Below are 60,948 nucleotides of genomic sequence, written 5' to 3'. Positions count from 1 at the left end.
TGTAGGTCAACTGAGCCTATTTGACTTGCATCTTCACTTAGCTCTATTTATTCTATGGGTTCTACGCCACACCCAAGAAACACGCAAGTACCTAATATTACTTGAGGTGGAGATCAAGGCACACATCGTGAGTTACCAAAGATACACTTTTTTGGTTGGGGAGTCTCTAAATTAAATTAACATGCGTCATTTATCCTAGTTATGGAAAAGTTATTATTTTAGCATATTAAATACAGTATATCACCTCAGTAGCACACTGGCTGTAATGCAAGTCTGGGTATTATGTGACTAAGATTGGGCTCCACATCATTTACCCAGCGCCCATGCTCGAATGCGGGTGAGCTAATGTGTGGGGGTTGTTGGGAAGGGGCTACCTGGTGATCATTTGGGGTGAGACGTACTCCGTTCAATGTAAGGTCATCTGTGTACACTGGACGTTTTATCATCTTTACTTTTGTACATTTGTACGATACAGTCCACATGAAAAATAGCATTTTTTCCTTCCCATTTCAGTAACATGACATGCATTTTAAGAAATTGAATTTTGTGGAACACTTTCATGTCATTACCACAGGAGTTACCTTTATACTGGTTATGTAAATAATACATGCTTGTTACAAAGAATTCAAGTAGTACAGAAAGGCCATAGAAGAGAGTAAAAACTTCACTCCAGAGCTTATCACCCAGATACAACTGGTGTGAACACTGAACACTATTCCATACTTCTCTCTATCAAATACATATGGCTTTGTATTTCAAATAATAAAAAGATATTTTTAAGGAGCATTCTCACATATAAAAAAGAGTTATCTGAAATAGACATATCCTAGTCTTACCTAGCCCACAACGTGATAAACCTCCATCACAGACTGTCATCCTAAGAAAGGCCATTCTTTCTGTGTGAGCATCCTATAAAACTAGAGTAATAACATCTACATTTATAGTCTGCTGCCAAGTTCAAGAAATCTTTTATGTTCTTAGTATAAAACTTCAAAATAAGGAGCCCTTCCAGGTGTAATGCTTTCTTAAGAGTACTTAAAAGTACTTTTAAAAATACTTATACTTATTTTTTAAAAGATTTTATTTATTTGTGGGCGCCTGGGTGGCTCAGTTGGTTAAGCGACTGCCTTCGGCTCAGGTCATGATCCTGGAGTCCCAGGATCGAGTCCCGCATCGGGCTCCCTGCTCGGCAGGGAGTCTGCTTCTCCCTCTGACCCTCCCCCCTCTTGTGCTCTCTCTCCCATTCTCTCTCTCAAATGAATAAATAAAATCTTTAAAAATAAATAAATAAATAAATAAATAAATAAATAAATAAATAATAAAAGATTTTATTTATTTGAAAGAGAGAGAGAGTGCGCAGGCATGAGTGGGGGGGGGGGCAGGGGGAGAGGGAGAGGCAGGCTCTCCCATGATCAGAGAGCCCAACAATGATGTAGTGCTCAATGCTAGGACCCTGAGATCATGACCCAAGCCGAAGGCAGACACTTAACCAACGGAGACACCCAGGCTCCCCAACAGTACTTATACTTTTAACGGGCCTCAATTGATAATAATAGCAATCAAGAATTTCATTCCTAGGAATCAGCGAATCAGCTAAACTACAGCCCTTACAAAGCAGAGCTTGAGTTGGGCATCTTTGGCCTGGGTAGTAAACTCCCCAAATGTTCATCTAAACACACCGGTATGGTTTTTCTCTCCATTTGTTCCAGCATATTCTTCCTGGCGTGTGGAGTAGAGTTGACTGGGGTAGGGTGGTCATAGATTATTCACCTCCTGCCTAAATCCTTACACAATTAATTATCCCCTGTAGAGGCAGAGGTGGATAAAGCCAGTTGTTTATTTAGACAAGGAGAAGCCAGGTTTAAAAAAAGGAAGGCAATACAGGATGGGACCAAGAGATAACAGTGACCTTGAACTCAGACAACTAAATCTCAAATCAACTAGCCAGCTGTTGACATGGGTAAATAATTGTTTTAACCTCAGTTTCTTCATCCCTAACATGAAGATAACACCACATAAAGTTGTAGTAATGATTAACGAGAGCAACAACTGTTAAAATTTTTATAAATGTTAAACATGTTTGGGGCACCTGGGTGGCTCAGTCGTTAAGCATCTGCCTTCTGCTCAGGTCATGATCCCAGGGTCCTGGGATCGAGCCCCGCATCGGGCTCCCCGCTCGGCAGGAAGCCTGCTTCTCCCTCTCCCACTCCCCCTGCTTGTGTTCCCTCTCTCGCTGTATCTCTCTCTGTCAAATAAATAAAATCTTAAAAAAAAAAAACATGTTTAACAAATGTCAAAATTCCTAGTTCATCTTAATCTGATTCTTAATCTCTGTCCCTTCCTTCAGAATTCCAAATAATCCTGTTATACTAGTAAAAAATAATAATATGACACATCACCAGTGGGAAATTGAATCAGATTACCCAGATGATCAGGTAAGATCCAGAAAAATAAACTGTATCTCCGACCTCCCAGTCCATTTCTGGGTCCTCGGGCACATGTTGCCTTTATTTATTTATTTATTTTTAAAAGATTTTATTTATTCATTTGAGACACAGAGATACAGAGAGAGAGAGGGAGAGAGAGAGAGAGGGAGAGATAGAGAGAGAGCATGAGCAGGGGGAGGGACAGAGGCAGAGGGAGAAGCAGGCTCCCCGCTGAGCCAGGAGCCCGATGTGAGACTCAATCCCAGGACCCTGAGCCGAAAGCAGACGCTTAACGACTGAGTCACCCAGGCGCCCCACACGTTGCCTTTAAGGACCAGTGATTCTCCTTTAGTCGCTCTTAAGAGTGAGCCCTCTTCTAATTTACTGGTAAAAAAAAAAAAGTCTGCATTTAGTTTCACAGCATGAAAGAGGAAGAAGTCTTTTGTGGTTCTCTCCAATACTGAACCTAGCTGTTTCTTAGGACAATATTCAATGTGTCCTAATGGGTAGAATTCATTTCTGTGCACCTACCCCTGTTCAGGAAATGAAGGTCCTAGATCATTAAATAAGAGGCAGGAAAGCTTACTGGAGTCCAGACAATATGATTACCAGCAGGTTAAAGATGAGGAAGAGAAGAAAATGCAGGGGCTTTCAAATTACCAACCAGTAACATAGTCTTGCTGGGTTTTGGTGAGTACACCTAGGTAGCCAGTTTTTAACAGCTTTTTGTAGAAAGCCCAAGTAATATTTTTGAGATGACAAACACATGAGATCTTGTTTCTATATAGGGGCTTAAAAACAAAAACAAAGACAAAAGAAATGCTTTTTGAGAAGGTAAGTTTATCAGTGAGGACTTAATCCACAGGCTAAAGGTGAGTATGCAGAGACTCTGGAAAATTTCAGGAATTCTTTTGTCCCATTCACATCCTCCACTCATTGTACTCATATGTTCGATTCTGACCTTTAGAAGTTTGGAATTGTGGAGTCGATCTTTAGCAGTAGTGATGGTGGAGGTAGGAATGGTGGTAATTGAAATAGGGAATAATTTTAACACTTCCTAGCTCAGGCACCCTGTTAAGGGCTTTCCATACCCCGACTTAATCTTCATAGTGTTTAGCAGCACTGATAAGTCAGCAGCTACCTTTGATTACAAGCTTCTCATGTACAGAAGCTGTGCTGTTTTTAGAGAAGGAGAGAAGTTGGGAGAGGGGCAGAGGGAGAGAGGGAGAGAGAGGGAATTTCAAGCAGGCTCCACCCCAGCCCTTAACTCAACACAGGGCTTAATCCCAGGACCCTGAGATCATGACCTGAGCTGAAACCAAGAGTCTGATGTTTAACCTACTGAGCCCCCCAGGCACCCCTCTGCTGTTTCTTATATACACAATCGCCTTTAATTTTCAATTTTAATTCTATAGGGTTAGTACTAGTCTTTACTTCAGAAATGTTGGAACTTATTGTCAGAGGTGTTCACTCAAGTAACTTACCAAAGGTGTGAATGTATTCTGTGTATTTATATAGTTTATAATTGGTGCAGCTGGTTTTTATCATATTGTGTTAATTCAGACATATTTTACTATTGCCTTTGCCATTAATAATAAATAATTTTTATTTGAGACCTAGTCATTGTCTCAAACATTATACTAGATGCTTTATTATCTTATCTTGATTAATATTCACATTTACCTATATGATTACTCTTCTCCCTTTTTAATAGATGAAGAGACTGAAGTTCAGAGAAGTGGATCCCTCAGGCTAAGGCTACACTTGAATGAGTCTTTTGAGATACTGATCCAGGCCTGTATTGGTCCAAAGTCTATGGTTGCCACTAACGTTGACTACTGAATCGACCCAGGGGAAAACAAACAAACTAAAATAATAGTGACTGCATCATTTTTAGGTGTACAGATATCTAGTATCATAGTTAAAATAAGAGTGAGGTTAATCTCTAAGGCTGATTGAGATCAGTAAGCTGCACTGACATACAAAAAGAAAGAAAATACCAAAATGCTGGCACTAACACTGTAATCCGGCCACTAGTCTGAGTATATTTCAAATACCCCTCAAATTTCATCTCAAATTCAGGTGAAGCGAATAGGACATAAGTTGTATTGTATCAGAATGATACCTTGGATGTAACAACAGAAGTATCATGGAAGTTTTCATTTTTTCATCCAATTTTAGGTTTTGTACACCCAGCACAGAGTTTGCCATGTGCATAGAAATTACGAATTCTTTTCCCCTGAGATTGGCAGCAAGATGAGGGTACTTGCAATCACTAAATCTATTAATATTATAGGGGAGGACTTAGTGTAATAAGTGAAGGACAATAAACAAAATATATGAGGATGAGAAAGAAAGAAATAAAACTATCAATATTTGCAGATCACATAATTGTATCTGTAGGAAATCCAAAATAATTCACATATAAATCATTAGAATTTATACACAAAATTGAATGTTTACTGCTAAGAAAGTCAATATAAAAAGAAAATCTTTATATATTAGCAATGAGCACTTCAAAAATGAAATGTTTATGATTTTATAATTAACATTTAGAATCACATTGAAAAGCACCAAATACTTAGAAATAAATCTAAAAGATGTGCAAAACTGCTATTCTGAAAACTACAGCACATAGCTGAGAAAATACAAAGATTATTCAAGTAAATATTTATGAATTTGAAAATTTAATACTGTAATGGTGTCAATTCTAACTAAAACTGATTTATAGATTGATTGCAATCCTATTCATTATTCAAAATGGCATAATAAAATATGTTATTGAATTCTAGTGTGGAAATTCTAAAATTTATTATAGGAATACAAAAGGGAGGGGTTCCTGGGTGCCTCAGTCTGTTAAGCGTCTGCTTTTGGCTCAGGTCATGATCCCAGGGTCCCGGGATCAAGTCCTACATTGGGCTCCCTGCTCGGTGGGAAGCCTGCTTCTCCTTCTGCCCCTTCCCCCACTCATAGTCTTTCTCTCTCTCTCTCTTTCTCTCTCTCTGTCAAAAATAAATAAATAAAATCCTTAAAAAATGCAAAAGGGAAAGGCTAATCAAGGCAAAGAACAAATCTGAAGAAATTACCTTCTAAACATCAATTCTTTTTTTTTATTATGTTATGTTAATCACCATACATTACATCATTAGTTTTTGATGTAGTGTTCCATGATTCATTGTTTGCATATAACACCCAGTGCTCCATGCAGAACGTGCCCTCTTTAATACCCATCACCAGGCTAACCCATCCCCCTACCCCCCTCCCCTCTAGAACCCTTCAGTTTGTTTCTCAGAGTCCATAGTCTCTCATGGCTGATCTCCCCCTCCGATTTCCCCCCCTTCATTCTTCCCCTCCTGCTATCTTCCTCTTCTTCTTCTTTTTTTTTAAACATATAATGTATTATTTGTTTCAGAGGTACAGATCTGGATGGAACTGGAGGGTATTATGCTGAGCGAAATAAGTAAATCAGAGAAAGACATGTATCATATGACCTCACCGATATGAGGAATTCTTAATCTCAAGAAACAAACTGAGGTTTGCTGGAGAGGTGGGGGGATGGGAGGGATGGGGTGGCTGGGTAAACATCAATTCTTATCAGAGCTATGGGGAAAGCATATAAGATCTTTGTGACCTTAAGGAAAAAATTTCTCAGATTTTTCTCATAAAAGCAACTTAACATAAAGGAGATTGATTCAAATTAAGTAAATTAGGAACTTCTATTAAATAAAAGAGTGAAAAGTCAAACCAAAGTGAGAGAACAAAGAAGGTATATATTAATATAAGGAATATATAAAGAACAACCAATCAATAAATAAAGACAGGACATCCACTATAAAAATGGAAAAAAACTTGGACAAGCTTTCACAAAGAAGAATATCCAAATAACTAAAAAATATATTTAAAATGTGCTACTCTATTAATCATCAGAGAAAAGCAAATTAAAACCATAATGTGATATCACTAGATACCCTTAGGAAGGGCTAAAATTTATTTTTTTACTTTTTTATTATTTTTTTAGATTATGGGTTTTTTTTAAAAAAGATTTATTTATTTTTTTGAGAGCGAGAAAGTGAACATGAGTGGGGAGGGCAGAGGGAAAGAGAGAGGGAGAATCTCAAGCAGACTCTGTGCTAAGTGTGGAGCCCGATTCAAGCTCAATCTCACCACCCTGAGACCATGAACTGAGCCAAAACCAAGAGTTGGGTGCTTAACCGACTGAGCCACCCAGGTGCCCCAGGAATGGCTAAAATTTAAAAATAAAAACATGAAAATGAAAAGCTTGACAATATCCCATGCAGGCAAGGATCTGGAGCAAATAGGACTCTCCTACACCTCTGGGCTGATAGGAATATACACTTGTATAATCACCTTGGAAAACTCTTCAACAATATCAGCTAAAGCTGATCATGTGTACAGTCCATGATCCAGCAATTCTACTCCTAGGTATATACTCAACCAAAATGTGTACAACATATTCATCAAAAACCAAATGCAAACATGTTCATAGCAGCACTATTTGGAATAACTCAAACCAGAAACAACCCACATGTCCATCAATTCTAGAATGAATAAATAAATTGCTCTATATTCACCCAATGGAATACAATAGTGTTGAAAATAAATAAACTAATATACGCAGTGAAGTAAATGAATCTCACATATATAATGTGAGATGATGGAGGTAGACACAAAAGAGTAATAGTATATGATTCCATTTATATAAAGATAAAAAACTGCTAAAATTAATTTATAATATTAGGAGCCAGAATAGTATTGACTTTAGAAGAAAAGACAAGTGTGGTGACTAGAACAAGGTAAGCTTCTACGCACCAGAAAATTACTCTAGCTTGATCTGAGTGGTGATTACATGGATGTGCTCTTTTTGTTTTTTAAGATTTTATTTATTTGACAGAGAGAGATACAGCGAGAGAGGGAACACAAGCAGGCTTCCCGCTGAGCAGGGAGCCCGATGCGGGGCTCGATCCCAGGACCCTGGGACCATGACGTGAGCCGAAGGCAGATGCTTAACGACTGAGCCACCCAGGCGCCCCTGGATATGCTCTTTTTGTGAAAATTAACTAAACTGAACACCCATGATTTGAGTATGAATGTTAGACTTCAGCAACAAATAAGTCTATTAATGAAGAGTTTAGTCCTGTAAGATGGAAAATCCCCTAGAATGTTTGACATAGAATAAACTAGATAAGACACATATACAACATTAGATAAGGTAATAACCAGATGCAAACAAATTTTTATTGTAAGAAAAGTATATTTTAACTCATTTGAATCTGTTTTTAAAAACTAGGCATTTTTAAAAAATGTTTTCAGGTGGCGCCTGGGTGGCTCAATCAGTTAAGCATCTGCCTTCAGCTCAGGTCATGATCCCAGGGTCCTGGGATGGAGCCCGCCCCACCCAGTGAGGCCCCCTGCTCAGAGGGGAGTCTGCTTCTCCCTCTCCCTCTGCCCCTCCACCCACTGGTGCTCTCTCTCATGCTCTGTCTCTCGAATAAATAAATAAAATTTTTAAAAAATGTTTTTGGGACAAAATCTGAATAGTATAGGACCAGAAAAAAATATGAAAGTCTGTAAAAAATCAACCTCTTTAAGGATGCTTGTTCTAAATGGATGTATGGTTTTATACAACCAAAAGGAGCACATTATAGAAAATTATGGAAAGTATTGTAACTAACTGATTAATCAGTACATTAAAAATATGGTTTATATTACTATACAAATATCATTTTTATCTTTTAAATATTTTTCAGTTCTTTTTGCCAAACATCATGTTTATTGAAAAAATAATAAAATAAAAGTGGAACTAACATAAGTGCGACAAGTCTAATGAAATGTTAGCAATCACGTTTGGGAATATTAATATACCATGGTAATGCTGGGCTTGTCGTACGATGAAATTAGGAAGTGTCACAACTTTATACAGACTGTAAAGATTTTCAAATAATATGAAATTTGGATCCTGCCACTGGGACTTTCTCATGTGTCTGCTTTTTCTCTTCTCATCTCTGGACTTACCAGTTTGGACCCTGGGGAAGGATGCAACAGAGATCTGTGGGGCCTAAATTTCTGCTTTTGAAGAAAAGTTTTTCCTTTCACCTGGGCTTTGAACAATTAAATTAGTGAATTCTCCTCTTTTGAGGAGGGGTGGGGGATGGGGAGAATGGGAAGGATTTGGGCTTGGTGTGAGAAGAAGCAAAAACAAGCGCTCACCCTTTATATTTATTTTTCACCTAAGAAGTGAATTCTTATTTCCAGTTATGTCATAAAATAAGCCATGGAGGTGGGTTGGAGTCAGCCTGCACCATCTCATGAAAGCTTATTGTCAAATTTACCGGGGAATTTGCAAGTCAGTTGTTAAAAAACAGCCATTATTAAGAAATATATAAACATCATTAAATAAATCATATTAAAAACAAAGGTGCTAAATGTTCAAAATTTATCACTTTCTAACAATTTTACTATTTGTTCTTGAGGTTATTTACATCTTTTGCATCTGCATGGTGAAAATACCACGTAGTGGTGTGCTAACCGTGCATCTCCTCTCAAGTCCACATTTAGTGAGGTCATGTTGATGGTCTGAAATTGACCCAGTTGGTGGTGTTCACACTACCCAAATCACAGACACTACAAATCAGAGCACTCCCACTCCCTTACAGCAAGTCATTTGTTAAATACTTACTGGCATATTCTGAGAGACTCTGTCAATGATAAAAAGTGTTCTGAGCATAATTCTTGACAGTCTAATCATTGGCAACTGGTTTATAGACAAAGTGACCATACATCATATACATGTATTCGTCATGTATACATGTATCTGCCGTCCCAGCCTTATTATTAATGATGTCATCTTCTCATTCTACAAAACATTTCAGATAGGGGATAAATTACATGGTTACTCTCCTTGTAGGAGAGCAGGCTTGCCCAACCTCAGCACTACTGATACATTGGGCTGGATAATTCCTTGTTGTGGGGATTGTCCTGTGTTCTAAAGGATATCGAGCAGCATCCCTGGCCTCTATGCACTAGAGGCCTACCCTAGTTATGACAACCAAAAATGCCTCCAGGTATTTTTAAATAACCCAGGGGGCGGGGGAAGGGGAGAATGCCCCCTTCTGAGAACAGCTGTCATGCATTGTAAGGGTTGCAACAATTCTAAAAAAAAAAAAAAAGAATTTTCTCTGATGCCAAAAGAGAAAGAGATCTCCTATTTTCTTAGATCTTTTCCTTTAAAAATGTCATTGTAAATTCTTTTTCTGTTGCTTTAATTTGTAATGCTTTTTTAAAAACTGAGGGAAAAAAAAAACCCTCTTGCTAATTTTACAACCCAGGAAAGTTTTTTTGCAAAGTCCTCAGAGCCCACTCTTTGAAATGAAACCACCAAGGAAGATAGCGCCCTATCTCCTGTCTCTGCGAGAGTTTACCTTAGGTGCATGGCTCCGACTAATCAGTGCCTGCTTGTTGTAGAGATACATGACATTCTGTTTTCTGTTGGTTAAAGACAATTAGCCAACCCAGATGCCACGCCAATACCAAGTGAATTTAAGATGAACTACGCAGAGCAAAATGGTTCTGTTGAGTCCTCTCACCTATAGGCAAGTTATCATTTATCTTGAGGTTGTGTAGGTAATGGATTGCATCTGCCTGCCTATTTTTACAAAAGGGTGAGATTTCCTTCCATCTTCACAATCTCTGTAGCAAATTGCCTGTGATGGACCTTGAGTCTAGTTTAATGCTTATTCAGTCATAAAACCGCTAAATTCTTTTCTGCCTTTGCAAAAAGGATTCAGAAGTTGGCAGGAGATTTTATTTTTATTTTGTCCAATAAGAACAACATCAGGACTGAGGTGGAATGGGGAAAGCTGAAGCAAACTAGGACAAAAGAGTGACTAAAATTGTGGCAGCCATCCGAGAGAAACACAAGAAGCATATGGTCGTACGCATAACCTTTTTAAGAGCCAACTTCATCTAATATTTTGGGAGAAAATGTTTTCTTCCCCCCACTCATATCTTCTCCCAAGTTAATACATGCTGAAGATTGCTTCCCCTTATTATTTGTTTTCTCACCAATGTTCTTTGCTCACGTAGCTTCTACTTTCTTTCTACAGCTGGGACTCCCCTGACATGGAATATCATTTCACTTCATTTATCCCCTTTGTGAGCTCTTCAGCAAGACTAGTGTTTTGTAGATTTTCCTCAGGAAATGAAGAGGTGATAATGAGGAAGCACAGCACAGCTGACAATAAAAGATTGAGCACAGTGATCATTAGTCTACATTATCTCATTACCCTTGCCACAGAGACTTTCCCACTGGCCAATTTTTTCTCTCCTCATCTCTGGACTTAACAACTTTGGACTTCCCATCTCCAGTCCAAGGGTAATAAAGGATGTCCCAAATTGTGGGTAGTTAAAGTTGGTCCCCACAGTATCTAAAAATACTATGTAGGCAGGCAGGTAGGAAGCCTGGCCCCAATTATGAAAAAAATAAAGCAATTAGCAACATTACTAAGTAATGTCAACATAGTGCAATTGAGAGATGCTAGCTATCACATTTGAGGTTATCAGGTGAAATTGGGGTTGAGAAGAGGGGAGAGTCATAGCAAGTTGAATTTTGGAGAAAGCAGGAAGGGAACAGAAGGGAATGATATATGGAGACTGAATTCATAAAGAGCTTATAGGTATACAGAAAGAAGCAGACACATGGAAAACAGTTGAATTACCTCAGTGGCTAGATTGAAGATTCATAGCGTTTTGTGATGATACTTCCCCCACCCCAGTGCTTCATGGAACCTTTCAACTCCTAAAATATATTTAATTCTTTGTGAGAACTTTCAATATGTCTGTTCATAGATTTCATCTTACAACACTTATTTATTTATCACCTGTTCTATATCAGGCACTGTAATAGACTCTGAGGATATACTGATGAATAATTAATATTGATATAATTTAGACAAATCTCTACCCTCATGGAACTTATACTCTAAACGAATATTCTCAAGATTCCTTAGCTCCAGGAGTGCCCGGGTCACTCAGTTGGTTAAGTGTCTGCCTCTTGATTTCGGTTCAGGTCATGATCTCAGGGTCTTGACATCAAGCCCCATGATGGGTTCCAAGCTCAGCAGGGAGTCTGCTGGAGATTCTCTCCCTCACTCTCCCTCTGTCCCTGCCACTGCTCTCTCTCTTTCTCAAATAAATAAATTTAAAAGAAAAAAAAAAGATTCCCTAGCTCCCTCATGTCATATGTATCTTTACACTCAATCCATATAGCTTAATATAACTTAGATTTTTTTTATACCTAATAAACCTAATTAAAACATCAGAAAAAGAAAGTAGTTGAAGAAAATAAGTCTCTTTCTTGAAGATTTGGTCTTAAACTTCTATACCTTGCTGATGTTGGATGGCTTCTGGATTTTTATTTATAAGTTGAAGCTTATGGTATCCATTTTTTATAGATCAAAATAACTGCTGGTAATTTCATATGGTTAAACAATATATTTTTCTTTGTATCTGAAGATTACTATAAGAAGAAATTTCTTTTTAAAAATTTTGTTAACATTAAAGTTGATTTTCTATGTAATTATGTGCTTCTGGCTAAATAGTCAAAATACTTGAATGAAAGTCAAAATTATCTGAGACAAAGTATTATGAAAAGAAAGAGTATTCCTAGCATTGAAGAATAAGATGATGTGAATCAAAATTGACACTATGATATATAAATAAGTTCAAATAACATTTTAAAATATAAATTTGATCTTAAGTTCACATCAAAAAAATTACAAGGACAGTGAAAAATTAGACAGAGCAGCATAATAATCCAGTGGTTTCTATATATTAATGAAAATAAACATCTGGTTCTTTGGATATATGGTTTACTCCCACTTAATAAGAAAATCAACTGGCATTAGACATTCTACTACTCCCTATATTTAATGGCATTGATCATAAGCTGTGGTTTTAGAAGTCCAAATGTGAGTAACTGAAATAGGCAGCATTGTTAAAAGTAAATCCAAGCATGTTTTTCCAGGTCCTGGAGAATTCCTTCTTCTCATGGGCTTTCTGGTTGGTTCAAGGCAGTTCCGGCAAATACACCTGTTCATGATATAGTTTACACTGATGCTTGGAGGGAACTGTGGTTTGGAAAAAGGCAAGGGCTTATTCTCGTCTTACTCTACCCAGATGTCTAGGGTGGGGAGTCTGTTATTTAGCTTGCTCTTCCTGCCCTTGTCATCACACCAGAAAGGGGGGCTTACCCTGAGCAGGAAATGATTGTGAAAATTATTTGTGATAACCAGAAAAGAGAAAATGATATGCTTTTATCTAAAGCATGAATCAAAGAAAATACCCAAAAGATTTTAAAAAGTAACAATACTTATAAGCATTAAAAATTAAACAGTAATGTTGTTTCATAATAAAATGAAATAACAAAAATTGTCCAGGGCTATCTGGGTGGCACAGTTGTTTAGGCGCCTGCCTTCGGCTCAGGTCATGATCCCAGGGTCCTGCGAAGGCGGGAAGTCTGCTTCTCCTTCTGCCTCTCCCCCTGCTTGTGCTCTCTCTCTCTCTCTCAAATAAATAAAGTCCTTAATAAAAAAAAAAGTCTTAATCTTGTTGTTGGAATAGGAGTAAAATGAGTATACTGCAGATGAGTTGACTTTTTCTCAGGTAGTTAAAATTTTCTGTGGCTACCTGAAAATGGGACATGGTGGAAATATCAGTGTCTGGTATTAACCACTGCAAACCCTTCATCATCCACGTAAGTAGTAGGAGGGCTTCTGTCTACCACTCCTTACTGTTACCTGGCATAGCGTACTCAAGTTTATAAACATTCCTACTTTATCAAGAGTCTAAGTGAGTATGTTTTTTAAAACGAAAAGTTTTCCAAAGTGAAATAGGGATAGCAAAGTCAGGTGGACATTATCTTTGGATTATCTGTGTCTGTCTGTCATCTTTCCCCCATCTCTGTTACTTTTGGTACACATAAAATTACGGCAGCTTTTAAAATATTTGCAAATAGAATAAGAAAATTCTAGCTATTTATGCATGTCTGAAGTGATCTGTCTTGTTGAAGGACAGGAAGCAAAGACACTTAGGTTTGGGTAAAGTATGGACAGAAAGAGTAGACATATATTCCTTTAAGCATTTAAGAATGGAAAGGAGAGTATAAATTCAAGCGTCAGCTGTCTAAACCCTGAGCTTGTCAGTTGGGTCATCCCAAAAGTGTTAACTGTTTCTGACCAAAATCTATGAAAACAGAGTTAGATTCCACTTAAACCAAATCTTTTCATTATCCTGTTCTAATAAGTCATAAAAGGAAACTCTTTCTGGTAAGAATCCTATTCTTTAAGGAAAATCATCAAAATGAGGGCAGGGGGCAATCTGTCACAGCTTTAATCAGGGTGCACAATAGAATCCGAGGAAAAGATGTAGGAAAAGTGTAACAGAAAACAATGAAACAAAAGATGCTCAGTTAACTCTAGGAGAAAAGAGAGGTGAGACCAATCAATTGGAGGAAGAGGACTTCAAATCAGTTATTATTGAGTGTGGGAAGCCTGAGTCAGTGGACTTGAACAGAGAAAAAAGCAAATAATCAAAAAGCACAAGATTATAGTGAGTTACTTTGCCCCTTTCTTTCCTATCTCCTGAATTGCCACCAAAACTCTTAGCTCAGCACTATGTACATATACACAACAGAAGTATTTATAGATACTGCCAAAGCTACTGCTCAATATAACCTTTTATTTTATTATTTTATTTTATTTTATTTTATTTATTTTATTTTATGGGAAAGGAGAGTATTATTTTTAATGAGCTTTAACAATATCCACTATATCTCTAGAGAGATTTAGATTTTTTTTATATCTAACACATATTTTAACTTAATTTTAAATAAGTTAGAATAACTTTACAAATTCACAAATGAAAATTATACTTTTAATGGTAGATAAATATTAACCTATAGATTTAGATGCAACTAAATATTTGTGAGGTCAATCATACACCAAAAAAAACCCTGCTTTCGTAACCTGATGTTTCAAATTATTTCAATTTGCACTTCATAAATTCAACTTTTTAATAAATATTTTTGCATTATGATTCTAAGATGATTCTATTTAGAGCACTTCACTCCAACACTTTATCATGGATTTAGATGATCTTTATTCCCAATAAACCAAATAGGCCCAACTATTTTCTATTTTAACAATGTTTTTATTAGTTGTAGAGACATCTTAATTTACTATATAAAATTTTTAATTAGATAATGCAACTTTTAAAGCTGTTGAATAGCATCTTGAGACAAATTTGCAAAACTTATCATGTTCCTCTTTCTCATTAACTTGTAGTTTAACACAGTATTCCTTATGCTTCTATGAAACAATAGTCCATGTGAAACAACTTGAGTATCAGAATAAAAAGAGTTACAAACTTTGTTAATGGTGAAAAGTACCGCTGTAGTTTAGAGTGTTCAGCTGAGTGCTCTTTCAACTGACTTACTGGTTACTGGCATGCTCTTCTGGCTTACACCGCCTACCATGAACTTTGACTTAGTATGCACGTGGGATCTCTCAAAACTGTTCTGTTAAAAGAAAGGAGATTGGGGCGCCTGGGTGGCTCAGTCGTTAAGCGTCTGCCTTCGGCTCAGGTCATGATCCCAGGGTCCTGGGATCGAGCCCCGCATCGGGCTCCCTGCTCTGCGGGAAGCCTGCTTCTCCCTCTCCCACTCCCCCTGCTTGTGTTCCCTCTCTCGCTGTTGCTCTCTCTGTGTCAAATAAATAAAATCTTAAAAAAAATAAAAAATAAAAAAAATAAAAGAAAGGAGATTGATTACATAATAAATATTATTTTAATAGACACCTGAACAGCACCTATTTGATGATTTAATGATTTCAATGGCCCAAAATACTTCCTTGAGTTCTATGAAGGTCTATAGACCACAATAAGGATAGTACCAGATAGCCCTGTCCTTGAAGGTGAAGTTGCAAATGAGACCATTTGTGTAAAGTGCCTTCAGTGTCTGGCAAATAATAAGCATCTATTGTTGTTGATGGTGAAGGTGATGATAAATGACTACTCTATTTTTTAATCATGCTAAATACTAGCATCGTGCTTTTCAGTGCTGTTTCAATTCAATATGTTTTAAGACATACTAGACATGTATCATATGACCTCACTGATATGAGGAATTCTTAATCTCAGGAAACAAACGGAGGGTTGCTGGAGTGGCGGGTGGGGTGGGAGGGATGGGGTGGCTGGGTGATAGACACTGGGGAGCGTATGTGCTCTGGTGAGCTCTGTGAATTGTGCAAGACTGTTGAATCACAGGTCTGTACCTCTGAAACAAACAATACAATATATGTTAAAAAAAAAAAAAAAGAAGGTAGCAGGAGGGGAAGAATGAAGGGGGGGAAATCGGAGGGGGAGACAAACCATGAGAGACGATGGACTCTGAAAAACAAACTGAGGGTTCTAGAGGGGAGGGGGTGGGGGATGGGTTAGCCTGGTGATGGGTATTAAAGAGGGCACATTCTGCATGGAGCACTGGGTGTTATGCACAAACAATGAATCACGGAACACTACATCAAAAACTAATGATGTAATGTATGGTGATTAACATAACAATAAAAAAATTTTTTAAAAAGACATACTAGAGATTGTGCCTGGCCTAGAGAATCAACTAGAGCATGATCAACAATAATGCTGCTCTCTCTTCTGGCTTCTCTTCCTCCAGGGAAGATGCTGATCACCAGTCATCACACTCCTCCCTCCAGAGACCAGAGGAGCCTCTACAAACCCTCCTAAGTGGTGTCCAAGCACCCAAGGCTAATTTTGACTTTGCCTGACAGAAGCAATTGCCATTCTAAGGTCTTATCTCTAGTATTAGGGAGTTTAAATGATAGTTGATGACCCAAGCTAGCATCCAAGAAAAGAATGAAGTTTAGAAGTAGAAGAGACTTAGGAAATTTAGAATTGTGTGACACACCTATTGTGACACTTTTCAAATACATTCACACACACACACACACGGGATAAAGAGATTATTCAAAGAAATTATTTACTAAAATGTGGTTGATGGGGAATAAGTAAGTAGTAGGTATATAGATTATATAACCTCAAGCCTTTATCCAAAACTCTGAAGTCAGGTGTGTTTAGAGAAATATTAGTATCAGGATATCATACCTTCTATTATTTGCTACCTTCAGTATGGTCTGGGGTAGCATTCTATAATCAAAGATATTAATATTTCTGCAGCAAAATGCATGAATAGATCTACTAAGTATTATAAATAAAGCTTATACATAGCTTTATGTAAATTTAGATCGTATCAGGTCAGTAATTGTAGATAAGAATTTTTGAAATGTATTTAGGGTGGAATACTATGAATAAGTAGATTTTAATGTATGATGTGTAAGAAGAGTACAGTCATAATATGTTGGCATTCTTTTATCACTGTGAAATAAGATGAAATATATATTTGGTCTCTGCCCCTGTTCCTGACACAAAGCTACTAAAACCCTTGTAGTTTGCTGAGTGATGGGGTTGTTAAGAGGCTCTTACACAGAGCTCCTAAGTCCCTTGGAATTTCCTGGATGATAGAAATGTCTTATTTTCTAATGAGGCAACTCTTGGTAGGCTCCTGGATAGCTTCAGGATGGGGGCTAGTCACCAGAAACAACAAGCCATGATTACAGAACCTTGGAACTTTCAGGGGTCCCTGGGTGGCTCAGTCAGTTAAGCGGCAGACTCTTGATTTCCGCTCAGGTCATGATCTCCCAGTTGTGAGATCTTTGGGCTCCACAGGCTCCACCCTCAGCACCCAGCCTGCTTGAGATTCTCCCTTTCCCTCTCCCTCTGCCGCTCCCCTCCCCCTCACATGCACTCCTCTCTCTCTCTCTCAAAAAAAGAAGCAGCTTGGAACTTTCAACCTCACCTCCCATCCTCTGGAGAGGTAAGAGGGGCTGGGAATTGAGTTAATAATTGGTCATGCATGCATGAAGAAACCTCCATAAAAATCTCTAAATTATGGGTCTGAGGAGTTTCTGCATTGGTGAATGCATCCACATGTCGGGAGAGTGGAACACGCCAACTCCACAGGGACAGAAGCTCCTGTGCTTGGGACTCTTCCAGACCTTTTCCTATGCGCATCTTCATCTAGCTGTTTATCTATATACTATATTATATCCTTTATAATAAACCAATAAATGTAAATAAAGAATAGTAAATAAGGAATGTATAAGAAATTATGGAATTAAAACATACATACACACACATACACATATATGTGATTTTAAGGAAGAGGAGTGCTTAATGTCTCTCTCTCTATACACACACATATAGGTATGATTAATGCCTTAATATGTGTATCTAGATAGATAGATGGATATTAAGCACTCATGTTTGTGACATAAAAAAAAGACAGAGGTGGGGCGCCTGGGTGGCTCAGTTGGTTAAGCGACTGCCTTCGGCTCAGGTCATGATCCTGGAGTCTCGGGATCGAGTCCCGCATCGGGCTCCCTGCTCGGCGGGGGGTCTGCTTCCCCCTCTGCCCTCTTCCCGCTTGTGCTCTCTGTCTCTCGTTCTCTCTCAAATAAATAAATAAAATCTTAAAAAAAAAAAAAAGACAGAGGAACATAGTCTCTTCTCATAGCTAGGGTGATCCTTTTAAATGTAAGTCATATTTTATCCTATCTCTGGTCAAAATCGACAATAGCTCTCAATTTTCTGAAGAGTAAAAATCAATGTCCTTACGAATTCCTGTAAGAACCTGTAAGAGCTGTCCTTGAATTAGCTCCTTATCTACTCTCTCTTTCGACTATACTCCTGCTATAGTAATTTCCTTCCTGTTCTTTAACACGTGAAGTGTTCTCCAACTTCAAGGCCTTTACATTGGCTCTATTTTCTGCCTGGAGTGCTCTTTTTCCTTACTGCCACACAGCCAACCCCTTGCCTTTTTTAAATCTTTGCACAAGAGTTATCTCCTCAATGAGGATTATGGATGCATCCCATTAGAAATTACCTCCAACTCTCCTGCTTCTCCTGCCAAATGCACACCCTTCCTGACTCTCCTCTGTATTGTTCTAAGGCTCTTATCATTACTCATATTCGCTACTATATTGTTATGAGTTGAACTGCACCCCCTATCTCCCACAAAAGACATGCTGAAATCCTAATCCCACGACCTCAGAATGTGACCTTATTTGGAAGTAGGGTTGTGTAATTAGTTAAATTAGGATGAGGTCTTACTGGAATGGGGGCAAGGGTGGGGGCTACTCCAACATGACTGGTGTCCTTATAGGAAGAGGGAAATTTGAACATAAAGACACAGGGAGAATGTCATGTGATGATGAAGGCAGAGATTAGTTATGCACCTGCCAAAACCACCAATGATCACTGGCTGACCCTGAGGCTGAGAAGAGGCAAGGAAGGATTCCTCTGTGAGTTTTCACTGGAGCGTTGCCCTGTGGACACATTGATTTAGGATTTTCAGCCTTCAGAACTGTCAGACAATAATTTTCTGTTGTTTTAAGTCACCCAGCTTGTGGCATTTTGTTAAAGCAGCCTTAGGAATTGAATACATCTGTCTGTATACTATGTCATTACTATCTAATTCCCTTTTTATTGCTCTTATTGCTTATTGTTTGTCCACCTCCTGCCACTGACTCTCCTTCTCCCAGAAGGCAAACATAAAATAGCAGGGCTCTTTCTCACTGCTATTCCCAAAGCACCTACAAGAGTTCCTGGCCCACAGCAGGTCCTCAATACTATCTGAATGAAGTAATACTCCTATACATTGCTTCATTATTTAATCATTTTAGTTGCTCTTTGTGCATTTCCCAGTTGTTGTTTTTTTCATTTAGTGTTTTATTACCCACAGTAACGGGCAACATAGCCAGCAGGAATAATTTAAATAAGCACCAAAACTCAATTTAACACCTCTTCTGAAATAAATATTTTAAAATAATTGTTAAAAGTAATGAGGTTGACTGCTTATAATTTCATCTCTATTTATTTCCCCTAGTCATGCTTTGTGAAGATGCTATGGAACAAGTAATCAAGTCAGATACCAGAAGAGAATAGGAGAGTTAAGATAATCAGCTCTTGAGCAATGGAGAGTTGATTGAACATAAAATGTTTCACTTCCTAACCAAGCCTCCATAGAAGAAATGATCATTCATAATAACCTTCCAAAACGATCATCTCCCCTGCTCCCCCCCCATGACTTCTATCCACCAATCTGTTTAGACTTCTCAAATTTCAATTATTAAGAACATTCAGTCACTTCTGGTCAGGGTAGAGAAATTTCTTCCTTTGAGTTCAATAGTTTAAAAGCTCCAAATTAGTTTATCCAGTTTAACTAAACTCATCTCTCAACAAGCATAAAATCTGTGAAGTTTGACAGGTATTCTACATTTATTAATGTAAGTTACTCCACCAGGATAAAATACCTCTCTTTATGTTTATATTTGCACTCATCAGGGAGATCCCCCCATCCCAGCCACTAAAATTAAACCTTGAAATTGACTGCCCCAGTGAAAGTGAAAATACCTATTGCTTTTAAAAATAAGAGGTCATTCTTTGACTTAAACTTCTTTGGTTTTGGTCTAGAGTAAGACAACAGTCTTGAAGCTAAGCACTGTGAGGGGCAAAGGTTTTAAATCACAAAAGCTTTCTCTTCCAAAAGCAAACCTTGACGTTCTGAACAGAGTTTTACTGTAAGCCACAGTGAAGAGAAAAATGAAGATCTAGGGGACATTCTTGGTAGGCAAAAAGAAGTACAGGCCCTTAGAATAAAAAGGAGAGAAAAAGAAAGAGAAAACCAAGAATGGACCAAAGTTCTTTGACTTTTTCTACCTGTCGTCATATAAAAACTTGGAGTGGACAATCATATAGCACCAGACAGATCAGAGAAGCTAAAAGTGGAGGGGACTGTACGCAGTTTCATATTTGAAAATCTAGAAAGAGACTGAAAAGCAGAGTGCTTTTGTAGCAACATAGGGTGAACACAACAGCAGAGAAATGGCAGCTTATAGTGTTTGGGCAGAGAAGACCCAGTACACCCATGTTGCCTGCCTCAGTTCTTAGTGATATATGTGAGAAGAATTTCATAAGCTCCTGCAGAGTTCTTGGTCATGAATTTAAAGTTTCCCAACTATTGGGAAGTTGCCAGACTTGGCAGGTACAAGACCAATAAAGCAGAGAGTCTAGGCTCAGAACAAAATGGAAGGCATGGCTGAGTCTCTGTGCAACCACGCAGTCAATGAATTGTCAGCAGGGGTGAACTGGGGCTGGACTCTCAGGTGCTGACCTTGCTGAGAACAAGCCATACATTATACAGGTGGACATAACATGGAGACCAGGCAAGAGAATTACTCCTCAGCTGGAGTTCAGTGGGAGCCAGCATAGGGCACCATGTGGACCAGTACTATTTTCCGTTCCCTCCGTGTGTAGATAACACCTAGGGAAGGAAGAGGAGGGTGTGTGAAAGAAAGCCCCCATTGAGATTCTGGATTTTCAGTAGATTAGATAACTACCAGAATTACCTATTTGCAAACCTAAAATGTTTCTTGTTTTGTTTTGTTGCTTTTCTTTGTGGACAGAAATCAATACAGGGGAGGGTTAAATCAGTTACAGGAACTGAAGATGGCAATGTTATTTTGCACATATGAGCCGCTTGTGAAAACATTCAGTGATTTTCAGGGACTCGGTTTTTAAAAAAACTGTCTGAAATAAACAAAAAGTTTCAATTGAAAAGTTTAGTAAGATAGCATATGAGACCTCAGTACTGAACTAGCACAAAGTCTATCAATCCTTCTATATCTTGACCAAAAAAATTAACCTTTTGTTCCCCCTGGGGACACTTGAAATATTTTTAAATTAATTAATATTTGGAAATACAGATACCATTTATACTTCGCATTTTAGATTATAAAAGATATATATGAAAACAATCTTTCTTTGATAGTGTTAATGTGGTATAAGACTAGAAAAGATTTAAAATCTACTTTTATTTACTAAATTAATTGTGTGTTACTGGACAGTGGGGCAAATGAACAATCTGACCAATTATCAATAATAGGAAATCAGTGTTTTCCTGCCAAAGCTGTACCCAATGCTTGCAATTATAATCATGACGTGGGCGTACATCTATCATTTGTTACGATTTGCTGAGCATACTAAATGTTTTCTGTATTTTCACAAACTAAATATTAAGAAGCCTGTGAAGTAGAAATGAAGATAAATAGATAATATATATTCCTCATATTTGAAATTAAATGATCCTCAGGAAAAATATTTTTGTTTGTTGTAATTTTGAACAAAAAATACTGAGTTGATTAGATACAACTTTTATTTTAAACAAAAATTACAATTCATTTGTTTACAAGACAAGATGAAATGAAAATTAATGTAACTACTTCTTAAAGTGAAATTATAGATTGCATTTACACTGACTTTATACAACTAAATGAATTCATCATATTATATATAACACATTTAAGTTATCTTCCACATATTATGAACTGACATTCAAATCCAGAACTCTGATACATAAATTAAATTTCATGTTACTAAAATTTGTTTTTGTACATACAGAGTTAAGATGTTTTAGACGATCCCAACATTTGTTCTGTCCTTGGTAAACATTGAGAATTATGACATATGAAGACACTGTATAAGGGAAATTAAATCAGCTTTGATCCCATTATTAAGAAAACCATACAGAATAGGATTAAGGCAACAGGACAGCATGCCTAACAAATGACAAATGCAATACACCAACTTGAAATGCCTGTTTGAAATAAGGTTATCATTAAAATCAGTCACCACATGGAAAAGGTGTAGGGGCATCCAGCTAACGGCAAACACTAATATCAATATGGTCAGTCTATAGAAAACACTTCGGGATCTCTTTTTGATTCTCATGATAGAACGGTTTACTCGCATTTCGTGAACATCTGAGTTTTCTTCAGGTTTCATCTCAAAGCAGGTGGGGACCCTTGGTATGAACTTACTGGATGACGAGAGCTGACTTTTTACGGAACCCAAGTTTTCTGGAAGCATTCTTGAGTGGTTCTCTTGAGGCGATCTTGCTGGAGCAGGTAACACACATGCTGTCTTCTTGCTGTATCTTCTTCTGTGTTTTCTGATGAATGAATAGCCCCACTTATGGCTGCTGGACAGTTTCACCTGAGGCCCACTCTTTTTGAATGGATGAAGAGTTAAGTTGATCATCTCATTTTCTTCTAGTTTGTTTTCTTTGTTGGACAAGCCACAGCTTATACTCCTGCAGACACTGGTATGACTTACAGTGAGACACACCAAGGGCAGAATATACTGAACTAGCAATAAAGAGATAGTAAAAGCAATTCTGTACGAATCAGATGGCCATGACTCAACACATAAATACCTGCTGCTCAGCAATGCTGAGCCAAATGTTTCCTGAAGTTCCACCAGACTGTGAAACACTGGAAGGGGAGAGCAAATCGCAAAGCCTAGTGTCCAGACGGTAGCAATCAGGAAGTAGCCATGGTTTGCTGTTAAATTATTAGATATAGGATGTTTTATCATATGATACCTGACGATGGCAATTGATATCAGAATTAAAGTTGAAACCAGAACGGACACACATTGAAGAAAAGGCATAATATGACACATGACTTTGCCAAACATCCACTGATCCAGCAGGACAGAGGTCAGTGTGAAAGGGGAGCAAAACAGCACAACCAAAATATCAGAGAAGGCCAAATTTCCTATGAGGAAGTTGACCATAGTCTTCTGATTACGTTTTCTCGTGAGAGCCATTAAAATAAGTAGATTGCCCATAAAACCAAGAAGACTTACAAATGTATAAAGTCCAATCAGAAAATACTGCAAGTCATCCACACTGCTCTTATAGTCATCCCAGACCGGGAAATCAGAATTCCGAGTGGCAACAGTATTGTTCTCGGTGGCAAGGGTCTTGTTATAAAACTCCTGGAGTTCTAAATCCATTTTATAGCTCTGCTTGGAATAAAAAGACGTTAGTTACCAACTTTAAAAAAAAATTGCGTGACTTCGATAAATTAATCCACTGAAAGGGAAACTAAATTTTAAAATTTGTTCCCATACCTTATTAATCTCCTAAACAAAGTTTCATGAGGTCTTTAATTGGTCCAAGTGCAGAGCAAATATCAGCCAATAACAAGTACAGTAAGTTTAAGTCTATCATCATTTCTATGGTATGTTAATTTGTGTTAAAATAGCAGACCTTGTTTTTTAGATTTATGTAGATATAATGAAAAGGAAGGAAAAGGCAAATGTATATGAGAACTTCAAGATATCTAATTAAAATAGCTCATTATTATTAATTGTCTAGTCAAGGTGCTTATTCATGATGTGGTCACATAATCTTATCTTAAACAGTCATTCATTTCCAACTTCAAAAAGGTCAAACTTAAAAGTCACCTATCCTGAGGTATTCCTTGGCCTACTCAATTGGATGTGATCTCCTCTTTGGAACTCCCATAATGCTCTGTTTCTAGCTGTCTGATGCTGTATGTCACAATTTGCTTTGCAATGCTATTAAAATACATAGCAGCTTACCTTATCTATTTATAAGCAATGGGAAAGCAGAAAACTGTCCTTTATTCATCGTGGTATCCACCACAATACATGGCCTAGTAACTTCACCATTGTAGGTGCTAAATAAATACTTATGGAAAAATGAAAAATTCAAACAAATGTCTAGTATCCTAAATATTATCTAGTTCATGCGTGTTCAAATGTAAGCTTCTCAAGTGTAGAAACACTATCCCAGGACTTAGGTCTATGTACTAGGCACTTACTGTTTATCAAGCTTACTGTTGACTATGTGTGTACAATACTAGATGGCAAAGTCATTCCATGATCAATTCTTAGTCTTTTGACATGTGCCAGATTATCATGAATTAGGATAGCCACTGACCAGCAGCCTGCTAGTGTTTTTAAAAACAAAATTTACTTGTTTATTTTTTAATTTAAAAATTGAAAGTAACTTTCAGCTTTAAAAAGATTGGATAAATTCATATCGTCTGAGGAAAACTTACATCTTAAATGTAGAAGTAATACTAATATCATACCCCATAATAAGTTTTTTTCCATTTCAAACAAAATTAACAGTGTAATATTATTAATAGCACAATGGTATTTCTTATTTACCGCTACATTTTAGAGATTTGGCAGAATTATAAAAAAAGTAAGCACTATTATTTTTTAACAAGAGTTTCCTATAGAACACTCAGGATAGCAATAGTTAATTAATTCTGATGAATACAGATGTTGTTATAGAGATCCTTATATAATGCAACTTTAAAAAGAATATATACTACATATCAGTTTATGTACATATTTCTAGATCTATAGTTGGATAACTATATTTAAAACTATAAGAATACATACATATCTAATTAATAGTGAATACTATTATCTTTAATTTATAAGGGACTTTTAGGTCCTGATCCAAAATATTTCCAAATAGAAAATCCTATTGTGTACATACATTCATTATCAGTAATTTTAACTCCAGGTTTATATATAGCAGGTTTCAAATAGGATGATACAGGCATCATTGTTCTATGAGAAAATTTGAAAGTTTAAGTTTTTCACAACTTCTACAACTGATTCTATGTTGATTAAATTACTTTCCAGAAGCTGATAACATCCCTTTAAAGATAAATTAATTCAAGAGCTCAGGGTCTTACTCATTCATTCTTAGACACTAGCCAACAATTTACATTGATATTGTCCCAAGTTAAAAGGGGTAACTGGTGCAAAAGTTACTCACATGACCTCCCGAATCATCTTATTCATCATATTACCAGTTAGTTAATGGCCTCCCAGTAACTACTCTGTATAGATCAGTGAGCTTCTAATCAGAGTAGCTTTGACTGGCCTTTCTGCGTAATTTCCTGGGTTCTGATAACTCCCCTGGTTCCATCTACCTTGTTTAAATCCTAACTATATTTATAATGTGTACAGGTTATTTGTTACTGTGATCCTGCTTAGTTATTCTTCTTCTGACTCACTTTCTTGAGACAATCATTTTTTTGCTGTAGGTCAGTGGCTATTGACTACCTTTTCTACGACCAAGGTAAGGAAGGACAAAAGAGAAATTGGGTAGTTGATTCTACAATGGGCTTTGTGTTTTCCTGGGATGTGTAACTAAAAGATGACACTCCTTTAAAGTAAAATATTACTGTCCAAAATTTTTTGAAGGAAGAGGAAATGCAGTACAATTTGTGGTAGTAGAAACAATGTGGTTGAATCTAAAATTCAGACTGACTCCAATGTAGTGGGCGGTCTTCTCAATTAAACACTAATGGACATAAAGGAAAATGTCTTAATTCTTTTCATGATGGAAATGGTGCTTAATAGAGTTATGTTGTACATAGTGGATGCTAAGTAAACACTTGTTACTCATCATTTTAAAAGTTAGTTTAATTTTTCCCACTTTAAAAAAAAAACAGAAATGAATCATCTGGGGAATGTAAGAAAGTGCAGGATAGTGCATGACTACACGAATATATATGTCTGTTTATGTACACATATATATTGGAACCACTGAAATTAGACAGGTTTTCAAATGGCCCTAAAATGTAATGAGGAGATAACATCCATAGACAATGGGGATTGCTTAGCGTTTTAAAATTTTAAATAAGATGCCTTCAGTGATAAAGCAACATGAAACTAAAATAGCAAAAAATATTTACATTTGTTTTTATTTAAATGTAAAAAAAGTACATCAGATTGCAGTGTGTCACTAAAAATTTTCTATGATAATACTTGCACAGAAAATACTGAATTCGTTAAATTATAAAAACCACTGCCTTGTTAGTAAGAAGATGAAGGAAATGCCATCCTGAGTATTCATTGGACACAGGAAAAACTTCTTTCCCTCCATAAAAAACACTACTTATATATAATTTTAAAGGGGGAGGCTTCTTTTATTAATGAATAACTAAGAAAGATTAGTTGGTCCTTCCTTTGCTCATTCAACTAGCATTTATTGAACAATTAATGTGTGAGGTGCATTGCTAGGCTCTGGCATTAAGATAACAAATACAAGATATTATGTGAGTAATATTCTGAGGAGTTAATTCAAAGTTACACAATGAGTAATTACAGACTGCAGTGCCTGAGAGAGAAAAGACCCTAAATGGATGATGAATGAATGAATGGATGAATGAATGACATTTTCCTGACAGCCAGCGATGGATTTTTTTCACAACAGCATGAACACTTACACTGTTGCTGAATATCATGGATGCGTATTTGTACCTATTGATAGATTGATAAATTATCATTTTTTTCTTATGTTTTTTTCCCTCTCCTAACATTCATTCACTCATTTAACATTCATTTATTCCTTTTATTTTGGTCAGACTGTAGTCAACCTCGAGCTGCTCTCTCTCTAGCCCCAGGCCAATCCATCCCATCTACACACAAACATACACCTAACACCTAACTAATATCGTGCTCTGCACTAAATGAGCATTTTGTGAATCTTTGCTCCAGTGACTTCTTACAACTGGAGATATTGCAAATGCGGCCAGGGGGAAGGAAGGGAATGCTAAGCTGTTTCTTTAACGCACCATCTTGTAGTGTGGCGGCCAAAGGCAGAATACCCAAGATGGGCCATGCAATGGCAGGTAGATTATTTTGAACTGAAAATAATCAAGACCCAAAAGACTCAGGTAGAAACTTTGACCTCCCCACCAACTGCCTAAAAAAAATTTAGATAGAGGACCTGTACCAGGAAAAGAGCTATTTATAGAAATTCCTTTTTGCCTAAGAAACTTACCTGCACAACAGGGCAACCTTCATTTTCCAAATATCTCCTCTCACCTTCCTGCTAGTGGCTTTCCTCCCTTACCACTCTCCTTAGCTCAGGATGACATATAAACCTCATTTTGCCTGTCTGTGGAATTTCCATGTCTGTGTAGATTCCCTATAGGTAGGAAATTAATCTGATTTTCTTCTGTTAATCTGTCTTACAGAAATTTAATTCTTAGTCCGACTAGAAGAACTTTGGACAAAGAGAAATTTCTTCCTCTATGACAGTAGCCAGGGGATATTTCAAACAGTAGGAAATGTTTGTCCAATAAGATTTGTCTTTTTTTTTTTAATTGAAAATCAAAGGTAAAGAAACTACTTTAAAATGAAAGAAAAAAAGCACAAAGGATTTCTTTTCTTAAATTTACCCCTTTACTTCTCTGAAAAGCACAATAAGCAAACCTATAATGAAATGTAGATCTGTTTAATAATTATCTGCTTTTCGACAAGTGTTATAATGAATACTGTACAATTTTATGAAACATAAATACTTTATACATAATGAGAGTAATGTAATATGTGTACTTTTCTTCATCTCAGAGAGCCAGAGAAATTGTGAAATATAACCAGAGACGATGTTTTAAAAATGAAATATTATTTTAGGAGAAATTTGATACTGACTGTGTGTAACCTTTGTTGTGTTTACTTAAAACATTTTCCTCTTTTGTATCTAGTTTTAGCTCCCACCATCAGAATTCCCAGGCTGCAACATCAAACTTTAATCCTCAGAGTAAAAAGTGAAAAAAATAAAAGTTCTTTGTCAAACTGTGGTGACTTTTAAAAAGCAATGTCTTTGTAGACTTTCTGTAATTTTCTGATATTGTAATTTTCTTATAAAAATTGATCTACAGCTGACACCAAGACAAATGAAATCTTCCGAATAGACCTTAGGTATGTTAAGTAGATAGTTCTTAAAAAGAATAACAGGAGGAACTTCAGGGAACTCAAAGGATACTAAAAGACAGCTAATATATTTAAATAAGGTTCCTTTGTTAGGATAATTTCCTGTCTTATGAAAATACACATCTTTTCACAGAGGATGCCAATCACACACAAAAGGATAAAATACATGATTTTTTTTTCCCCTCTGGCAATGATAAATATCAAGTATTGCCTATTTTGCTATGATCCTGGAACAATGGCGAGATTCCATGTTCTCAAATATTCCCACGATTTATTTTTAAAGCTAGAATCTGGCAAAATTTGAGTTGGAAAGATAAATACAGCTTTGCTCAGCTGACAAACACGCAGGCACGCGCCACCCTCTCTTAATTCTAACAGCAGAGTTTCTTTTCCCTTGAGAAATCTGAAATGTAAAATCGCATTCCGGCTCAAAATTCTGCTGAGAGCCTCAGGCTCTTCCACGGTCTCTGGCAAAGTCTTTCGACTTTGATCCAACACGATGGTGCAGTGCCTTTAAAAGAGAAACTAAAGCTCTGTGAACTTGGGGATAAAAATTCCTTGTTTCTGGAATTCAAGGTGTATGGCTGTATGGTACTGCTCGCATTTGTCCTATGAGGCCACCTTGCAAACAAGAGCGCCAATGCAGGCGCGCAGCTGCCTCCGGGTCTGCGGCCAGCTGCGGCACCGCGCGCCAGGTGGACTGACCGAGTGGCGCCCGGTGGACCGCGCCCGGGGACCGCGCCCGAGCCCGGCTACGGCTGTGCACTGGCTGAGCACCCCGTGGGCTGCGGTTCCCCCGCCTCGGAGGCCAGCCGGGCTGCACCCGCGGCTCGCCCGCAAGGGGAGCGCTCGGTCCCCGCAGACCCCCCTCCCGCTTGCTGCCGATCCAGCTCCAGTGCGATTCCGGACACTCCTCCTGGATTCGGCCAGCGCCTGCCCCACCCCGGGTGAGTACTTGCCCCGCACGGAAGAATTCCGCTGGGTCCCTTCCCCGCTCTCCCTTCACGCCTGACAATCGCCTGTTCCTCCACCCCAAACCCCCACTTCTCCAGCGGCTCTGCCTTTGGCTTCCCCACTCGCCCTCTCGGGAGCCCCTACTACACCCGGGACCAGGCACAGGGGTGCGGTTACCCGGCCCCGCGCGGACTCTTTGCCCGAGCCAGGAACGGCCTCCGCGCCTCCCTGCTGGCCCACCCCCGCGCGGAAGGGAGCGGCGGGGAGAGGCTGAACCCGGTACCTCGGGGCGCCCGGGCCGGTGCCGGTGCCTCGGCTCCCGGGAACGCGGTCGCTTCTGCGCCCGGGCGGCGGCGACTGCAGGGGGAGGACCTGGAGGTGGCGGTGGGGAAGGGGGGGGGGTAGGGAGGAAGGAGCGGGGAGCAGCGGGGGTTTTAGAGGCGCCTCGGAAACACGTGACTACTCCCGGGACCCCGGAGACCCTGCTCTAGGGCGCCTGCTCCGCGACAGCCTCTCCCCAAGCCCGGGTTCGGGGCATCCCAGCCCCTACCTTGCTGTTTGGGGGCCCAGAGAGAAGCTGCAGGCCCTCGAGATGGCACCCCGTCACTCTGGCTTTTGGTTCCCGGCGGAGGCCAAGTTAACTTGCGGAGCAGGAAGATTTTTGCTGGTTCTGTCCCCAGCCTGGTGTAGTGAACTCGGAGGAGTCTTGAGCTGATGTGGGAGTGAGCGCATGGGGTACCTCTAAGAGCTTAGGCTCCATGAGAAAAAGCTTCAAGGCCCAGGTTTTCTCTTTGTTCGGAAACAAAAACAAAAACAAAAAACCCACCAAAAAACAAAACTGAACGTTGCTCTTTTTGCACCTTTTTGGAATGAGGAAGGGAGAAGTGTAGGCAGGGAGGTTAATCTGAAGGGACGGGGGACACAAAGGGGTCAGAGATTTGATGCACCCCAAAAGAATAGGAAAAAGGATTTATTCCCTTTGCCAAGGAGAAGTAGTTGTGGGCGTGGGCAAGCAGCGTGGAGCTGAGGAGTGAGGTTGAAATGGAATCCACGTTTCCCAGGACTGTTGGGTAACATAAAGGAGACTGGGGGGTAAAAAGAGTTGTCATAGGTTAAAAAAAAAAAAAGACAACAACCAAAAAACACCTCAAAATTTGGCCCTCTGTTTCTCCTCAACGTGATTTCCATCCCCAGTGTTTCCAAATCTGTATTGCAGGTTTGCCTTATTTTTGTTATTCATTAGTTGGCAGGTATCTTAGGCTTCTCTGTGCTCTGTGTGTATCTGTGTATATCTGTGTGTGTGTGTGTAGGAGGCAGGGAGTGGGGAGAGAGAGAGAGAGACAGAGAGACACTGGAGAGATTGGAGAAAGGTCCACATGTTCTTGACCATGGCCTTGCAGGCAAAAGATTGTGTTTGCTGTATATTTCAAAACTGAAAACGATCATGTGACAATTACAGCATGAAGTGTTTGGTGATGAGTGTAATCCAGTGGGACTGGCACTCTAAAATGGAGAGGACTGTATCCCTTGGTAGCAATGCAACTTGTAAATCTAGTTTCAGGGGGCTGCAAACCCTACTGTTACCCCAGAAGTGGACAAAAGTTCTTGTGTCTCTTCTCTGCTGAATTTTAATATCCGATACTCAGGGAATCTGTATAGACTGTCATTGTATCGGCTAGAAAGTCATCCAAGAGTTCTTAAATACCTGAAGTAAATCCAGTTCCTATTTCATTCTTCTCTGTTTATTTCTGGAATACTAGTACATTCTCACCCAAATGCTTGACAGAATAGGCAGTCTGAGCAGGCCCATTGGATCCTGCAGTCGGTGAGCTTAGGGATAGTATGTCAGGAAGGGGTGACCGGTGAGAAAACAAAGTTTGGTTCTTAGACTTTCTTAACATCAACATCGGCATGGTCAATCCTCTACACATATGCCACATAAATTCCTCTTCTTCCATCCCTTGCACATACCTACTTCAAATACGCTTAGTCGTTAAAACAACTTCCAAATGAACCCCACTGTGACTATCTTCTAAATACTAATCTATGCTACAAGCTTTTGTATGTTAAAAATACAAGATGGATTTTATTTCTCTTCCACAAATTTGTTTTTTCTTTTGATGATATCGACCCTTAGCTTTAAGTAACTGTTATTATTAGAGTATTAAAAATAAAAGGTCAACATGTCGTTGAGATGAAGATTTTAATTAACCCATCATTCCCTTCCCACTGCACACACAAACATGCAAGCCTCAAAAAGCCTTCTTTAAATACACATTCAATATACATGGAGTAAACAAATTATTAAAAAAAAAATCCTTCTTTTGAAGATTTGGTCAACTTGAAAATTCCAACAATATGCTACATAAAGAGGAAGATATGAAGATCAGTGTGCTTTTATCTTCAAATTTCCCAGGAGGGATGACTAATCATCATCACTCTTTGGAGAACATAATAAGTAATTTTCCTATTTTATGGAGTAAATTCAAGCAGGTGGAGTACTACCTCTGGGAACACAAATAGTAATGTCCATCTCTGCTCTATGTATTTTTTCCTACTCACTATTTATAAAATGCTCATTTGGGAAATTAAGCTGGATTTTATGTGTGCTACAAAATTAAACTGGCTATTTTCCAGTTCTCATGGTTCTTCAGTTATGAAAGAAAGCATTTCTATAAAGGTGAAAGTTAAAATCACTTGGGACTCCTAAGACAAATTATTGAATAACAAAACACTCTCCAAACAATGCCTGGGGTAACATTTCTCTGAGGAACATGTCTGTTGTTTTTTGTCAAAGTTATTGCTGCATTTTAATAGCAGCTACCATTTGTGAAGGACAGTTACTAAAGTGCATTGACATAATCTGAAATGATACGGGATCTTGAGATATTAGTTATAGGAATAGTGGTGGTAAATAAAGTAGAAAAAACAGTATTATTTTATTTGATGCATTTTTTTTCTGTGAGGATTTTGTTATATTCATTAAGAGTAAACATTTCTTTATCCACTGCTTCTATCATGGTAAATTTAAATCCTTAATTCTTAAAAGACGTGGAAAGGGCCATTTCCACGTATTATCAAAATATTTTTATGATGTGCATTGTTGCATTGATTTCTTTGGAATTGTAATAGTTTGTCATATAATCAATACTTAGGACTTAAAACAAGGAACTAACATAATTGTGAAATACGTGCAGTTTTTTAAGGAACAAAAGCAATTAAGAAAAAAGTTAACCCAAAGTTTTGGGTGCATAGGGCCATTTTCCCAGAGAATTCCATGATAATTTTGAGGTCCTAAGGGGGCAGGATAAACATATAATTGCCTTCTTCTGACAAGCACTTTGCTACTTAAGCAAGATTTTATCTTTCTTTTTGATTGCCTAATGATTAAATCGTTAAATATAAAGCAGCGACTGATTTCCAGACAGAACGTACAGTTCTTTTTTTTAACATAAATTTTCCATGTTAAATATACATACACATGTATGTGTGGTACACATATATATAGTTATACAAGCACATAATCACAAATGTATTTGTATAATGGACACTTGTCAGAACATCTGGATTTCATTCAGGTTTTATTCCAAATTAATGGTGTGGCTTTAGACAAAACACTTGACCTTTGTAGTATTCACTTTCTTTGTAAAATGAAATGTTTTAAGACTAGTAGATATAGAACCCCCTTTAAGCTCTGACTACCTATGACTTTATGCCATTAACAAGCATGCATTATAGATATATGTGTAGAAAGAGAAACTTTTTGGATCTTGAGAAAAATTTGATGGTCATAGAAATTGTTTCTCTCCATATTAGAAAAAAAGAAATACCGTTGATAGCTTTCCATTATTACTGGCACATTCTCTTCCTTGCAACTATATTAACTACATGATGATACTTGTTTCATTCTTTTAAAAAATTGTGGATGTCTTACATATCAACAAATGATTCTTTATCTAATTATATTATTTTAAAAATCTCAGCACAAAATATATAAAAGAAGAGAACATAGATTCCTTTGGAGGCATAATATTTCTATCATGTAAATCCTTATGTAGGGCCATATAATCTTCCCTTTTGTAAATCAAAACAAAAAGTGGTGGTATTGATAGGTATCCCCCCAATATTGCTTTTTAAAAGTAATTTTTCATTTCTTAGCTAAGTTTTCATGGTTAGAATTTTAAATCTACTTATAAGTATAAATATAGCTTTACTATATTTAAGTGGAAATGAAAGAGAATTAGTTTGTTTTTGATATGTTGGTTTGTTTTGAATAGGCTTTAAAAAGAATGTTTAGAGAACTGTTCAAAGCATAAGCCCAGAATAAAAAGTTGATGTGGTTAAATGATACGCTCTTCGAAAAGGTATCTGTTATCATATTCTTACTTTTAGCGTGCTCACAGGTAATTCAGCTTTTAAAAGTATATTACTCAGCAGGTAGAAAAACTTATAAGACATTTTTTTTCCTGGACATAATATGCATTTTTAAAAGCAGTAGGATTCATTTTTCAAGTTTATACTTAAGAGGGAAAGCAGAATTAACACATAAAGAAAATTTAAAAAATAAGAATCATCAAGAGAAGTATATAGTAAGCATATATATGTATAATATATATGTAGAATTTACATATATGTAAAATATATATATACATGTATTATGCGCATGTATAAAAGAGCAGTAATCCACCATAACTAAAATGCCCAAGACAATTTTAAATGTTCCATATGAACAAATGGCCTTGATTTGTGATGTTCATAATTTATGTTATCCTACCTTATTCTTTGTTCTTCAATCCTTCAACAGAACTTTTTTCAATATCTTGTGATATACCAGATAGAATTCTAGGCTGTGAGTTTAAAGAGGTGAAAAAAGTAGTCACTGCCTTCCAGAGATCACAGAGTGGTTCTGTGCAAATAAATAATTAACCACATCCAGTGTACTAAATTCCATGTTGGAAAAAAACTTAGAGTGCTGCAGGAATATGAATAAGGCACATTCAGCCTATGGGGGCATTTGGGAAGATGGAGAGAAATAAAAGAGGGCTTCGTAGTTGAGAAGCTACTGGAATTGAGGTTTGAGGAATCGGTGAGAGTTAAATCCTGAGATGGCTGGGATGGGTAAGTAAGAAGTGGGGAAATAGCATGAAGGTGAGTGAAGATGTAACAGTCAGAGAAGCACAAATAGTTTGGTATGCCTGAGTGTGTGGGAAGTGGTAGAGGATGATACTGAAAATATTGGTTAAAAAGACATTGCACTTGAAGGGTCTGGAGAACAACTAGAATATTTAAGCTGGGGAGGGATATAACTGGACCATTGTGAAAGCCACTGAGATAGAAAGACCATTTAGCAGAGAAATAAATAGAGCTTGACGGTGTGAAAGAACACATTTGAGAGATGTTTAGGAGGTAAAATCAATGGGAATGGGTGAGCAATTGAATCTGAGAGTGTGAGAGACAAAAACATGGGACAGTTCTTAGATTCTGGTTTGAGGGGTAGAGATGATGACAAGACTGAGATTGCCGTCCACCAGCTGGGAAGCACATTTGCCGAGGAAGCCTGAGCGAGATCTGTCCTTTAGATGGAGATGTAGGGTTGTGAGCATACAGGTACGCAATTGGTGACAGAGGGTATGATTATTATTATGCATTAAGGTTAAAAAAAAAAAGGAGAAGATTAAGAATGAGATCTCTGGTAAATTTGGGGATTTCAGGTCAATCAAGGAAAAGATAGGACCCCAAAAGGCGGTAACACACAGCTTTTTGGGAGTGGTCTTGGACAGGGTTGCATGACAGGGGAAGGTTCTCTAGGCAAAAGATCTTCCAAAGACAACAGCATGGGGCTACCATCCAGAAGGGAGATAGGACAGGGGGCTCTTGGGGAGAAGGGGAAAATAGAGAGTGGGCTCACTTGCCTAGGTGATAGCACTCAGTAGCATATGGGGGACTTGGTTCAGAGAGCTCCAAAGCATTGGGGGTATGGCTCAGTGGTAGAGCATTTGACTGCAGAGAGCTCCAAAGCGCGGCAAGAATTTGGTGTCTTTTGTGGCTACAGGATTTGTTCTATCCATGGTTAACAGATGATGGGTGCAGTTTCTCAGGGTACGAAAAGTAGATGGGTTCTAACTGGCTAAAAAGTATATTTGTTTAGATTACATTTAAAGCAATTAGATGTGTGAGAATTTGAGATTGGTGCTGTCTGGCTTTGGGCTACTAGTCCTAGCCTGCTGTGCGAAGGAGAAAACAATATGGGGGTCATTTTAGGCCAATATACGGGTGCTATCTCGGGCCCGCTTATTTAGCAGGATCCTAGGGAGGGAAACACCTAAGAAGTAGAGGGAGACAGCAGATCCTGGGAGAGAAAACTGAGGAATATCCAGTAAGGAACAAGAAAAGCCTGAGTGTGGAGTTCATGAAGTCAAAGGAAAAGAAAATTCCAAGAGCACAGGATGGTCAAGAGAGTCAAACGCAACATAAAGAATAAATACAATGTCTGAATTGTTTCCGCTGGCTTTGATCATTTGTGTTATGGGCAGAGGTGGTTTCAGGTGGGCCATATCTGAGGAGCAAATAAGGAGACAGTAAATGTTCGTTTTTGGAGAAGTTACCAGGAAAGAGAAGAAGCTATGACATGGGTGAGGGAGTTACAATGCAAGAGTGAGAGATTTTATTTTTGTTTTCATTCTAGTGTTGTGCCAAGAAAACTGAATTGTTGAAGAAGTTATATTATTGTGTAACAAACATCCCAAATTTAGTGGGATAAAACAACTTGGTCGTGGATTTTATGCTCATGGATTGAGTGGGAGAGCACAGTGATGGTGGCTTGTCTCTGTCACATGGTGTTTGGGGTGTCAGCTGGGAAAACTCTGGGCTAGTCTGACTCAAAGCCTGGGGGCTGAAACAGCTGGGGCAGAGGAGTCACTGCTGAAATGAGGGATGTATAAGTGAGGGAGTAAATGCCCTATGGTTTTTACTTAATTCAGAAGGAAGGAGGAGTCTATTGAAACTGAAGGTATGAGGTAGGAGACTGGGGGAGAAAGGTGACAATTTAAAGTACTTTCTAATAGAAAGGAGAGAAACTGGAAGTCACTCAAGCCCAAGAATTTTCTGGGTAATATTTTAGGCTCAGCTAAGTTTTTTGGGGGGGTTTTAAAAAAGATTTTATTTATTTATTTGTCAGAGAAAGAGAGAGAGAACACACAAACAGGGGGAGCGGCGGGCAGAGGGAGAGGGTGAAGCAGGATCCCTGCCAAGCAGGGAGCCTGATGGAGGGCTCAATCCCAGGACCCTGGGATCATGACCTGAGCTGAAGGCAGACACTTAATGGATTGAACCATCCAGGCACCCCTCAGCTGAAGTTTTGAATAATCTGCTCAGTTCAGTTATTTTTACCTTTATGCTATGCTAGTAAAGAGTGGTAGCCAAGCATTTTCCTGGGTTCAGAAGAGTCTGATTACACCCCAGCCCATCCTTGGCTATTTATCCTCTTTCTAGATTTATATGTATCTGGAGAAAGAAAAGCAATAGCTAGACTTTCAACAAGGAGTGAAGAAGGGATACTTACCTAAGCAAAGTGATACCTGGGCACGCTTCATACCACTTTTGACCAGTTTGTGATGTTGTTTATGTGGACATAAGGAGTCTTTTTTTTTTTCCTTTGGGAAAAATTGCCCTATCTCAGGGATGTGAAATAGCTTTATATCATGGAGCAAAGTCTGATCTACTGATGTTGGCTGCCTGCAGTGTTGTGTTGTTTTGTGTTGTGAAGGGGTCTAATATGAAGGCTGAGATTTGGGGATGGGGGTGGTGTGACATGGAAGTGGGACAAAATAAACTGTCAGAGGTATTTGTCATCGATGATGGCAGGTTCAGAGTCAGCATTCACATTTGCCCTTTTCACCAGCTATTCCTACTCATTATCTTTGGAAGGAGATATGAAGGGAATAGTAATAATTATAATCAAAAGCAATAATAGTAACAATGGCAAAGCTCTGTTCATTATACCATGTAATAAATGCACAACGTGACACTTGGTAAAATAACATTGCACTCTTGTTGAATGTCTAAAGCGTGTCGGACAAGGTGAGATCTGCAGGAGAATGTTTGGATACTTACTAAATAATTTTAAGACCCTAATCTTCTAGAGTCTTATTCTGACAGTTTTAAAACAAATGCTCTGAATTTGTAGTTTATGTAACAAAATGAGAACTTTCTTGAAGTGCATTCCCGGTTCAAATCAAGAAAAGAACAAATCCATAAATATTTCTTAGCTTCTCTACACAAAGAAGGTAATTGAATTGTTTGCCTACATACTTGTATACTAACATTTTAACTAAATTAATTGTTACTTCTTTCTGCGAGTTAATTCTCAAAAAGGCAATTGAATTAAGTGATTGTATTGACCATTTGATTGTACTAATCAATTTAGTCAAAACTCTTTGCCTCCTATACTTCATTTGTTCTAAGATGAGGAGTTTAAGGGGTGCCTGGGTGGCTCAGTCGTTAAGCGTCTGCCTTTGGCTCAGGTCATGATCCCAGGGTCCTGGGATCGAGCCCCGCAGGGAGCCCCGCATCGAGCCCCGCATCGAGCCCCACATCAGGTTCCCTGCTCCTCAGGAAGCCTGCTTCTCCCTCTCCCACTCCCCCCTGCTTGTGTTCCCTCTCTCGCTCTCTGTCAAATAAATAAAAATTTTAAAAAAAAAGTAGATTCTTTAAAAAAAAAAGTTGAGGATTTTAAAAAATATTTTAGTTCTCTAACTTTGAGATTCATTTGCAATTGATTGTATGTCATTGCTTTACTGGAAGCATTTTCTTTCTTCCCCAGTGGTCCATAAAATAATGTTGCAATCTATATTCTGTGACATCATCCATTCAAATACAAGCAATAGGTAAGTTACAGAAAGAAGGAAAAACTGGCACCTAATTAATGCGTAGAACATGAACTGATTCACCAACGTGGTTCATATTAAGTTTTACCCCAATGGAATTTTCTCCTACAAGTCATCCACTTTCTAGTTTTCACATGTAGTGTTAATCCCTATCAAGATTTTTCTGAGTCATAATTTATAAAAACTTTCCTGTATCAAGGCCTAATAGCATTTTAGAATCTTTAACCCTTGCAGCAGAAATTCATCAGGAGACCAATAAAGTAGTTACAATGGATGAATTCCCTCAGCAAGTATAGTGATACACTTTTATCTATACAGTCATTGAATCATGCAATTTAAAGGGCCAGACTATTTTTTAGATGATAAAACTAAGGTCTACAGAGATTTAATGAGTAGAGCCTATTCTTCTGTTTAAAGACAGAACAAAAGACTTGCCCAAGAGAACATGAGAACAGGTCATTAATTTAATTCTTCTAGTCATGGTTTATAGGTCAGACAGCAATGAAATTTCAGAAGGAAATAGATGAGATGGAAAAAGTTCTCTCTCCCTAGCAAAGATGAGGTTTTATCTAGTTTGAATCCCAAATAAGAAAGTACGCAACGGGCTGTTCATTTAAGAGTAGAAAAAGAAGTTATCTTTATTTCACACATATATTCTCTTTAATACATTTTTTGAGGAATTTAGCGTTAACACATGTCTTCTGAGGAACTCAGATTACTTTATGTCATCCCTTCCATAAGATTACATTATAAGAGGATCTTATATTGTATTTGGTTATTATACTATGCTGAATTTTTTTTTATTTTACACTTTTTAAAATTTTATTTATATTTTACACTTCGGAAGAGTACTTAATAAATGATATTCCTTGAGAATGATACAATTTGTTGCTCTTGTTGAGCATTTTAAAACTTGTTTTTGTACCACAAAATTTGACATAAAGAAAAGTCTTTGAAACCAGTGATCTTTCAAAGATTGGTATTTGATATTAGTATTTCAAGAACGCAGCTTTATAAATTTGCCTTATGGGGTACACTTTATAACAATTCAGTTAATAAAGTGATAAAATACACGGGTCACAGTAGTTTAAGCATTATTATAGACATGACTTTATTAGCATTCTGGGGAAATACAGAAAGGAAAGTGTCTAACGAATCCAGATTATATTTTCAACTCCAAAGTATTTGCTGACATAGCAAAAATGTTTACATAAAAACGTATTCTTCAAAGAAAATTAGATGATTTCATTTGTAATTCTTGCATCAGACTGAAAATAGCCAATCTGATACCCTTGGGGTAACCTTGGGGTAAACTTGCTTCTCAGAACGTGACTTTAAGGAATGGAGTAGACAGAAGACAACAAGAAACCTAAAGAGTTATTGCTCTTTAAAAAACTGAAATTCCTAATCTAGGCTTTATATTTTCATCCTTGGTTTAAAAAAAAAAAAAGAATTAAAAAAGAAAATATATATATGCCATTTTACTCTGTTTAACCAGTAGTAGGATTTTGTAAAATGTATGCTCACATCTATTATTATAGTTCATTTATTACATGACCACGATATTTTAATTCTTGATCACAATCCCTTTTCAACTGTATAAAAATATATCTAATGACAAATATTTTAGAAATATTTCCTGGGAAAAAAACCAGAGATGTTTACATCACTATATAAATAAACCAGCTATGACTTATACTGAATAGCCTAATAGCTAGAAAAAGAAAACATTTTTTTAAGAGTGTAAAGTTCAGGTCATTCCATTTTTCTTGGAATTTTGTTTTGTTTTTAGTTTGAAGACAGAATGCAATCATAGTTGTTATGTAATAAAACTTTGATGCACATCTTAGGCAGTGTCCTATATCTTTATTAGGAACACTTTTTATTTTCTGGCAGCTTGATTTGGAAGAAGTTGTATTCATCCTCACCAGTAAATAATTTTTGTGTGCATGTGTTTGTGAAATACACAACTTTGGTTTTTCAAAGTGGAACATAAGTATGTAAAACATCTAAGATCAGTGTACCAGTAATTATCCAGAATCACCAGGCACCATGATGGTTTTGCCACAATGTACTCTGCGTACATTCCATTCTTTTCTTCATAACGTTCAGTACAGCAGTAGACTAAGCACCGAGGAAATGGCATTGACTCTTTTTGACCGCCAGGGAAATGCTCCGTTCGTCGTGCTACCCTAAAGAAAGCCGCTAGGCACCGGGAATAAACCTGACTGCATTTTCTCGGTGGAAAGAAAGGACTACAGGGCCGGCCTATCTCATCCGAGATTTGCTACTTTTTATTTTTTAAGGTCTTCTCTTTGTTCGCTTTTAAAATGGGGAAAAACCTTTTCGGCACTGGTGTGAGAAATATACAAACGTCACAAAAGAAAGCGAGAAACCTATTAGTGGCACTGCTGCGGTGCATTTCACATTTCCTTTCCTCCTAAGTAACAGTCCCTTTCATTCTTGAGTTCGGCTGACGCTCCAGCTTTTCAGCCGGTTATAACTTGGGCCACAAGATGGCACTGACCTGCAAACAAAGGAAAACACAGTGACTCTGACTTTGTAAAAGCCTCGTAAAACTGTCTCGCCTTCCCGGGAGTCAAGGAGTGTGGGGATGAGTGCTTACTTTGCTCTGCACCGTACGTATGTGTCTCTAACAATGTGTGGATATGTTTAGTTGCTTTTCTTTCCAGAATTCCTAGGCAACGCACCCCCGAGGTGTATACCCAAGCTGAGGTGTCTGCGGGGGGAGAATCAGGCGCTACTCGCGGGGCGCCGTCACGTGATGCGGGGATGAGGTGGAGTTCGGCTTTAAGGGGGCGTCTCTTCCTATCTTCATCAATCTTTAGGATTTGAGCAGGAGAGATACCAACGGATCTTTCTTCCCCTCTCTGCTCCCTTCCATTACCATTCTTCCCGCTTTAATAAACGGGCGAAAAAGACGAATCCAACAGAGGGGTAAGTTTCAAGTTTACACCTTTTAAGGGACTTTTTCAGAAATCTCTCACTGAGGAAGAAAAAACGTGCGAGTGCCCGAAATTGACTCTGGGAAGCTGAGGTGGGGCACAGTCAGCCTCGCAGTTGGGCTCCCGGTGCAGGCAGGTCGCAAGGTGCGGCAGATGATCGGACAACTCCGGGACTCCTGCCTATAGGTGTGGGCCGACGTCAGTAATCGGGAGTTGGCGGCATCCGCACACCCTGCTCCCCCCGGGTTTCTGCACCGGCGTATGAGTTCTCCCCCTTCGGGTTCTCGTAAGGTCGTCTTCCCCCTGACCTGGCTTATCTTTTGCGTTCTTCTGGAGCTGGCTGCCCGGGCGGCCGCACTGGAGTTTGCGCGGAGGAACCGGTCTCTGGGATGGTCTGGGGAATGGTGGGTTTGGCGGGTGGTCCGCCTGGGTCCCCCTCGCGCCGCACGTGCCCCGCGGGGAGCCGGCGGAGGCGCGGGCTTGCCCGGGGGGCCGCGGACCCGAGCGCAGGCACGGTCCCCCGGACACTTGTGGGTTCCCCGCGTCTGGGCTGGAACGGAGCCCCTCTCCCTAGGTGCTGACCCTTCCAGTCTGTCACTGCGCCCTGGTAGACACCCTGAGCCCTGTCCTTTTATTTCCGAGGTTCGATCATCGAACTCTTTAGCTCCTTTTAGAACAGCGGTGATGGAACCTGGCAGGATTAGGAGATTGGGCATGGACTGGAAGTACAGGTGGCTTAAGAGTGTTCCGTTGGTCTCCAGGTAGACTGGAGAGAGGCGAACGTTTTAAGAACTGATGTTAGTCCACAGAGAACTGAGTTTGGGCTCTGCTTCTTTTTTATTTTGGGTTGGTTTGGGTTTGGATGTTTTGTTTGCCGGTCTCATCGTCACGGGTAGAGATGTTCCTTGATAGATGGGTGGCAAACGGGTGTGTGTGGGAAGGTTAGGGATGAGGAAAATTGGGGGCAATTCACCTAGTTACACAATATGAAAAAGGTGGGCAGGTAAGCGAGCCAATAGGAATTTTGGTTTAACCATGCCGTTTCATTCTTTGGTAACTGCTGGAGCACAGAAAAGCCTAGGGGAAGGCAAAGAGGGAGTGTGTTTTGACATTTCTTTTCACTTTTTTTTTTTTCCCTCCCAGAGCGCTCAGATTTGCCATGCTTACCTGGATCCTGTGCAAAAGCATAACCCGCTAGGTGGCACACAGGCGGGGGGGAGTGCAGAGCTTGCCTGTCTCTACCTGGACAGAAACGGAGAAGCAGTATCTGGCAGTCGCAAGACTCTAGAATGGGCTTCCCTGGTGAACAGAGTAGAAAGCTATCCAGCCCGGTTGCCCACCTATGACTACAGCGGGAGTGCTTTTCGGTGGGTGACTACTGCATTCTGAGTCTTCCCTTACCGTTTTGAGGCAGCTGTCTGTTGAACCAGAAGACGAAGGAACAGAGGATTATGTAACTCACATAGATAAACTAGCGGTAACTTTGGGAGGCTGTATGTAACGAGGCTGGCATTTCTTTTCCAAAGCAAGTAAGGTGAACGGCCAGTTCTGAGGATTTGAAAAAATTTACCTGCTGCAGACTATGACCAGAAACTTGTATTTTCAGGTAGTAACAGCACTAAGAACGGCAAGCAGTGGAGGGCCAGCATTCTCATTGGAAAGGAGAAGGAAATTTCCCTTTGGAAGGGGGCCAAGTTTCCAACTGGTGGTGTCTGTAGTATCTCTATTTTGTCTCTTAATTGCTCATGACAGCTACATTGAGATTTAACAACCTTAAATTTTGCAATGTCTGTAGTTGCATATCTTATTTTAACTATTGGGATAGTAAATATCAAATTATTTTCTTTTGCAAAGATAATGTATGTAAATTCTTTCTCAGTATTATTTTCTGACAACTATTCTTTTTTGAAGTTATACTAAGATAGGCTGAAAATACACATGTTATCCAATGCAGAACTGTTTTACCAAACTGGAATGACTACTGAACATGCACTTAGAAAAGGAGGCTTTGCAAACACTTAAAAAAAATAGTTTACATTTTCTGTATAGCTAAGTTAATACCTACTTAGTGGAAAGACCACTATTCCTTACCAGAGCATGTCCATCAAATATAACTTCAAAGGTATCAGAGTTGAATTTCAGTATTCACCTAAAACCCGCTGCAAGAAACTGCCTTTGTAGCCCACACACTGTATTATGGATTGAATTTTGTCAAAATAAGTCAATGGATTTAAAATTTCTATTTTTCTTCCTTTCCACTGTAGACACCTCAGTCTATGCCTCCATTATCTCTAATCTGTATTATTGTATTAGCCTCTTAATGAATCTCTCTATTTCTTCTCTTTCCTATCTTAAGTCTGTTGAAAACAGCCCCTCAAGTAATAATTTAAAACAAGCCATCTAACTTCATGTCTTTACCAAAGACTCTCCAGTGATTCCTCATCTTCCTCAGAGAAAAAGTCAAACTGCACCATGGAATAAGATCTTACATAATCTATTCCTCTTCTGCTTACCCTTTCTAAGTAATTTTCTACTAGTCTGTCTCTTATTTATTGCACTTCTCATTGCTGTTTGGTACACCAGGTACACTCCAGCCTGAAGGATTTTACGTTCATTCTTTCCACATGGGATGCAGTCCCTGACATATCTACATGGCTTCCTCACTCACCACTTTCAGGTCTTAGATCATATGCCATGTTTTCAGGCAAGGAGAGGCCTTCCGCACCACCTAGTAATAAAGTGCAACTCCCAACCACCCCAGCTCCCCTTCTTTGCTTTATTTTTCTGTATAATACATATCATCTGGCATACTATCCTTTTTACCAATTTATTTTTTTTGGTTTTCTTTGTTCACAAGACTGGAAACTCAATGAGAAAGTCACCATTGTCTCCCCTAAAACCATGCCTGACACAAACTGAGTGTTCAATAAATATTTATTGGCTGAATGAATTTTCTTTCAGAAACAATTCATTTTTTAAACACAAAAATGGAACATTTCCCCCTAATGTTCCTGACCTAATAAAATGAGTATTGTAATTGGCATCCCTCTTGCATGTAAAAGGACTAGGTAAAAGAAGTCCTTTTGTAAAAGTCCTTATGTAAAAGGACTACGACAGAATTCAGTTACTGGCGTTCGAACCTACTATTCCAACTGTGCACCTACTGTGTCAGCCAACGCATTTTTGTTCTAAATCTAGTATTTGCAAGGCGCTATGAGGTATATACACTACCTACCATAAAAAGATTATATCATAATTGGAAGGAGCCAGTTAAGGATTCAAGTGCACTAAATGGTGTTTTGAAAGACGGGTAGCATTTGAATTGGTGATGTGACAGAACACCCAACAAGAGCAATGGCAGAGACAGATGAATGCAGAAACTAAAACAGGCTGGGGGGCACTTGGTGGGCTGGGGAGAGACTGGCCCACCTGGAACATAGCATTCACAATGGGGCTATTGGAGCAAAGAGTGAAAGGCAAAGGGAAGCAAAATGTAGAGGTATTCAAGTGTCAGGCTGAGGAGTGTACTCATAGTGTCTTATTCCAGGATACTTTCTCATCTGGTGGTGCGTGATGACAGGGAGCCATGAGAAGTCATAGGATAAAGAGCATGCACTTTCCTACCATGCTAGTTTTACTTTAAATAATGAAGAGAAACTCACAATTAACTAGTAAGTCATGTTGAATGTCTTGACAGCAACGTGCATATATATGAAGTATGATGCAAACATTTTCTTGAATTCTTCAGTGAGGAATTTGCAAAGAAATGTTAGATTATTACTTCTTCAAGGTTTGTTCTCAGACACTAAGAGACAGAGATTATTCTCTCTGCCTTTGGCATTATTTATTTATTTATTTATTTGTCAGAGAGAGAAAGAGCACAAGCAAGGGGAGTGGTAGGCAGAGGGGGAAGCAGAAGCCCCACTGAGCAAGGAGCCCAATGCGGGACTCGATCCCAGGACCCCGGGATCATGACCTGAGCCGAAGGCAGACGCTTAACCAACTGAGCCACCCAGGTGCCCCCTGCCTTTGGCATTCTTGAGAGATAAAGGTTGATGTCTGCATGAGTCCATGAGCCATTGTCTATTGATTGTTGCACAGAGGAAGGGAGAGCTATACTTCCAAAAACGTTCACACTTGAAATCATTCCTAGTCTTAATTCTTCCATTCTCACTGAATGTTAGAAACCTTTATTTTTATTCTTCAGTTTTATCAAGCCGAGGTGTGGCTTTATAATAAAAAAACCCTGATATTCTAGAAAGCAAAAACACTCAAGGAGAGGTTCATTAGAGGTACCACTTAAAAAGCAAATGTTCATTAAATTTCTTATCTCCTTTGAAATGGAAGTCAATCTGCATGATTTTCTTTATTCTCCCATAAAAAAGAAATAAATGCAATTCCCTTCCTTAACACAGGCACAATGGCCTGTTAATTAACATAAGAAACCCTGAATCTCATATATTTATTTAGCAATCTGGAGGAAATCAGATTTTTTTCAAAGGAGCTTTTAATCTCTAAAAAAACCACTGTCTGTAATTTCTCTTTTTGGTAAGAAAAGAGTCTTTATTTCACAAAATGCTGTGAAAGATCAAAATTACCTCAAAAATGTAGGTCCCTGCATTTTATCAGTATACAGTCTAGTGGGGAGGAAGGATATTTACATGTATAAAACCTTAGAAATCCTTTGAAAGCTTGTACATATTAATAAAATCCTTAAAGTTAGAAGGAACTTCAGTTATAGCCACTTAAGTCTCCTACACAATGCAAGAGCTCCCCAAAACGCTTTCATGTAGTAGCTGCAAACTCTTGTGTATGGAGCACCCCATAGTTTTGCAAGCAGTTGATTTCATTTGATTAAACTTTTGTTCCCCATAATGATGTGAAACTTGTTTTGTTTTGTTTGTAATATACACTGTACTATATTTCCCTTGGTCTTATTTCTAACTTGTATAGTTAGATATAATATTCTAAGCCCAGTTCCCTACGGCACATGCTACCCATTCAAATATGGGAAGACATCTATACCATTCCTAGCCTTTTCTGGATTAAACGTCTTCTGTCCCTTCCACCGTCCTTCATATGACAAAGGTTTTTGATGTTTCACTCTATTGATCATCCCCTTTTGAATATCCTTGTGCTAAATAATGTCTGCCTTAAAGAGCAGGTCAGTATACGGTGGAGCTATTAGTACAACTTAATGAATTAGTTCATTTCTAAAGTAGGAGGAAGAATTAGGGAAATTATTGTTTTTCTTTGTTTCATATCTTGTGTGTTAATCTGTGCATTACATTTTTTGTTACACATTCATATTTTTACGATGTTTAGGAATCTGTTGACAGTCGTTTATATAAGACATATATAAGACTTTGGGCATGAGATTTAGGCACACCTTACTAATTTACAGGCTAAATTTACAGACAAATTTGCAAGTCCAGTTAAAAATATTAGAAGAGTTTTTTTTTTTTTCAAAATGTTTGCAGTGGTTCTGCTACTTTAAAAAGATGTTTATACAGATTACATTTTGTTAATTTATTTCAAGGTCTTCACTTAAAACAGTACTATGAGTCAGAATTCATTTTGACTGCCCTCAATAAAATTAGTAATGCCATTGGTCATTTTCTCTTTACAGATCGTTCAGTTCAAGGGAATGAAGAATTCAGAGTAATTTTGATAAATGGATTGCAATATGGAGAATTAATTAAGAATAAGCTGAACATTTGATCTGCTTTGAAGAAACATATTTTCCATTTGTCTAGAGTAATCTATAATCACCAAACCAATCAAAATGAATTCAACATTATTTTCCCAGGTTGAAAATCATTCAATCTTCTGTAATTTTTCAGAGAATTCCCAGTTTTTGGCTTTTGAAAGCGATGATTGTCATCTGCCCTTGGCCATGATATTTACATTAGCTCTTGCTTATGGAGCTGTAATAATTCTTGGGGTCTCTGGAAACCTGGCCTTGATTATAATCATCTTGAAACAAAAGGAGATGAGAAATGTTACCAATATCCTGATTGTGAACCTTTCCTTCTCAGACTTGCTTGTTGCCATCATGTGTCTCCCCTTCACATTTGTCTACACATTAATGGACCACTGGGTTTTTGGCGAGGCGATGTGCAAACTGAATCCTTTTGTGCAATGCGTTTCAATCACCGTGTCCATTTTCTCTCTGGTTCTCATTGCTGTGGAGCGCCATCAGCTGATAATCAACCCACGAGGGTGGCGACCAAGTAACAGACACGCTTACATAGGTATTGCGGTCATCTGGGTCCTTGCTGTGGTTTCTTCTCTACCTTTCCTCATCTATCAAGTATTGACCGATGAGCCATTCCAGAATGTAACACTTGACGCATTCAAGGACAAATACGTGTGCTTTGATAAATTTCCATCGGACTCCCACAGGCTGTCTTATACAACTCTCCTCTTGATGTTGCAGTATTTTGGCCCACTCTGTTTTATATTTATTTGCTACTTCAAGGTAAGAAAATGTTTCCCCCTACCATTTCCATTTTAACCTTCTTTCCACAGAATTCCACATTGAATTAGTGGTTCTAGTTGAACTTTTTTTTTCCCTCTCTCTCTCTCTGTAGATATACATACGCTTAAAAAGGAGAAACAACATGATGGACAAGATGAGAGACAATAAGTACAGGTCCAGTGAAACCAAAAGAATCAACATCATGCTTTTGTCCATTGTGGTGGCGTTTGCGGTCTGCTGGCTGCCCCTTACCATCTTTAACACTGTGTTTGATTGGAATCATCAGATCATTGCAACGTGTAACCATAATCTATTATTCCTGCTGTGCCACCTTACAGCAATGATATCCACTTGTGTCAACCCCATATTTTATGGATTTCTGAACAAAAATTTCCAGAGAGACTTGCAGTTCTTCTTTAGCTTTTGTGATTTCCGGTCTCGGGATGATGACTATGAGACAATAGCCATGTCCACCATGCACACGGATGTTTCCAAGACATCTTTGAAGCAAGCAAGCCCAGTCGCATTTAAGAAAATCAACAATGATGATAATGAAAAAATCTGAAACTCCTGTAAGCATATGGTCCCAGATGACATCTGTCTAAAAACAAGCACAATCTCCAACATCCTTTGTTACCTGTTCCCCCAAGGGAATGAGGTTGTACTCATTTAAGAAAGACCAAGATTTGCTTGTCTTGCTTTTTACTGCTTTTATTGTAGCTGTCTAATTACACTGGGACAAAATGTACGGGCTTTGGAATCTTCTGGGCAATAGTTTTGACCAGATATCCTTGAAGTGCTTTTTGTAAACTTCTGCATATAATATGAAGAATTTTATATTCAATTTGTTGGAATTAAGTTTCTTTAGAGTATTACTATTGACTGACTTTAGAAGCACTACATCTGAAACTCATTAGGTTAGGCCATCCTGGGTTGATTAGATTGGATGGTCATTATGTTGGGCAATCCTGATGTAATGATAGACATATTTTAGTCTGTTACAGAGGGGACAGCATACAAAAGCAGCATTCAAGATGTGGAGCTAAGCCTATGTCTTGCAGACCTACAGTCTGAAGTCACTGAGGAGTGGTTTGCATTTTTCTTTTAAGATTTAAGACAGGATTTAATTTGCTCCTGATTATCACTTGAGATGAAAATGCATAAAACATATTTCTCAGCTGTGAATATCATGGGGAATTGGGCCACCCACAAGAATTAAGTGGGAAAGCAGTTTTCTAACTTCAAAACTATTTTGGTACCTGACAACCAAAGGATTTCAGAGCAATTAATTTAACAAGCAAATCAGTATTGCAGCAAATAGTTGAATTATATTCATCTGAATTGTTGGTCCAGCAGTTTTCCATTCTTCACAGACTGTTCAGTGTTTGTCGAGCTTTCTAGCATAAATCTATATGTGACTCAAAAGGCATTTCCAGCTTACAATATATAAAAACACAAAGTGTATTTTCCATACATCAGTGCCTACATAGTAACTCATTTTTAACTTTTTCAATGTCCATTCTTCAAAGAAGGACACCAAAGTATACTGTTAAAAGAATGTTCACCCTGGCTAGCAGGGCTAAATACCTGAAAACTGAGAACAATTCATATAGCCCATATTAACTTGTATCAACTGTGTGCCTTGTGGAGTCTTATAAATAATGTACTTTATAGAGTACTAAGTGGTTGTGTCATGTTAATATACTTAATTTTATGTATTCTGTAATCGTGATTGAGCCTCAGAATCATTTGGAGCAAAGATATTTTAAAGAACAAGATATAACTTTGGTGTATTATGAAAGTATTAAATGTGTTTGATTTTAGAAAGACAGACATTTTCTGTATTCAAATTGGTTTTGCTTTTTCTGAGTAGTCTCTTTTATGTCTCTCTTCAGTTTGTTTCTTTTTTCTTTTGACTCATGGTTTCCCTCCCAATGATGTTCCCACAGCATCCTATTTCTGCTTGTTAATGAAACATTTTCCACCCTGTGGTCTTCCTCCTCTGCTTCTTGAAGCTTCTTGGAGGCAGGGGCTATTTTATACAACTCTGTCCCCAGTGCATTTACCACAGTGCCAGGTACTTAAAAGTTTTTCAAAAAATATTTCTTAAACAAACAAATGAATAAATAATAACTAAATTTCCTCCCTTCTCATTTATGATCATAAAGACTTTGCATCTTGAAACTTTTTGGGGACTCCTCCTCCTAAGTTCATATTTACCAAGGAGATGTTTGCTCTTTTCATTATCTTATTTTCCCTTCTAAACTAAGCAAAAATGACATTTTCGATTTCAGAAACTTGCACGTTTAGTCCTATAATTCAAACAAATATCAAACTTTTCACATGGTGAAGGTTCATATGAATTCAAATTCTACCTAATAATGACTTTCTGTTAACTGAACAAAGAAAAGAATTCTAAAACCCACTTTTAACGTACATTGGAAAATATCATCATCTTTCCTTACCCAAACCTGGAATTTTAAACGTTTTTCTGCTTCGGGGGACTAATGGGAAATTTTATCTTTCTCCACTTAGGTGCTATGGAACCAAATTGCTACTTGAGAACAGCCTTAATACATAGGTGCTTCTTTGTCAGCACATTTGTTGAGATGGCCATTTCTAAGACTCTCACTCAGCTGTGAGGCCGCTGATTCCTTATCTTTACATAAATAATGAACTGAATATAAAATTCTTTTTTATCCATAGATGTCGATGAACTATAATAAAGCCTAGGGTCAACAACAGATCCAGAGTGGTTCAAGAAGAAATAAATGTGCACATTAAATACCAACTATGGAACCACTGGGTTTTCTTAAACCCAAGAACAAATCAATCAACTGTTTTAGTATAAGAGCATTATGACGATGTAGTTTCTATAAATTTAGAGTAAAATGATAAAAGCTAGAAGTTTTAAACACTCAGCATGTGCCAAGTATTATGTCAAATATTTAAGTACCTGTGAGGATGCGTGACTAATAGGACCACTTCACATAAGAGGAAACCAAAGTTCAAGTTATAAAATTTGAACCCCACACTGAGTAACAGGTGGAGCAAGAATCAAGCCAAGGTCTGTCCATTGCTACTAAACTAACAGTGAGCTGACCCTATGATAGAGTTTTAGAAATACTTTGTTTTTCTCTCTTTCCAAGTTAAATTATTAGGGCATGGTATTACCATTCACCTTCTTTATGATTTTGGCTGTAGAAAGAAATGAAGTGAAGAAAAGTCGAGAGAAAATGGCCATTAGGATTACATGTATCTCTAATTCCCTTCCGAATTAGAGAATTCTGCTTGAAAATGTAATCTGATTATAGGTATTAGTTTTATTTCTTTACTGTTAGCTGGAAATTCTCACCCCTTTTCTATTCCACAAAATGTTGCCTTTTCCAGAAGGTCATAAAGAAGCATACCTTGTTTTATTGCACTTTATTGTGCTTCACAGACATGGTGTTTTTTTACAAATCAAAGTTTTGTGGCAACCTTGTATTGAGCAAGTCTGTTGGTGCCATTTTTCCAACAGCACTTGCTCACTTCATGTCTCTGTGTTGCATTTTGGTAATTCTCACAATATTTCAAACTGTGTCATTCTTACTATATCTGTGCAGTGCTCAAACTTCTTCCAGGGAAACCTGCTCATATGGATTCACTGGATATGCACAAAATATCCCCCAGAGACGAAGTCACTGATCTATAGACCTGTATTGATGTCAGGCTTTGCATTTATGTCTTATATTCCTAAGGGAGATAGAAGAGAAAGATTTGTTGATTAAATTGCTTCTTGGGAATGTTGCATTAAAATATGTGTCTGACTCAAGGTCTGTTACCAGATGCTTTTATTTCTACATTAACTCATGATATTACAAAGGAGTAAACTGATACCCATAGGAATTGAAACGCAGATTTATTTGATTGCAAAATCCATGGATTGCTTTTTTATACCTCTATGCCAGCAAGCATTGGAATGAAATCATAAAGTTTAATTATTTTGTTTATTTTTCATGCAATCCATATTACTGGTTGAAAAGTGAGGAAAAGTAATCAAGCAAAATATTGTGATTTTCCCAAATGGCCAAAAAAAAAAAAAAAGTGTGACTTGTTTTTCTTTTTCTTTTTTTTTTTAATCAAGTTGTGCTAGCAGTTTTGGCCCCTACTTTTTAATTTTCTTTTTTATCTTGAGCTTTAGTATTTTATAGCTTTTAAAAAAATTAGTGAAATGAGTAAGCACCCATATCAAGCATTTTCCCTCATTCCATTAGTTTTGTTTTATTGCTTATTTCCTTTTGAAACACTACTGTTCTTGCATTCCTTCTAGGTAATCTTAATAGACTTAAATGCAATGCTTGTAATGATCTCCCTGGGCCTCAGCTCTCTTATTTGCAAAATGAGGAAATTAGACTAAATATCTGTATCTTATATAGATATATCTACTATATATGATATATCTATATTTAGGCTAAATAATTTCTATCTTATATCTAAGATAGACTTAAGCTCCAAAATTATGTGATTCCATTTAAGTAAATCTAGGAATAAGTTAATAGAAAGGAGATACCTGGTTAGGGACTGTTTGCAGGTAAAATGTTCTACCTGTAACAGATCTTCTCAGAGGAGGTATCTTGAAAAATCAGGAGAGACATGGTAGAGCGAAGTAAGAGAGAAGCCTGTGCCATACATAAGGACAGACTGGAGAAAGATGCAGATGCTAAAATGCATGACCAAAGGGAAACAAGTTGGGCTGGAACAGAAGACTGAGGAAGACTGGGGGAGTCAGGGGTACGGAGGAACCAACAAGGGGAATGCACCTGAGTTTCCAAATGGACAATATTTTTAAAGGTCATATAAAAGACATTTTGAAACTGGGAACATAATAAGATATTTAGAAATATATTTGGGTATGAATGAAGTTGGGGAGAGGAAAGCAAATTGCCCCCAACTAACAGACTGCATGCACAGTGGAATTCAGGTGTAACATGGCCTATACTGAGCATAGGATCACAGAGGCCAGAAGATTGTGTTGAGGTTTGAGGAAATAGTGAAAATCAGTAGTTAGTAAGTATTAAAAGGAAGGCAGTGATCTGTCTTTCCAATAAAAGTTTTGAAATTGGAAAACATTCAATTAAAAGTACTAATACAAAATGACAAACAACAATAACAAAAGCAATAAAACAACCTCATTCTGAATGAAGGAAAGGGGCCATGGGGAAAGAAATCCTTTGTCATCAATGACTAGCAGTACGAATTATTTCAGAGAGGCTAATAGTTAGTTACCAAGTGAGCACTTAGAACCCCACAACAAGCCGTAAGTTAGATAGTGCTCTTATTTTAGATAAGGAAGCTGCAGCTCACAAAGACTACATAGCATCCCCCAAAATCACAATTAGTCATTTGCAAAAGCTGAATTTAATCCCACATCTGGGTGACTCCAAAATGTGTCTACTTAAACACTGAATACTACCCACTAGCAGGCAAATGGAAGTTTTAAAAATTGTATACATGGCTTTCAGCTTGAGCACATCCATACAACTAGACTTTTTTTTTTTAAGGACATATTATTTTTCTATTTAAGTACTTTTTTTTTTACTTTTGAGAGAGAGCGAGAGCGGGTGCAAGAGTGAAAGCAGATGGAGGAGCAGAGGGAGAGGGACAAGCAGACTCCACACTAAGTGCGGAGCCCAACCCAGGGCTTGATCCCACGACCCTGAGATCATGACTGGAACCAAAACCAAGAATCAGACACTTAACCATCTGAGCCCCCCAGGCACCCCACAAGTACTTTCTTAAGGGAAAGATTGTACCTGAATATAAATAAATAATGTATTAAAAATGTAAAAATCACAGCTTGAATGAAATTATAATTTATAATTAAATAGCCATGATAATACTCTAAGTGCCTCAACATTACTACAGTGTCTTCAAAGAAGTCACTCAAATAAGAAAAACAAGGTGATAATCAAGTAAGCTAATACAGTAGAAACTGTGGCTCTCAGCATACAGTAGAATCAGTTCAGTTCCATTCAACTAATATTTGAGTAATCTAAATAGTGCCCAATTCTCTGGAAGATGCTGGTAAGAAAACAAGACTGCCTTTACTCCTAACAGATGTTAAATTCATGGAAGATATGTACAGAAATGTATCATTTTAATATAAAGCAGGGGTGAAGTTAACCCTAAACATATATTTACACTTTTCTGGGAGGTACTTAACTCAGTCAGACTGAAGGAAGCTTCTTGAAGACATCTAAATGAAGCCTTGAAAGTGAGCAAGAGCGTTAGCTGTGTTAAGGCCCGCTACCGCATGACAGGAAGAATTACAAAGAATCTTAATCTGGCCAAATCATATAGCATACAACAATTATTAGAATTTTTTTGCTTTCTTTTCTTTGCCTATGTTATACATAATTTATACATTCAAAACAAGTTATTTTTAAACATTTAGTAAGAACAAATATTTTAGCTGAGGGAAGAGCTAACATTAATCAAAGATAAGTGTTAATAAAATCTCAGCTAATGTTCATGTTGCTGGAATAATAATTAACATATTCAAGAATTATTCTTTTTTTAATTTAAATTCAATTATCCAATGAATAGTACATCATTAGTTTTTTATATAATGTTCAATGATTCATTAGTTGCACATAACACCCAGTGCTCATCACATCACAAGCCCTCCTTAATGACCATCACCCAGTTACCCCATCCTCCCACCTCCCTTCCTGCAACCCTCAGTTTGTTTCCCGGAGTTAAGAGTCTCTCATGGTTTGGCTCCCTCTCTGATTTCTTCCCATTCAGTTTTCCCTCCCTTCCCCTATTGTCCTCTTAACTTGTTGGTTCCAAGTCCAATTGTTAGAGGATGTTTCTTCCTTGAATACAGCTGTTGGCACATGAGCAGCACCTAGGATAGCGCAGGAGATTCAGAAATTTGTTAAATATATTTAGGTTGCTTAAGAAGATGTGGTCTTATTGTGGATATCTACGGTGTAAGTTAGAAATTTGAAAGCAATAGGTACATGTGACACCCAAGTGTACTTTCATTTGCTTTAAGCAGAAATTTGTGTTTATTTAAACAATCAGCTTTAGGAACAAGAGCCATTTTATTAGGATGAAGAGGCTCTCTTGGGGACCTCTTTGGGTATGCAGCTAGTTATTATTTTTAACTACACTGACTAACTTTTGTTTGACAAGGCTATTCCATTGCAGTTTGCTGTTCAAGTCACTTTGGCTATTAAATAATAACCAAGTAAACTAAGTGGAGATCAAGTGGGCATAACCTACAAGTGAGTTGCACTAGGGAGACCCAGTAGTATGGTTGACTTGATACTAAGGCTAAAGAAATATCATTGCCTTCTCCTCCCATTGCTATTTATGTTACCTGACAAATGACCACACACACAAGAAGATAGTATCCCTGAAGGAGCACAAAAGACCATTTTCGGTGTCACTTAAAGCGTGCCACTAAATCTCTTAAATTTTGCCTTCATACCTTGTATTAAGTAAATTTACTACCCCTTGTTGCCTAGCCCTTCCCTAACCTGATAGGTCTCTAGCTGAAAATACTTCTATTTAAACAATGTTTTGCAGGTCATAAAACAATTCTATATAATTTGCTTCTTTTAGATACTTTCAGCAACTCTTTTTTTTTAATTTATTCATTTGAGAGAGAGACAGAGCACAAGCAGGGAGAGGGGTAGAGGGAGAGGGAGAAGCAGACTCCCCGCTGAGCTGGGAGCCCCAACATGGGGCTCGATCCCAGGACCATAGGCTAGTAAGTGGTGGATCTGGCACTTGAAATCACCTTTTGACTCTTTGGAATAATTATCAACATGAATGATGATTGGAATCACATATTTTTCCATCAAAGTATACATGCTTAGCCTATATCTTAGACTTTCTGGGGACTAAGCAACCGTAAGTAAATTTTGAAGGCTTCCATAACTTATTCTGATGCTGCACCCTTGGTTAAGATCCACTGCTTCCTCATTTGATTCTTTATTATACATATCTTCTCAAACTAGACTCAGATTATCAGAATCACTCATCATCTCTTAAAAATGACTTCTTGACTTCACTACATTTAAACATGTTACATGGATTCTGACCATGCAAACCATTAATAATTTACTATTAATAATTATGAAACTTGACTAAGAGATACCTAGTTTTTACTATCCTGTAATACGCTCAATATGTTTTTATATTATAATTACTGTAAACATTTTAAGCATGTACAAAGTTATATCAATTAATATTGGTACAGAAATAGATAAATACATAAACAATTGTACAAAAGAGTCTGGGAACAGATATCCACATTTTAATTAAATGAGTATATACCCATTCTTTATAATTTTCATTATTGTTGTTGCTATTGTTGTTGTTATTGACAGAAGTTATTCTAAAGAGCAATGAGTGAGTCCCTATCTCTCAATACAGTTACTTGTATGAAAAATGGCACCCTCCCCCCAAAAAGAAATTGCTCCCTACCTCAGACCATACAAAGAGCCACAGCTCCAGGTAGATTATAGACTTATATGTGAAAGAAAAAATTTTTCTTCTAAAGCTTTTAGAAGATACTATAATGGACTACCTTCATAACCTTAGGGTTAGGGCAAGATTTCCTTCTTAAATGAGACCAAAAAAGCATATTCAAGAAAGAAATTAGTAAATTTGACTACATTAAAATAAGAACTCTTGTCCATTAGAAGACATAATTATAACAGTGAAAATACAAGTCACAGAATGGAAAAAATTGTTTGTAAGTTATACCAAAGTACTGGTATCCAATTGGGAAAACTGGAAAAGAATGGAACTGAACCCCTATCTATGCCATACACAAAAAAAATCAACTGAAAATAGGTGAAAGACTTGAATATAAGACCTGAAATTGTAAAACAATTAAAAGAAAATATAATGGGTATGATCCTTGACATTGGTCTTGGCAATGATTTTTTGGATTTGACACCAAAAGCAAAGGTAATAAAAGCAAAGATAAGATGATGTGAGGAGCACTGGGTGTTATACACAACTGACAAATTATTGAACACTACATCTGAAACTAATGATTGGCTAATTGAATTTAGATTAAAAAAAAAAGCAAAGATAAGTGGGACTGCATCAAACTAAAAAGCTTCTGCACAGCTTCTGCATACAACAAAATGAAAAGGCAACCTATGGAATGGGAGGAAAATTTGCACACTATATATCTGATAAGGGGTTAATGTTCAAAATACATAAGGAACTTCTACAACTCAATACCATAAAAATAGTAACAAAAACCAAATAACCCAATTTAAAACTGGGCAAAGGACTTAAATACACATTTTTCCAAAGAAGGCATTCAGATGGCCAACAGGTACATGAAATGTGCTCAGTGTCACTAATCATCAGGGAAATGTAAGTCAAAACCCCAATGAAATATTACCTCACATCTGTTAGAATGGTTGTTGTCGAAAAGATAAGAGATAACAAGCGTTAGTGAAGATATGGAGAAAATGGAACCCTTGTTTGTGAGAAAGAAAATTGGTACAGCCACTGTGGAAAATAGTATGGAGATTCCTCAAAAAATTAAAAATAGAACTACCTTCTGATCCAGCAATTCCACTCTGGGTATACATCCAAAGGAAATGAAATAAGTAGCTTGTACCTGCACTCCCATGTTCATTGCAGCATTATTCACAATAGCCAAATATGGAAACTTAAGCATTCATCAACAGATAAATGAATTTTTTAAATGCGGTACACACACATACACACATACACACACATATAGGAATATTATTCAGCCTTGCATGCAACTACATGGATAAACCTGGAGGGCATTATATGCTAAGTGAAATAAGCCAGAGAAAGACAAATTCTTCATGGTATCACTCACATGGGGAATCTAAAAAAGAAAGTAGAATTCATAAAAACAGAGTAGAAAAGTGGTTGCCACTTTTCTGGGGGGTGGAGGAAATTCAATAAGTTAGTAAAAGGGCACATACTTTCAGATAAGATGAATTAAGTCTGAACATCTAATGTATAACATGATGACTATAATTGATAATACCGTATCATATAATTCAAATTTGCTAAGAAAGTAGAACTTACATGTTTTGCCCCCCACCCCAAAAGGTAGGGGCACCTGGGTGGCTCAGTCGGTTAAGCATCTGCCTTCGGCTCAGGTCATGATCCCAGGGTCCTGGGATGGAGCCCCGAGTGAGACTCCATGCTCAGTGGGGAGTCTGCCTCTCCCTCTCCCTCTGCTCCTCCCTCTGCTCATGCTCTTTCTCTGTCTCCCAAACAAATGAATAAAATCTTTTTTTTAAAAAGGGTAAATATATGAGTTGATGGACATGTTAATTTCATGATGTATACACATATCAAATCATCACAACGTACACTTTAAATATCTTACAATTTTATTTCTCAATTATATCTCAATTATAAAACTTGGGGGGGGACCTCCAAAGTACTGGTATCCATACTTAATAAAAAAATACTATTAAGAAAAAAGGGGAAAAAAACTCAGTAAAGAAATGGGCAAAATATTTGAACTTCACAAAAAAGGAAATTCAGATTGTTGTTAAACATATAAGAGGGGTTCAATGTCATTAGTAATCAGGAAAAGGTGAATTAAAACCACAATAAAATACCATTACACACCCATGAAATTGACCAAAATGTGAATATTGTGAGTTGCATTATACTGCTGGTCGGGTGTAAATGGGTACAACCACTTTGGAAAACAATTTGGAATTATCTAGTAAAATTGAAAAAAATGCATACTTTATCATGTTACAATTTCACCCCTTAGAATAGAACTCATAAAGTCTCTTGCCCATGTGGACCAGAATACTATACATGTAAAAGAATGTCTATAACATCATTGCTCTTAATTTTCCTGAAGTATAAAGAAGCCAAATGTCCAAAGAGAGTAGAATGGATAATCATGGTGTATTCATATACTGGAATATTTTACAGCAACAAAACTAAGTAAACTCTGGTTCAATTCCAAATTTCCCACAGACAATATTAAATAAATGAAACTAGACAAAAATAATACATTTTGTCTGATACATTCATATGAAGTTCCCCAAACCCCCAAATAAACTACATATTTAGGGATGCATAAGTATTTGGGGAAACCATAGAGAAAGCATTACTATAAAATCAGGGCCATGGTCACCTCAAGCAGACAGGAAAGGAATGGCATCTGGAGGAGACACAGTGAGGTAGAGAATTCAAAGGGCAGCAGGTTTTATTTCTCATTCTGGGCATTCTCTTTATAATTACTCATTATGCTCTCCAATTAAGCCTTATGCAATTTTCTGTATGTGTGTTATAGTTCACAATTTTGAAAAAGCTTTAAAAAGCTTGCTTAAGCAGAAAACCTCGCATAAATACTATCAAATTTGAGCATCATGAGAATATGGGGTTAGGAATTGAAACAGGTAAATCATCTGAGTTTGGTTTACTGCTGAAATGGTATAAACATGTCTGATTGTTGGAACCCACCAAATGTGTGTGTTTTGTTTTTTTTTTAATTGTCATGTGGTAGGGTGTGGCTCGTGAGTCTGGAGCTGCTTTTTTTCAGTTACAATAAAACATTTCAGACAATAATCTCTAGAAATCAGAGAATGACAATACAGCTTGGCTGCTGGTGAAGCTAACAATGAAGTGCCTGCAAGCAAAGCATGGTGAGTGAAATTTTAATTAATCAGCATGTTTATTTTAGTATGAATGTCACTCCCACCACTTCCTGTGTCCAGAGTCTATTATTCATATTTCTATGGGTAACATATCTTCCTGCCAAGGCCCTGCTCCTTTCTTTCTTTATTATCTTGGGTATTCAGCAAAGCGTTGCTATTTAGCTCTGGCTGATTCTCAGAAGAATCTGATAAAAAGGATAAAACAATGGATTCTTATTAAAATATAAAAAATAAAACCATGGGCAAGCATAGCAACAGATTTGGTCATAAAACCAGGAGCACACTATGTCAGGATTAAAACGTATTTACACGTTAAATGAGAACATTATGAACAAGCACAGAGAAAATAGAGCTATCACAACAATGTAAATGGAAACCAGTCCTTATCTAATTTGACACTCACAGACTCCCTCACCCTTCACTATCCAGGGAAATAGAACTAAATTACAAATAGAGGTGTTCCATTTATCACTTAACATCTGCCAAGTGCATTATATATATTATCTCCTTTAATTCTCACAAAATTTCATAAAATAAGCAATATTATGCTCCCCCTTGTATAGGGGAAAACACTGAGGCTTAGGGAAATGGAGTATTTTGCACACAGCAAGCCAGGGCTCATAAAAGGGTCAGAAGTCAATCCCAGGAGCCTGATTACAGAAGCCACAATGAAACCGTTATGTGATATAAGATTACCTATTCTCTCCCATCAGTGAAGGATCCCAAGAGAACTTCCTGACACTTCTGGAAAGGCCCCGAATGCTCTTGTTTAATGATAATCACTAGAATAGTGCCTGGACAGCCTCCTTAACAGCCTAAAGAAATTATGGCAGATTTTAGAAGCACATAATTTATTCCTAGAAACCTTACCCATGGAGAGTCTGGCATAACTGATAAAGGATCAAGAACCATCTCTAGAAGTCTGCGTCAATGAAAAGACTTTCAGTGATAAAGCCATCTATAAGCGCAATGTCTTATCTGAGATGTCTGCCTTGACCCTTCTAGACTGTGTTCCCACATTTCTGAATCACTGCACTGTTCACATTATACTGCCATTTGTTTTTCTTTCTCTCCACTCTACTAGATTTTGAGAACTAATAAAGGAAAGAACTTCAAATTCTTATATCCTCAGTACTTTGCACGGGATCTGGAATACAGCAAATGCAATAAATATTTCTAGAATCCAGTGTTAAGCAATAATGTAATAGTGCTTATATTTACTAAGCACAGCTATGAGTTAGGTGCTGCAGGAGGTGATCTTTGTGTGTTATCTCACTATTCATCACGAGGATTTAATGAGGTGAAATATTGGCGTTAGCCTTATCTTTAAGCATATAATTATAGGCTTAGGTTTAACTAAGAAACAACTTGCGCAGGATCACATTGGTAGTAACGGTGAAGCTAGAATCCAAATTCGTGACTGCCTGATTCTGGAGTCTCCCCTCTCAACACTGCTCTGTTCTCATGCTTCAGAATTAGTAACTTTTATTAAAAAGTCATATTTAACTAGTGGAATCTCTTTTTTTTTATCACTTTATGGTAATCTTCACTGTTTAAGTTAGTATGTATAAATATTCCCCTTAAAATATCTTTATTTCCTAGATGGATGATTCCTTAAGAGTTAGACTCTTCGACTTCATTGTTTGTTTTTTTCTGGAGTGCAAAGTCTGAAGAGCTGAGTAGTAAAGCAAGTTTCTGCTAATTATGTATTAGATATTAAAATATAATGGCACTGTGGTTGCAGAAAACACAAATTATTCGTCTGAGACAAAGTCCCTTCATTTT

General features: G+C 37.8%; 2 protein-coding genes across 8 annotated transcripts; one reads left to right on the top strand and one right to left on the bottom strand.

Moving 5' to 3' along the window:
- Positions 1–21,774: 21,774 nt before the first annotated feature.
- NPY5R (neuropeptide Y receptor Y5) lies at positions 21,775–29,822 on the bottom strand. Of its 3 annotated transcripts, none has more exons than XM_045880197.3 (2): positions 29,695–29,822; positions 21,775–23,438 (listed from the first exon to the last, which is right to left on the bottom strand). In XM_045880197.3, the coding sequence occupies exon 2, from the start codon at positions 23,427–23,429 to the stop codon at positions 22,089–22,091; it is 1,341 nt and encodes a 446-aa protein (XP_045736153.1). In that variant the 5' UTR covers positions 23,430–23,438; positions 29,695–29,822; the 3' UTR covers positions 21,775–22,088. The 3 variants fall into 3 exon arrangements, with proteins under 3 accessions (XP_045736153.1, XP_045736151.1, XP_045736152.1); XM_045880195.3 differs by lacking the exon at positions 29,695–29,822 and adding an exon at positions 29,428–29,530; XM_045880196.2 differs by lacking the exon at positions 29,695–29,822 and adding an exon at positions 27,256–28,600.
- On the top strand, positions 28,634–51,850 carry NPY1R (neuropeptide Y receptor Y1). Of its 5 annotated transcripts, XM_045880199.3 has the most exons (5): positions 28,697–29,137; positions 40,707–40,987; positions 42,139–42,362; positions 46,625–47,476; positions 47,589–51,850. In XM_045880199.3, the coding sequence occupies exons 4-5, from the start codon at positions 46,781–46,783 to the stop codon at positions 48,039–48,041; spliced, it is 1,149 nt and encodes a 382-aa protein (XP_045736155.2). In that variant the 5' UTR covers positions 28,697–29,137; positions 40,707–40,987; positions 42,139–42,362; positions 46,625–46,780; the 3' UTR covers positions 48,042–51,850. The 5 variants fall into 5 exon arrangements, with proteins under 5 accessions (XP_045736154.2, XP_045736155.2, XP_064441294.1 ...); XM_064585224.1 differs by lacking the exon at positions 40,707–40,987 and having other exon boundaries at positions 47,034–47,476; XM_045880200.3 differs by lacking the exon at positions 40,707–40,987.
- Positions 51,851–60,948: the final 9,098 nt, after the last annotated feature.

This window comes from Mirounga angustirostris, unplaced genomic scaffold (genome assembly GCF_029215605.1).
Source record: "Mirounga angustirostris isolate CCGP_5_RB_7025 unplaced genomic scaffold, mMirAng1.0.hap1 SCAF_2, whole genome shotgun sequence".
NCBI lineage: Eukaryota > Metazoa > Chordata > Mammalia > Carnivora > Phocidae > Mirounga > Mirounga angustirostris.
This window is presented reverse-complemented; position numbering and strand designations above follow the sequence as displayed.

What these genes read in the sequence shown, in the direction of transcription:
- NPY5R (XM_045880197.3), bottom strand. Translation starts at nt 23,429, where the DNA reads ATGGATTTAGAACTCCAGGAGTTTTATAACAAGACCCTTGCCACCGAG.
- NPY1R (XM_045880198.3), top strand. Translation starts at nt 28,771, where the DNA reads ATGGCTGTATGGTACTGCTCGCATTTGTCCTATGAGGCCACCTTGCAA. An exon ending in CAGCGCCTGCCCCACCCCGG is followed by an intron (nt 29,138 to 47,033) that starts GTGAGTACTTGC and finishes TTTCCTTCTCAG; the next exon opens with ACTTGCTTGTTGCCATCATG. An exon ending in TATTTATTTGCTACTTCAAG is followed by an intron (nt 47,477 to 47,588) that starts GTAAGAAAATGT and finishes CTCTCTCTGTAG; the next exon opens with ATATACATACGCTTAAAAAG.